Source organism: Aythya ferina (genome assembly GCF_964211825.1).
Source record: "Aythya ferina genome assembly, contig: HAP1_SCAFFOLD_369, whole genome shotgun sequence".
Lineage (NCBI taxonomy): Eukaryota > Metazoa > Chordata > Aves > Anseriformes > Anatidae > Aythya > Aythya ferina.
The window spans coordinates 1-66787 of record NW_028181197.1 but is presented as its reverse complement, the minus strand read 5'-3'; the positions used below and the strand labels follow the sequence as shown (position 1 = coordinate 66787).

At 61.9% G+C, this 66787-nt stretch overlaps 5 protein-coding genes across 6 annotated transcripts; 4 read left to right on the top strand and 1 right to left on the bottom strand.

Moving 5' to 3' along the window:
* The first annotated feature begins 4696 nt into the window (after nt 1–4696).
* Nucleotides 4697–15385, top strand: PPP5C (protein phosphatase 5 catalytic subunit). Its single transcript, XM_084540287.1, has 13 exons — nt 4697–4853; nt 6856–7097; nt 7666–7813; nt 8532–8653; nt 8789–8854; nt 8952–9050; nt 9156–9261; nt 10302–10444; nt 11719–11806; nt 11912–11952; nt 12071–12249; nt 13752–13833; nt 14955–15385. Exons 1-13 carry the CDS (start codon nt 4736–4738, stop codon nt 15015–15017), a joined length of 1497 nt encoding a protein of 498 aa, XP_084396413.1. The 5' UTR covers nt 4697–4735; the 3' UTR covers nt 15018–15385.
* Nucleotides 15386–20981: 5596 nt separating this feature from the next.
* Nucleotides 20982–28881, top strand: LOC311429155 (maestro heat-like repeat-containing protein family member 7; the record flags this gene model as incomplete). Its single annotated transcript, XM_084540285.1, has 19 exons — nt 20982–21159; nt 22013–22083; nt 22226–22354; nt 22496–22575; nt 22754–22877; nt 23159–23248; nt 23335–23439; nt 23661–23838; nt 24565–24671; nt 25031–25180; nt 25390–25544; nt 25906–26044; nt 26319–26456; nt 26635–26811; nt 27167–27322; nt 27407–27508; nt 27718–27820; nt 28033–28092; nt 28754–28881. 19 exons carry the CDS (start codon nt 20982–20984, stop codon nt 28879–28881), a joined length of 2370 nt encoding a protein of 789 aa, XP_084396411.1.
* Nucleotides 28882–31963: 3082 nt separating this feature from the next.
* On the bottom strand, nt 31964–43749 carry WDR62 (WD repeat domain 62; the record flags this gene model as incomplete). Its single annotated transcript, XM_084540288.1, has 28 exons — nt 31964–32442; nt 32697–32927; nt 33133–33217; nt 33290–33416; nt 33505–33648; nt 33820–33938; nt 34396–34820; nt 34991–35043; nt 35264–35385; nt 35499–35618; nt 35870–35933; nt 36193–36304; nt 36465–36540; nt 36653–36774; nt 36965–37032; nt 37388–37513; nt 37618–37709; nt 37866–38041; nt 38295–38432; nt 38511–38685; nt 39134–39294; nt 39390–39572; nt 39992–40126; nt 40276–40446; nt 41374–41431; nt 42418–42480; nt 42591–42836; nt 43685–43749. 28 exons carry the CDS (start codon nt 43747–43749, stop codon nt 32182–32184), a joined length of 3918 nt encoding a protein of 1305 aa, XP_084396414.1. The 3' UTR covers nt 31964–32181.
* A 546-nt stretch (nt 43750–44295) lies between these two features.
* Nucleotides 44296–48774, top strand: THAP8 (THAP domain containing 8). Of its 2 annotated transcripts, none has more exons than XM_084540290.1 (4): nt 44296–44389; nt 45378–45570; nt 46225–46650; nt 47748–48774. In XM_084540290.1, exons 1-4 carry the CDS (start codon nt 44307–44309, stop codon nt 47907–47909), a joined length of 864 nt encoding a protein of 287 aa, XP_084396416.1. In that variant the 5' UTR covers nt 44296–44306; the 3' UTR covers nt 47910–48774. The 2 variants fall into 2 exon arrangements, with proteins under 2 accessions (XP_084396416.1, XP_084396417.1); XM_084540291.1 differs by having other exon boundaries at nt 44310–44393.
* Nucleotides 48775–51295: 2521 nt separating this feature from the next.
* On the top strand, nt 51296–65955 carry CLIP3 (CAP-Gly domain containing linker protein 3). The gene is made up of 14 exons (XM_084540289.1): nt 51296–51327; nt 52774–52915; nt 54146–54285; nt 55484–55577; nt 56407–56568; nt 58285–58403; nt 59133–59369; nt 60897–61032; nt 62092–62214; nt 62828–62956; nt 63732–63855; nt 64720–64781; nt 65581–65653; nt 65761–65955. The coding sequence occupies exons 2-14, from the start codon at nt 52783–52785 to the stop codon at nt 65813–65815; spliced, it is 1587 nt and encodes a 528-aa protein (XP_084396415.1). The 5' UTR covers nt 51296–51327; nt 52774–52782; the 3' UTR covers nt 65816–65955.
* Nucleotides 65956–66787: the final 832 nt, after the last annotated feature.

The window sequence follows — 66787 nt, the reverse complement described above, 5'->3', positions numbered from 1 at the left end:
GAGCCACCCCCGTGCAAGAGCCTCGTGCAAGAGCTGCGGATGTGCAACAGCCTCATACAGAAGCCTCGTGCGAGAGCCGCCCTTGTGCAAGAGCCTTGTGCAAGAGCCTTGTGCAAGAGCCTTGTGCAAGAGCTGCCCTTGTGCAAGAGCCTTGTGCAAGAGCCTTGTGCAAGAGCCTTGTGCAAGAGCTGCCCTCGTGCAAGAGCCTCGTGCAAGAACCACCCTCGTGCAAGAACCACCCTCGTGCATGAGCTGCCCTCGCGCACAATCCTCGTGCGAACCCCACCCTCGTGCAAGACCCCCGTGCAAGAGCCGTCCTCGTGCAAGAGCCTCGTGTGAACGCCACCCCCCCGCTCCCCCCCCGGCCCCCCCCCCAGCCTGGCCGCTTCGGGCCCAGCTCCGCGCTCGGCTCTCGTGTGCCTGAGCCGGGCGGGAGGGGGGAAAGGGGGGGCGCAGGGTGGGGGGGGGGCTCACCCGAGGCCCCCCCCCCCATGGTGCTGCAAAGGGCGGGGGCCCAGAGCCGCTGGGAGCCACACGCACACCCCCAGCCCCCCCCCCCCCCCCGCACCCCCTCCCTCCTCGTTTCGCTTTGGGGGGCCTTGTACCGCCCCCCCCCGCAATGCTGTGCCCCCCCTGCACCCCCATAAACCGGCCCTGAACCTCCGACGGCTCTGCCTCTGCCTGGGGGGGGGGGCACCGGGGAGGGAGGGACACGAGGGGGGACGCTCCTATGGGGGCACCTGGGGAGGGGGCCACGGGAAGCACCATGGCCACTCTGGTACCTCTAAGGCCATCTATGGTCCCTGCCCCTCTCTATGGTCATGGCCCCTCTCTATGGTCCTCTTGCCCCTCTCTGTGGTCATTGCCCCTCTCTATGGTCCCTGCCCAAATCTATGGTCCCTGCCCCTCCCTATGGTCATTGCCCCCCTCTATGTTCCCTGATCCAATCTATGGTCCCTGCCCCTCTCTATGGTCATTGCCCACCTCTGGTTATTGCCCCTCTCTATGGTCCTTATTCATCTCTATGGTCCCTGCCCCTCTCTATGGTCCCCCCCTCTATGGTCATTGAGCCTCTTTATGGTCATTGTCATTCTCTATGGTCATTGCCCCTCTCTATGGTCCATGAACCTCTCTATGGTCCCTGCCCCTCTCTATGGTTCCCCTCCCTCTATGGTCATTGACCCTGTTTATGGTTATTGCCCCTCTCTATGGTCCTCTCGCCCCTCTCTATGGTCATTGCCCATCTCTATGGTTACTGCCCATCTCTATGGTGTTGCCCCTCTTTATAGTCCACTCGCCCTTCTATATGATCACTGCCCCTCTCTATGGTCCCTTCACCTCTCTATGGTCCCCTCGCCCCTCTTTATGACCATTGTCCCTCTCTATGGTCATTGCCCCTCTCTATGGTCCCCCCGCCTCACAATGGTCATTGACCCTCTTTATGGTCATTTTCCCTCTCTATGGTCATAGACGCACTCTATCATCCTCTCGCCCCTCTCTATGGTCATTGTCCCTATCTATGGTCTTTACTCATCCCTATGGTCCCTGCCTCTCTCTATGGTTCCCCCCCTTCTCTATGGTCATTGACCCTCTTCATGGTCATTGCCCTCTCTATGGTCATTGACCCTCTTTATGGTCATTGTCATTCTCTATGGTCATTGCCTGTCGCTATCATCCTCTTGCCCTTCTCTATGGTCGTTGCCCCATCTCTATGGTCTCTTCACCTCTCTATGGTCATTGCCCCTCTCTATGGTCCTTACCCATCTCTACGGTCCTTGCCCCTCTCTATGGTTGTTGCCCTTCTCTATGGTCCTCTCGCCTCTCTCTATGGTCATTGCCTGTCACTATCATTCTCTAGCCCCTCTCTATGATCATTGCCCCATCTCTATGGTTCCCCTCCTCTCTATGGTCATTGACCCTCTTTATGGTCATTGTCATTCTCTATGGTCATTGCCCCTCTCTATGGTCCCTTACTCCCTCTATGGTGATTGACCTTCTTTATGGTCATTGTCCCTCTGTATGGTCATTGCCCCTCTCTATGGTCCCTGCCCCTTGATTCAAAGATCGAAGCCGAAATTCCTTTAAGTGGTATATTCTTTATTGCAGCGCTGGATGCCCGGGGGATCTCTCCACCTATCGTGCATACCCAAAGCGGAAAGCAGTCTTGAATTTATACAATCAATCTATCAATATTCTACAAGCACCTATACATATGCATTACCTATCCCCGCCTTCCCTCGCTTCTCATGCTAATTAGCCTTTTGGCACCTTGCGCCTGCGTAGAGCCTTCCAAGAATTGCGGGCAGGGGTCTTTGGGACGTGGGCAGGGGTCTTTGGGAGTCTTCCTCACAGTGTACTTTTCACCTTTGGTCAGGAATCTGCTGAATTGGCATGTTTCTTAATTGCAAGAGCTGGTTGTTGCTAATTCTTCCATTTGTTGTATCTTTATAATGAATTCCAATGTCCAGTTTTGAGATTTACAGTCCTTACATCTGTTTCTCTGCCTGTCTGCCGCTTCCTTATCATGAGTTCCAGTGTCTTGTTTCGAGATATACAGTCCATGTCTGGGGATTGTCCTTGCCTCCCCAATGCCTCCCCAATACCTCCTTAATCAATCCCCCCTTTTCTTTTCCCATGCAAATTCTTTTGCATCAGATACTTCTATTATTTGCGGTAACACAACACAGCAGGCATCTAAACAACATATTCCTAACACAAATATTCCTAACGCTACTAATGCGATTAGAGCAATGAAAAGTTGTTTCAACCATTAGAAATTGGGCAACCAGGAGGTTAACTTATTCCATATTTCACTAAAACTCCACGAAAGATCATCTTTATTGATCTCATGTAGGATCCTTGTCTGCTTCCATATTTCTTCCAGGTCGGTAGAGATCCTTCCACTCTGATCTATATACAGACAACGACTTGTGTTTATTACTGTACAGACTCCCCCTTGAGCAGCCAGTAACAAGTCTAGGGCCATCCGATTTTGTAATAGTGCCTGTGATAAACTAGATATCTCTTCTTGTTGAGCCTTTATAGCATCCAGAGTCTTGTTTTCTAACTTCTCTGTAATTGCAGAAATATTAACTATCTATCGCCTTTTCCAATTCACTCACTCCTAACCATGGGATAAACCATCGAACGAAACTATGAAAAGCGGTGTGTCTCTCTATCAATGGATCGTTAATTTTTTGTCTAATTCTCCAGATATGATTTCTCAAGTAGGCTCGAGGCACTACATCATGTACTGTCATATTGGGGACTGCTGCTCCAAGAGTGCAAGTTCCCTTCCAATTCTCAGGCAAGACCTTACGGGCTGTATCGTTGCATAGCCAATACCACCCTTTTCCTTCTGGATCCGTCCAGCTGGTTGAATTTGCCCAGCTGCTAGTTGTCCTAATATCAATTGTTCGATTACAAGATGTCTGATTTCCCACATAAATAGTATTCGTATTTATACAATCCTGTTTTCCCGTACCCTTAGGCAGGTTACACCTTTGTACCCATCCATAGTAAGATTCCAACGGCAGGAAGCTACTCACTTCTAGTTCCAAAACTTCTTCATATTTTCGACCCCAAGCTGTGTTTTCCCACAAATTAGCCCAAGATAAACTTGCAGGCAAGGGAATCCCAATTAACGCTACACCCTTATGCTACACGATACACCCCTACACTCCCATGCTCTGGCAGATGGGTGCATACCCAACATCTCGTCTTATTAATTACTTGAGATATTGTTTGTATTAAGGTCAGGTGTAAGTTCTCGTCCCAAGTTGCCCACCCCAAATCTGACAACCACACCCCCGCAATCATTAGGATCTGGAAAACTGTAATTTTGTTGGTCTAATTGGAGTCATAGAATCCTAGAATATCCTGAATTGGAAGGGACCCTCAAGGATCATCAAGTCCAACTCTTGACACCGCACAGGTCTACCCAAAAGTTCAGACCATGTGACTAAGTGCACAGTCCAATCTCTTCTTAAATTCAGACAGGCTCGGTGCAGTGACCACTTCCCTGGGGAGCCTGTTCCAGTGTGCAACCACCCTCTCTGTGAAGAACCCCCTCCTGATGTCAAGCCTAAATTTCCCCTGCCTCAGCTTAACCCCGTTCCCGCGGGTCCTGTCACTGGTGTTAATGGAGAAAAGGTCTCCTGCCTCTCGACACCCCCTTACGAGGAAGTTGTAGACTGTGATGAGGTCTCCCCTCAGCCTCCTCTTCTCCAGGCTGAACAGGCCCAGTGACCTCAGCCGTTCCTCGTACGTCTTCCCCTCCAGGCCTTTCACCATCTTCGTAGCCCTAAAGTGGTGGTCCATATCCTCGCCGGGGCCTTCTTCACCCTTGCCCAGCGGATCCAAGCTGCCTGCTCGTTGATCTCAGTGGCGCTGTGCGTTGTCAGTGGTACCTGGTACGGTCCCCTCCACTTCCCTTCCATTTTTCCTCCAGGAGTTGTCCTGAAAAAGCCTTTTTATATATAAATATATAATCCCCGAGCTCAAAGGGGTGGATTGGTTGATCCAAGCCTCTAACCCCGGTTCCGAACGCAAATTTATGCCCTTTAATTAATTCCTGGTCGCGAGGCCGCTCCGCCTGCTCCTCTCTACGGCCTCGCCTCGTCTCGCCCCCGGGGGCGCGCGCCCGTTTACGACAGTGCCGCCGGGCGCGGCCGCGTTTGCGACGGCGGCGGCGGCGCGGCGGGTAACGGCGGCCGGGGTGCTTTACGGCCCGGCGATGGCGGACGGCGAGCGGGCGGAGAGCTGCGGCTGCCCCGGGCGGCCCCCGAGCCCCGCGGAGCAGGACCAGGCCGAGGCCGAGGCCCTCAAGACCCAGGCCAACGAGTTCTTCAAAGGTACCGCCGGGGGGGGGGGGAGTCGGGGGGGCGGGGGGCTGCCAGATAGGGAGCCATTGGGGGGGGTAATGAGGGCAGGGGGCTGCCAGATAGGGAGCCATTGGGGGGGGTAATGAGGGCAGGGGGCTGCCAGATAGGGAGCTGCTGGGGGCAATGGGTGCAGGGGGCTGCAAGATAGGGAGCTAATATGGGGAGGGGGCTGCCAGATAGGGAGCTGCTGGGGGCAGGGGCTGCCAAATAGAGAGCTATTGGGGGCAATGAGGGCAAGGGGCTGCCAGATTGGGAGCTGCTGGGGGCAGGGGGCTGCTAGATAGGGAGCTATTGGGAGCAATGGGGGCAGGGGGTTGCCAGATAGGGAGCTATTGGGGGCAATGGGGGCAGGGGGCTGCAAGATAGGGAGCTGCTGGGGGCATGGGGCTGCCAAATAGGGAGCTATTATGGGCAACTAGGGCAAGGGGCTGCCAGATAGGGAGCTGCTGGGGGCAATGGGTGCAGGGGGCTGCAAGATAGGGAGCTAATATGGGGAGGGGGCTGCCAGATAGGGAGCTATTGGGGGCAATGGGGGCAGGGGGCTGCAAGATAGGGAGCTATTGGGGGCAATGGGGGCAGGGGGTTGCCAGATAGGGAGCTACTGGGGGGCAATGAGGGCAGGGGGCTGCCAAATATGGAGCTAATGAGGGGAGGGGGCTGCCAAATAGGAAGCTATTGGGGGCAATGGGGGCAGGGGGCTGCAAGATAGGGAGCTGCTGGGGGCAGGGGGCTGCCAAATAGGGAGCTATTATGGGCAACTAGGGCAAGGTGCTGCCAGATAGGGAGCTGTTGGGGGCAATGAGGGCAAGGGGCTGCCAGATAGGGAGCTGCTGGGGGCAGGGAGCTGCCAGATAGGGAGCTGCTGGGGGCAATGGGTGCAGGGGGCTGCAAGATAGGGAGCTATTGGGGGCAGTGAGGGCAGGGGGCTGCAAGATAGGGAGCTAATATGGGGAGGGGGCTGCCAGATAGGGAGCTGCTGGGGGCAGGGGCTGCCAAATAGAGAGCTAGTGAGGGGAGGGGGCTGCCAGTTAGGGAGCTAATGAGGGAGGGGGCTGCCAAATAGGGAGCTATTGGGGGCAATGAGGGCAAGGGGCTGCCAGATCGGGAGCTAATATGGGGAGGGGGCTGCCAAATAGGGAGCTATTGGGGGCAATGAGGGCAGGGGGCTGCCAGATAGGGAGCTTTTTAGGGGAGGGAGCTGTCAGATAGGGAGCTATAGGGGGCAATGGGGGCAGGGGGCTGCAAGATAGGGAGCTGCTGGTGGCAGGGGGCTGCCAAGTATGGAGCTATTGGGGGAAATGAGAGGAAGGGGTTGCCAGATAGGGAGCTAATAGGGGCATGGGGCTGCCAAATAGAGAGCTAATGAGGGGAGGGGGCTGTCAGGGAGCTATTAGGAAGGGCAATGGGAGGAGGGGGCTGCCAGATAGGGAGCTTTTGAGGGGAGGGGGCTGTCAGATAGGGAGCTATTGGGGGCAATGAGGGCAGGGGGCTGCCAGATAGGGAGTTTTTGGGGTCAGTGAGGTGAGAAGGCTGCCAGATAGGGAGCCACTGAGGGCAATGAGGAAAAAGGGCCTGCTAGATAGGGAGCCTTAGGGGTTGTGGAGGGGAGGGGGCTGCCAGATAGGGAGCTATTGGGGTCAGCGAGGAAAAGGGCTGCCAGACAGCGAGCTTTTGTGGTGAGTGAGGGGAGGGGGCTGCCAGATAGGGAGCCACTGAGGGCAATGAGGAGAAAGGGCCTGCTAGATAGGGAGCTTCTGGGGGTGGTGAAGGGAAGGGGGCTGCCAGATAGGGAGGCAATTAGAGAGAAAAGCCCCAATTAGGGGAGGGGGACGCGGCGCTCAGCAGAGCCGCCGCACCGAGCAGCACGTGGCGAGCCCCAGGGGTGTGCGTGAGGGGGTTGGTTTGTTTTTTTTTGGGGATGGGGGGTCTCACCCCGGGGCTCCGTCCCCGCTAACGCCTGCCGGTGGCCCAGGGAAGGACTACGAGAAGGCGGTGGAGTACTACAGCCGCGCCATCGAGCTGAACCCCGGCAACGCCATCTACTATGGGAACCGGAGCCTGGCCTACCTGCGCACCGAGTGCTACGGCTACGCCCTGGCCGACGCCACGCGAGCCATCGAGCTGGACAAGAAGTATGTCAAGGGCTACTACCGCCGCGCCGCCAGCAACATGGCCCTGGGCAAGTTCAAGGCCGCCCTGCGCGACTACGAGACGGTGAGGCTGGAGGGAGGGGGCGTGGGGGGGCTCGGTGGCTTTGTTTTGTCTTTTTTACCCTTTTTTTCCAGCGGCTCAGGGACCCCCGCGCGGTGTCGGAGCAGCCCTGAGGGCTGTTGGTGGGGGTAGCCCCGTGGGTTGGCCTCGCCGTGGTGTCCAGGAGGGCTGGGGGAGCCTCCCTGCCGTGCTGACGGCACCCAGAAATGAGGAGGGGGGGCTCTGGGGAGCTGTCTCAGACCCCCCCCTCAAAAAAAAAAACCCACAAACAAGAGCATGAGGGTTTCCTTGTGTCCATCCCCACGCTGTGAGTGAGTTCCCTGCCTGCTCAGGGCCTTATGGCCCCCTCCCCACATGCCCTAAAGCTTTGGGGCCGCCTGGGGACCTCCTGATGCCCCCCGAGTGCTGTCAGGGCCCCCCCTTGTTCCCCTCCCTGACCATCGGAGCTGTGGGGTGCCGTGGGGCACGCGGTCCGCCTGCAGCCAGAGAGATCCTCGGGGACCCTGGGGACCCCCTGGAGGGGGATGGGGGGGGCGCGTGTCCCCGTCCCTTGACGCCTTGGGCCCTGCAGGTGGTGAAGGTGAGGCCCAACGACAAGGACGCCAAGCTGAAGTACCAGGAGTGCAACAAGATCGTCAAGCAGAAGGCCTTCGAGCGGGCCATCGCCAGCGACGAGCAGAAGCGCTCCGTCGTCGACTCCCTCGACATCGAGAGCATGAGTGAGGCTCTCCCCGTGTCCCCCCCCCCCAACCCCAAAGTCCAGATGCTGCTTGCTCTGGGGACAGGGCAGGAGAAACGGGTCCTGGGGCTGCTTATGGGGGGACTTGGGGGTCTCTGCTGAAAGTTGAGGGTCCTCTCGGAGGGTCCCGGGTGCTCTGGGGGTGTCTGGGGGTGATTGGGGCTCTGCTAGGGGGTCTTGGATGGCTGTGAGGGTCTCCAGGGAAGGCTCAGGGTCCCCACAGGGGTTGTGGGGGGCTGTGATGGGTCCTAGCAGAGGCCTGGGGTCTCCTTGGGGGTCTTGGAGTCCTTTTGAGAGCCCCCATGAGGATCTTGGGGGGGGGCAGATCCCTGCAAAGATCCCTGGCAAAACCTCAGGATCACCTGGAAGGGTCCTGGGGGGGGCTTTGGGGTCCCAAGTAGAGGCTCTGGGTTCCAGTGAGAACCTTGAGGAACTGCAGGGGGGGGGTCCTGAAGGGTCTTGAGGGACCCACGAGGTCCCCGTGGTGGTCTCGGAGTCCCCGTGAGGGTCACCAGAAGAGTTTTGGGGTCCTCGGGGTGCCTGTGAGCACCCCTGGAGAGCTCCCAGGTATTTTCCTGAGGGCCACGAGCTTTCAGGGGAGGATGCTGAGTGCACCACGGCCCCTCGAGGCCTTGTCCCCGTTGTCCCCTTGTGTCACCAGCTGCCGGGGGGGTCGGGGGGGGGGCTTCGTTTTGCAGCCATCGAGGACGAGTACAGCGGCCCCAAGCTGGAGGACGGCAAAGTCACGCTGGCTTTCATGAAGGAGCTGATGCAGTGGTACAAGGAGCAGAAGAAACTCCACAGAAAATGCGCCTACCAGGTGCCCCAGATCTCCCAAAACTCCCCCCCCAGAGCCCCTCGGTGGGGACCACCCCGTCCCCCGAGTGCCACATGTCCCCCGTTGTGTGTGTCCCCCCCCCGCCCCCTTTTCCCCGCTGCCCGTTTGCCCCGGCAGATCCTGGTGCAGGTGAAGGAGGTGCTGGCCAAGCTGCCCACCCTGGTAGAAACGACGCTGAAGGAGGTGGGTGCCCCCTCGTCGGGTGCTGGGACCACCCTGGGGGGGGCTCGGTGGAGGTCCCCCCCCAACTCTGGGTGGTGACGTTCGGTCCCAAACGCAGACGGAGAAGCTGACGGTGTGCGGGGACACCCACGGGCAGTACTACGACCTGCTGAACATCTTCGAGCTCAACGGGCTGCCCTCCGAGTCCAACCCCTACGTATCCCCCGGCCGAGGGGACATCGCGGGGACGGGTGGCAGCGTGGGGAGGGAAAAAGGGGAAAAAAAAAGGGGAAAAGGGGCTGTTTTCCTGAACCACCCGCAGATATTCAACGGGGACTTCGTGGACCGCGGCTCCTTCTCGGTCGAGGTCATCCTCACGCTCTTCGGCTTCAAGCTGCTCTACCCCGATCACTTCCACTTGCTCCGAGGTAACGAGGCCACCGCGGGGGCTGGGTGTCACGGGGCAGGTTGTGGGGCTGCGTCGAGCAGCCCTGGCTGTGGGGTTTTGTCCCTCACGTCCTGGGATTGTGTCCCCTGCCTGGGGCCACAAGGCTGCGGCGATGGGTTTTGGGGCCTCGTCCCCCATCCTTGGTTGTGGGGCTGGGTTTTGGGGACTCGACCCTTGTCCTGGGTTTTGGGGTCAGGTTTTGGGGCCTCGTTCCCCGTCCTTGGTTGTGGGGCTGGGTTTTGGGAACTCGTTCCCCGTCCTTGGTTGTGGGGCTGGGTTTTGGGGACTTGACCCTTGTCCTGGGTTTTGGGGCCAGGTTTTGGGGACTCGTCCCCTGTCCTTGGTTGTGGGGCTGGGTTTTGGGGACTCGACCCTTGTCCTGGGTTTTGGGGCCAGGTTTTGGGGCCTTGTCCCCTGTCCTTGGTTGTGGGGCTGGGTTTTGGGGACTTGACCCTTGTCCTGAGTTTTGGGGCCAGGTTTTGGGGCCTCGTCCCCCGTCCTTGGTTGTGGGGCTGGGTTTTGGGGACTTGACCCTTGTCCTGGGTTTTGGGGCCAGGTTTTGGGGACTTGTCCCCCATCCTTGGTTGTGGGGCTGGGTTTTGGGGACTCAACCCTTGTCCTGGGTTTTGGGGTCAGGTTTTGGGGCCTCGTCCCCTGTCCTTCCTTGGTTGTGGGGCTGGGTTTTGGGGACTTGACCCTTGTCCTGGGTTTTGGGGCCAGGTTTTGGGGACTCGTCCCCTGTCCTTCCTTGGTTGTGGGGCTGGGTTCTGGGGACTCGTCCCCCATCCTTGGTTGTGGGGCTGGGTTTTGGGAACTCGTCGCCTGTCCTGGGTTTTGGGGACTCATTTGGGGCCCCACTCCCCCAGGTGTTCCCCGTCCCACCTCCTCAGCTCCTCACCCCCTGTCCCGGCTGCCTGGCGTGTCCCCAATCCTCAGGGCTGATTTCGGGAGGGGAAGGGAGGGGGGGCAGGATCCCTGTCCCTGTCCCCCCCCCCTACAACCACCTGCGTGTCCCCGCAGGGAACCACGAGACGGACAACATGAACCAGATCTACGGCTTCGAAGGGGAGGTGAAGGCCAAGTACACGGCGCAGATGTTCGCCCTCTTCAGCGAGGTCTTCGAGTGGCTGCCCCTGGCCCAGTGCATCAACGGCAAAGTGCTGGTGGGTGACCCCGGGGGGGGGCCGGGGGGCCGGGGGGGGCTGTCCCCGTGTGGGTGGGGGGGCATTGGGTGTCCCCATGTGGGGTCCTGGGGGGCCTGTCCCCATGTGGGGTCCTGGGGAGTCTGTCCTCATTTGGGGTCCGGGGGTCGTCCCCATTTGGGTCCAGGGGGCTGTTCCCGTGTGGGTGGGGGGGCATTGGGTGTCCCCGTGTGGGGTCCTGGGGGGCTGTCCCCATGTGGGGTCCGGGGGTCATCCCCATTTGGGTCCAGGGGGCTGTTCCTATGTGAGTGGGGGGGCATTGGGTGTCCCTGTGTAGGGTCCTGGGGGGCCTGTCCCTATTTGGGGCCCGGGGGTCGTCCCCATTTGGGATCTGGGGGCTGTCCCCGTGTGGGTGGGGGGGCATTGGGTGTCCCCATGTGGGGTCCTGGGGGGTCTGTCCCCATTTGGGGCCGGGGGGGCTGTTCCTATGTGGGTCTGGGGTTGTCCCTGTTGGGGTTGGGGTCTGGGGGGGCTGTCCCCGTGTGGGTGGGGGGGCATTGGGTGTCCCCGTGTAGGGTCCTGGGGGGCCTGTCCCCATTTGGGGCCCGGGGGTCGTCCCCATTTGGGTCCAGGGGGCTGTTCCCGTGTGGGTGGGGGGGCATTGGGTGTCCCCATGTGGGGTCCTGGGGGGCCTGTCCCCATTTGGGGCCGGGGGGGCTGTTCCTATGTGGGTCTGGGGTTGTCCCTGTTGGGGTTGGGGTCTGGGGGGGCATTGGGCGTCCCCGTGTGGGGTCCTGGGGGGGCCTGTCCCCATTTGGGGTCCAGGGGGCTGTTCCTACGTGGGTGGGGGGGCATTGGGTGTCCCTGTGTGGGGTCCTGGGGGGCCTGTCCCTATTTGGGGTCTGGGGGTCGTCCCCATTTGGGTCCAGGGGGCTGTTCCCGTGTGGGTGGAGGGGCATTGGGTGTCCCCGTGTGGGGTCCTGGGGGGCCTGTCCCCATTTGGGGTCTGGGGGGGCTGTCCCCGTGTGGGTGGGGGGGCACTGGGTGTCCCTGTGTAGGGTCCTGGGGGGCCTGTTCCCATTTGGGGTCCAGGGGGCTGTCCCTGTGTGGGGTGGGGGCCTCCCCTGCGTTGGTCTGGTGTGTCCCAGTTTGGGTCTGGGGGGGCTGTTCCCATGGGGGTCTGGGGGATGTCCCTGTTGGGGTCAGGGTCCTGGGGGGTGTCCCTGTTTGGGTTGTCCCCATTTGGGTCTGGGGGTGTCCCCGTGCCCACCTGCCTGCCCCCCCCCCCCCCCCAGATCATGCACGGCGGCCTCTTCAGCGAGGACGGCGTCACCCTCGACGACATCCGCAAGATCGAGAGGAACCGGCAGCCCCCAGACTCAGGTGGGACTCGGGGCTTTATGGGGGGGTGTCCTGTCCCCTGTATGTCCCCCCCCCACCCGCTGTGGGGTTTGGGGAGGGGTCCCTAACCCTACACCTCCCGTGCAGGCCCCATGTGCGACCTGCTGTGGTCGGACCCGCAGCCGCAGGTGAGTTGCTCGCCGCCCTACAACCTCGGGGCCCGGTCCCCCCAAAATAACCCTTGTGTTTGGGGGGGTGGGGGGCTGTGACGGTGACTCCCCCCCCCCCAAAAAAAAACCTTTCCAGAACGGGCGCTCGGTCAGCAAGAGGGGGGTGAGCTGCCAATTCGGGCCGGACGTCACCAAAAGCTTCTTGGAGCGCAACCGCCTCGACTACATCATCCGCAGCCACGAGGTCAAGCCCGAGGGCTACGAGGTGGCCCACGATGGCAAGTGCGTCACCGTCTTCTCCGCGCCCAACTACTGGTGAGTGGCAACGGGGGGGACGGCCCTGCCACCCCCCCTCCAGCTCCAGGGGGACCCCTGAGCTGAAAGGCAGGTCCTCCGCGGAGCCCCCGAGCTCGTCCCGTGCTAGCGAGGGGCTGGGTGGGTGAGGGAAAGGCTGTGGGCGATATTAGGACCCCAGATTATGGATATTAGGACCCCAGATTATGGATATTAGGACCCCAGATTATGGATATTAGGATCCCCAGATTACGGATATTAGGACCCCCAGATTATGGATATCAGGACCCTCATATTACGGATATCAGGACCCCAGATTACGGATATTAGGACCCCCAGATTGTGGATATTAGGACCCTCAGATTATGGATATTAGGACCCCAGATTACGGATATTAGGATCCCAGATTATGGATATTAGGACCTCAGATTATGGATATCAGGACCCTCAGATTACGGATATTAGAACCCCCAGACTATGGATATTAGGACCCCCAGATTACGGATATTAGGACCCCCAGATTACAGATATGAGGACCCCCAGATTACAGATATGAGGACCCCCAGATTACAGATATTAGGACCCCCAGATTACAGATATTAGGATCCCAGATTACGGATATTAGGACCTCAGATTACGGATATTAGGATCCCAGATTATGGATATTAGGACCTCATATTACAGATATCAGGATCCCCAGATTACGGATATCAGGACCCTCATATTACGGATATCAGGACCCTCAGATTACGGATATTAGGACCCCCAGATTACAGATATTAGGACCCCAGATTACGGATATTAGGATCCCAGACTACGGATATTAGGACCCCCAGATTACAGATATTAGGACCCCCAGATTATGGATATCAGGACCCTCATATTACAGATATCAGGACCCTCAGATTATGGATATTAGGACCCCCAGATTACAGATATTAGGACCCCCAGATTACGGACATTAGGACCCCAAATTACAGACATTAGGACCCCAGATTACGGACATTAGGACCCCAGATTACGGATATTAGGATCTCAGATTATGGATATTAGAACCCCAGATTACGGATATTAGGACCCTTGATTACGGATATTAGGACCCCCAGATTACGGATATTAGGACCTCAGATTATGGGTATTAGGACCCCCAGATTATGGGTATTAGGACCCCCAGATTATGGGTATTAGGACCCCCAGATTACGGATATTAGGACCCTCAGATTATGGATATCAGGACCCCAGATTACGGATATTAGGACCCCAGATTATGGAGATTAGGACCCCAGATTACGGACATTAGGACCCCAGATTACGGACATTAGGAAGAATTTCTGTTCTGAGAGGGTTGTGAGGCGTTGGGATGGGCCTCCCGGGGGGGGGGTGGCGGAGTCACCATCCTCGTGTCCCCATTTTTTGGGGGGATCGGGTGGGTTTCGTGCCCCCCCCTCCCCAGGACCTCTCTGGGGGGCCCTCTCGGTGTCCCCCAATTTTTGTGTGCCCCCCCCCCCCCCCCCCCCCCGCAGTGACCAGATGGGCAATATGGGCTCCTACATCCACCTGCGAGGCGGCGACCTGCGCCCCGACTTCCACCAGTTCACAGCAGTGGTGAGTTTTTTGGGGGGGGGGGGCCCCAAATCCGAGACACCCCCCCCTCCTCTACCCCCCCCCGGGGAACCCCCCCCTCAACCCCAAAAGCCTCAAATCCTCTTGGGGGTGGTTTGGGGACACCACACCCTTCCCTATGTCCCCCCCCCCCCACCACCCCGTGGCCTGAGGGGGGGGGGGGGACATAGGGAAGGGTTTTTTTTTTTGGGGGGGGGGGGGATGCTCATGGGGGTCGTAAGCAGGCTATGGGGCAAACGGGGGGGGGGGGCGATGGGGGCACAGGAGGGCTTTTGTGGGCATGGGGGGGGGCTTTGAGGGGCTGGGGGGGGGTCTAGAGGGAGGTATGGGGGGGTTTTGGGGGGAGGGGGGGTTTGGGGGGAGTGGGGGCTATGGGGGGGGCTATGGGGGGGTTTAGGGGGAGTGGGGGCTATGGGGGGGGGTTGGGGGGAGTGGGGGGCTATGGGGGGGTTTTGGGGGGAGTGGGGGCTATGGGGGGGCTATGGGGGGGGTTTAGGGGAAGGGGGGGCTATGGGGGGGAGTTGGGGGGAGTGGGGGGCTATGGGGGGGGGTTGGGGGGAGTGGGGGGCTATGGGGGGGGGTTGGGGGGAGTGGGGGCTATGGGGGGGGCTATGGGGGGGGGTTGGGGGAGTGGGGGGCTATGGGGGGTCTTTGGGGGGAGTGGGGGGCTTTGGGGGGGTCTTTGGGGGGAGTGGGGGCTATGGGGGGGGCTATGGGGGGGTTGGGGGGAGTGGGGGGCTTTGGGGGGGGTTTGGGGGGAGTGGGGGCTATGGGGGGGTCTTTGGGGGGAGTGGGGGCTATGGGGGGGGCTATGGGGGGGGTTTAGGGGGAGTGGGGGCTATGGGGGGGGGTTGGGGGGAGTGGGGGGCTTTGGGGGGGGTTGGGGGGAGTGGGGGCTATGGGGGGGGCTATGGGGGGGGGTTGGGGGCAGTGGGGGGCTATGGGGGGTCTTTGGGGGGAGTGGGGGGCTTGGGGGTGACTTTGGGGGGTGCAAGGGAGGGGCAGCCCCCCCCGGGTGGGATTTGGGGAAGGGGGGGGCAGGTTCAGGGGTGAAATGGGGAAAAAAAAAAAACATTTTTTCTCTTTTTTTCCCCCCCCCCCAGCCTCACCCCAATGTCAAGCCCATGATGTACGCCAACACCCTGCTGCAGCTGGGCATGATGTGACCCCCCCCCCGCGGCACCCAGGGGTGCCCCCCCCTCACCCCCCCCCCCCCCCAAAAAAAAGCCCCCACCGCACCCCCCCCTCCCTCCCCCTCCCCCCCCCCCCCCCAGGGCGTTTTTAATATATTGGAAGATTGTATTTATTCCTCCCCTCCCCCCCCCCACCTCCTCCCAGTGCTCCCAGTTTGGGGGCTGCGCTGGGGAGGGGGGGGGGGGTGGCATTTTGGGGGGGGGGGGGGTGGCTGCTCCCCCTGATAAGCAATAGGGGGGGGGGGGGGCCGTGCCCCCCGGCTGTCCCGCCCCCCCCCAGGCTGGGCGGTTTTACTGTCTGTAATTAAAGATGTTAAAATAAATAAAGTTATTATTGTAAAGCGGGGGGGGAGCCGCCTCCATTTTGGGGGGGGGGGGGGCACTGGGGGGGGGGGGCGCCGTTGCCATGGCAACCGCGGGGCTGCTGCCCCCCACTTCCGCCTGCCCACGTGACCCGGGCGCTGTTGCCATGGCGGGCAATGGTTGCCATGGCCGCGCGGGGGGGGCGGGGCTCGCTGCCCACGTGACCCCCGCCGTCGAGCGGCGGCCAACCGGCGCAGCGCTCTCATCCCGCGGCAGCGCGGCAGCCAATGGGGGGGCTTCGCACGGCGGGGGGGGGGGGGGTGTGCAGTGAAGCGATTGGACTGTGCGCTTAGTCACGTGGTCTAAACTTTTGGGTAGACCTGTGCGGTGCCAGCAGTTGGACTTGAACGTTATGGGTCCCTTCCAACTCGGGATATTCTACGATTCCACGATTATTTCTTCATTATCTCTAATTCAGGAATGTGTGCAATAGTGCAAAGCCACCTGCAAGTTCCTTTCCCACACAAGACCCACAAGGATCATTGAGTCAAACGCCAGGCTCCACACAGAACCGCCCGATACCAGAGAATGTTAGAGCGTTGTGCAAACGCTTGACTTGTCTTGACTTCCTGCAGGCTTGGAGCCATGCCCAATGCCCTGGGCAGCTTGTCCCAGTGCCCAACCACTGTCTCAGTGAAAAACCTTTTCCTAACACCCAGCCTCAGCCTCCCCTGTCCCAGCTCTGTGCCGTTCTCTCGGGTCCTGTCACTGTCCCCAGAGAGCAGAGCTCAGCACCTGCCTGTGGTGCAATTGCCTGAAGTAACTAGGAAAATAAAACTAACATTCACATTTTAAAGAAAATGCACAGCATTGAAAAGGCTTTCAGGGTAGGGCATAGCTGCATTACCTGAGCGTTCCCTAGGCTTCCAACCTTGGATGCTATTGCGCTGGGGGAACCTGGTGTGCTAGCTCTAAGGAACAGTATGGAGCGTAGAGCAGAGTGGAGACACCACGGCTAGGCTCTGTGACCAGGTGGGGACTCATAGAATCATAGAATCCTAGAATATCCTGAGTTGGAAGGGACCCTTAAGGATCATCAAGTCCAACTCTTGACACCGCACAGGTCTACCCAAAAGTTCAGACCATGTGCCTAAGTGCACAGTCCAATCTCTTCTTAAATTCAGACAGGCTCGGTGCAGTGACCACTTCCCTGGGGAGCCTGTTCCAGTGTGCAACCACCCTCTCTGTGAAGAACCCCCTCCTGATGTCAAGCCTAAATTTCCCCTGCCTCAGCTTAACCCCGTTCCCGTGGGTCCTGTCACTGGTGTTAATGGAGAAAAGGTCTCCTGCCTCTCGACACCCCCTTACGAGGAAGTTGTAGACTGTGATGAGGTCTCCCCTCAGCCTCCTCTTCTCCAGGCTTAACAGGCCCAGTGACCTCAGCCGTTCTTCGTACGTCTTCCCCTCCAGGCCTTTCACCATCTTCGTAGCCCTCCTCTGGACACTCTCCAACAGTTTCATGTCCTTTTTATACTGTGGTGCCCAGAACTGCACACAGTACTCGAGGTGAGGCCGCACCAGCGCAGAGTAGAGCGGGACAATCACCTCCCTTGACCTACTAGCGATGCCGTGCTTGATGCACCCCAGGACACGGTTGGCCCTCCTGAATGGCAGGGCACACTGCTGGCTCATATTCAACTTGCTGTCTACCACGACCCCCAGATCCCTCTCTTCTAGGCTGCTCTCCAGCGTCTCATCGCCCAGTCTGTACGTGCAGCCAGGGTTTCCCCGTCCCAGGTGCAGGACCCGGCACTTGCTCTTATTGAACTTCATGCGGTTGGTGATCGCCCAGCTCTCCAACCTATCCAGATCCCTCTGCAAGGCCTTTCCACCCTCATTCGAGTCCACAACTCCTCCAAGTTTGGTGTCATCAGCAAACTTGCTCAAAATACCTTCTATTCCTACATCCAGATCGTTTATAAAAATATTGAAAAGTAGCGGCCCTAAAATGGAGCCTTGAGGGACCCCACTGGTGACCGCCCGCCAGCCTGACGCAGCCCCATTTACCATAACCCTTTGGGCCCTGCCCGTTAGCCAATTGCTCACCCATCGTATGATGTTTTTATTTAGCTGTATGGTGGACATTTTGTCCAGTAGGATCCCATGGGAAACCGTGTCAAAAGCCTTGCTGAAGTCCAAAAAAATCACATCAGCTGGTTTCCCTTGGTCCACCATACGGGTGATCTTATCATAAAAGGAAATCAGGTTAGTTAGGCAGGACCGACCCTTCACAAACCCATGCTGGCTGGGACCAATGACTGCTTTGTCCCCCAGGTGCGCCTCAATAAGTTCGAGAACCATCTTCTCCATGATTTTACCAGGCACTGACGTGAGACTGACAGGCCTGTAATTGCTAGGGTCTTCTTTCTGACCCTTCTTGAAAATCGGCACAACATTTGCCAGCTTCCAGTCTACCGGGACCTCTCCAAATTCCCAGGATCGTTGAAAAATAATTGAGAGAGGCTCCGCGATGACGTCCGCCAGCTCTTTCAGCACCCGGGGATGAATCCCATCCAGACCCATGGACTTGTAGGGATCCAGGTGGAGTAGCAAATCCCGCACACGTTCAGGGTCGGTTGGGAGTTTGTCATCCCCACCGTCCCGGTCCTCCAGCTCAGGGCACCCTGGGTCCCGAAGCCCATCATCGGCATTGAAGACAGAGGCAAAGAAGGCGTTAAGCGTCTCTGCTTTGCCTATATCATTGTCTGTGAGGAGACCTTCCCTATCAAGGAGCGGCCCTATGTATTCTTTAGTTCTCCTTTTTCCATTCACATATCTAAAAAAACCCTTTTTATTTTCTCTCACAGGCACAGCCAGCTTCAACTCTAGGTGTGCTTTGGCCACACGAACTTTCTCCCTACAAACACGAACAGCATCCCTGTATTCTTTCCATGACACCTGGCCCTCCTTCCAGTAGCGAAACACTCTCTGTTTCCGCCTAATCTCCATTAGAATGTTCCTGGTCAGCCACGCCGGCCTCCTGCCCCGCCTGCCTGACTTGCGATATTTAGGAATTGCCTGATCTTGTGCTTCTAGGAGGCATCGCTTAAAGAATGACCAGCACTGGTGGACATCGAGGCCTTCAAGAGCAGTTTCCCAGGGGACCTTGCTGACTAGTTCCCTGAGCAGCCTGAAGTCCGCTTTCCCCATATCTAGGGATGAGGTTTTGGTGGCACTTTTCCTTCTGTCACCGTAAATTTTGAACTCACCCACTTCATGGTCGCTATGACCGAGGCGGCCACCAATCACCACATCTCCCACCAGACCCTCTCTGTTTTCTAGCAACAGGTCTAGGAGGGCTCCTTTCCTAGTTGGCTCCGTTAGCACCTGCACCAAGAAGTTATCATCTAGGTGCTTCATGAACCTCCTGGACTTGCTCGAGTCAGCCGTGTGGCACTCCCAGTTAACGTCCGGCAAGTTGAAGTCCCCCATAAGGACAAGGGGAGTTAATCTCGAGGCCTCTCTTAGTTCTGTAAAGAACAATTTATCGGTGCTATCGTCCTGGCCAGGCAGTCTGTAATAGACTCCCACAACGACATCCCCTTTATTCGTTCATCCCTTGATCCTTACCCAGAGGCTCTCAACTTTGCCATTGCCGACCTGAAGTTCCACACAGTCCAGCCCCTGCTTCACATAGATCGCCACCCCACCGCCTCGCCTACCCTGCCTGTCCCTCCTGAAGAGCCTGTAACCATCTATCGCAACACCCAAGTCACAGGACTCATCCCACCAGGTTTCGCTTATGCCGATGATGTCGTAGTTGCGGGACTGGGCCAGGACTTCTAGCTCATCCATTTTATTCCTCATACTGCGTGCGTTCGTGTAGAAGCACTTCAGGTGCATCTCCTTACACTCAGCACCTTGTGGATCTGACCGAAGGACCTCACTGGCACACAGCCCCTCTGATTCTAGCGCACCATCCCTTAGGTCTTCACCGGCGTGCCTGGTTTTAGCCCCTTCCCCCTTCGACTCTAGTTTAAAGCCCTAATTGTCAGAGAGCATTTCATTAATAATAGAAAGGAATTTATTGAGTAAGCAACAGCAAGCAAAACAGCGCTGGGCGGCCGGGGAGTCTCGGCTCCGCCAACGGCGCGCACCTCACCCCCGCCAGGGTCCCTTTTTATATCTTGGTAATTCCGGGATTACGCAGCACATCCTGGGATATTCTGCGACTGTGCGCGCTGTTGCTAGGGGGTCGTCTCTGTCCCTCTGGTGGTCGTGAAGATGAAGGCAGTAGTCTTCCTCGGCGTTGTGGTTAAACTTCTTTTTTTTTATTATTTGGTCATGTTGGCCCAGCGTGAGACAGGAAGGCAGGATGCTGATACACTAGTTGAGCAACTTACCAGGAGGTGGTTACATGAGCTTTGCAGCAGTGTCTTTGAACAAAAGAGGCAACTGAGATGCAGAAGGAGAGAAGGGGAGGGGGCTCTCTTTTTTGTTACATTAAGCAAAAGAATTTTCATAGCATCTAGCCAAGCATTATACAGCTCCTTACTTCAGCAGGGAGTTTTCACAACTCCCGCTCCTCAAACAGAACTCCTTGTTTTTATAATACAAAAGACAAACATTTATTGTGTATTACAAGCAGCAAACATGGGGCAGCTTCCAGATCCTTCTCACAAAAGCCACTCCTATGGCCCCGTGCTACCAAAACCTTGCCACGTAAACCCACTACAGGGAGGCGCATCTCATCTGGTGGTAGCAGGCCAGTGTCACATAGACCCTCCCATGATCAACAAGCCCAAAGTTCTACCAGTTGCACCAGTCCCAAAGCTACGTGTTAACGTGGAGTCTGCTTGTCAGCATCGATCCCCCCTATCGGAAGGACAGAGGCAAACACAACCTGTGCCCCTGATCCTTTAAGTAGTCGTCCCAAAGCCCTAAAGCCCCCTTTTTAAATAAGCGTTAGTAACAAAATCTTGAACAAGGTGGGGGTAAATTAACTTGGCTACAGCATTAAGGATGAGCTTTGCGCAATGGTCAGTTGCTGGCTGGCTTGAGGCGCGTGGCTGAGGGTCTCTAACCAAGTGTATGACTGATTCGGGCACGTGAACAGCGCATGTGGTTACGGGGAAAGTATATGTAGCAGAGAAAAATGGCAATAAACGCCTTCTGCTCAAGAGGCACCAGGAGACCATGTCTTTCATCCCTTCAGGTCTGCCGCCTTCCAACTCAGGATATTCTATGATTCCAAGTGTGGAACCCAGCATTTGGCCTTCAATGCCACGCAGCTGGATGCGGCCCGTTGATCCAGCCTGTCCAGATCCCTCTGCACAGCCTTCCTGCCCTCATGGGGGGCCCATCCAGCCCAGGCGCGTGTCACAATGGCACCCATTGTGACGTCACTTGCTGACACCCCAGGGCTCCGCCTTATAACAGCACAGCCGTGGCTCGGACCCTCAGTGTCGGTGCACGGCAGTGACGGACAGGGCAGGAGCACAGGAGCCTCAAAGAGACCCTGAGCACAGTCCAAGTCCCACAATGCCGCAACCGCCCGCCCAGAGGAGCCGCCGGTTTCTCCTTGTGAGCTCTCCCACTCCAGAGGCTCTTTCTGAATGGGATGGGGAGGGAGCCATGCCCCCCAGGCAGCCCAGGCTGGCCTGGCAGGAGACCTGGTCTTCTAGGGGCAGCAACCAGCCAGCAGAGGCCATTTTGCCGGCAGAGGAAAGAACCCCGGTAGAGGCCATTTCTCCGGCAGCGGGCAGCAGCCTGGTAGAGGAGAGCAAGGACGAGTCGCAGCTGCTGGATCCCAGTGAGTCTGGGTCTTAGGGATGGGGTGGGGAGGGTTTGAGACACAGAGACCCCTGCCTGACTCCAGGACTCCTTTCCTGGGTAAAGTGGTTCTTGGGCTGACGGGGCTGGCTGATGGAGCCAGGGGAGTTTTAGGTTGGATGTTAGGAAGAACTTCTTTACTGAAAGGGTTGTGAGGCATTGGAACAGGCTGCCCAGGGAAGTGGTGGAGTCACCATCCCTGGAAGTCTTCAAAAGACGCTTAGATGTAGAGCTTAGGGATATGGTTTAGTGGGGACTGTTAGCATTAGGTCAGAGGTTGGACTTGATGATCTTGAGGTCTCTTCCAACCTAGAAATTCTGTGATTCTGTGATTCCTCCGCAGCACCACAGAATCCCAGGACGCTTTGGGCTGGGGGGGACCTCAGCGATCACGATGCTTCCCCCCAGCCCAGGCTGCCCAAAGCCCACCCAGCCTGGCCGTGGGCAGTGCCAGGGAGGGGTCACCACAGCCTGCGCCAAGGCCTCACTGCCCTGGGCGTGAAGGAGAGAAATCCCTGCCTGTCCAAAAGAAACCTGCCCTCTTTGAGGTTAAAGCCGTCACCCCTTGTCCTGTCGCTGCAGCCCATGATGAAGATTCCCCCCCAGCTTTCCTGGAGGCCCCTTTGGGCACGGGGAGGCCGCAGCGAGGTCCCCCCGCAGCCTTCTCCAGGCTCCACAAGCCCAGCTCCCTCAGCCTCTCTTCCCAGCGGAGCTGCTGCAGCCTCTGGGCATCCCCGCGGCCTCCCCACGTCCTTCTGGGGCTGGGACCCTTCCTCTCCTCACCCCTGCATTCAGCCCCTCTCTGCAGCACTCTTTGCTTTCCTCCTTTCCAGATAAGGCATGGAAACTGCGCAAAGACTCGGCCGTGAAATTCATCAGGGCGTATGTCAGTGGCACAGAAAAGGTAATGGCAGCCGCCTGCATCGCAGCTGTGCTCCTGGAGCTGCCCTCCAGGGGTCCCACACAGCTCCAGACCCCTCAAGGCTTTGGTCCTGCTGGCCGTGGGTGTCCCCCTAATGCTCTGTTGGTGTCTTTGTGGCTGCCAGGACGACGAGGAGCAGAAGATGCTGTTCCTCAGCAAAATCTGCGATCTGTGCAGGATTGTCACAGAGGAGGGTGTGCCGGTGAACTTGCATGCCTTCTACTGCAAACATAAGCTGGTGGAGAACATCATGGTGAGAGGATGCGCAGTGGGTTGGGGAAGGGGACAGGCCTCCCAGCACCAGTCCCCTGGGAGGCGAGGGATGGGGCAGCGCTGGCTCTGCTGCTGCTGGGTGCCGGTGGCTCCAAGGTCTCATCCTGCTTGTGCTCTGCAGGCGCTGCTGGAAAAGGAGCCCGTGGACAGCTTGCGCACCGAATTCCGGCAGAAGGCCATGGAGACTGTCACCGTCCTCAGGTACGTGCCCAGCCCCTGGTTGGGCCAGCACAGCCCCAGGGCAATGCCCTGGTGGCCCTGAAGCTGGCAGGGAGGCTGCCCATCCCTCCCAGGGATGCCTGGCCAAGGGAGGTCCGTGTCCTCCTTCATAAGCCTCGAGGCACTGCGTCCAACAGGCTCCTCTCTCTCTCTCCTTCAGCAACACCGTACCAACAGTACTGCGTGGCAAAAAGAAGGATCTCCTGAACGTGTGCTGCAAGAGCGTCTTCTTTCTGCCTCCGGAGTTGGATGTGCCAGAGGCAGAAAGAGCGCTCTACACTGAGGTATGTGCTGGGTGAGGTACCGGCACCCCCAGTCCTGCTGAGCTGCTGCCTTGCTTCCCCGTGCTGACACAACCAGAGACCAATGCAGGGCCGGGGCCCAGATTTGCTTTCCCAGCCTCACCCCTTCCCCTTCCCCGACCTGATCTTGTGCTGCAGGAGGTCTGCACACAGCGGCTTTTTAGCCCCAGAGCCACCCCTGAACTCCAGAGGGGCTCAGAGCCAGCTCCTAGGGGTAAGAAGGACCACAGAAGTAATTCGATGCTCTTCTGTCCTCCCTGCAGACTATGAGTGCCATGGACAACATGCTGGCGGCCTTCATACACAACTGTCCCAACACCCGTGTCAGCATAGAGTTGGAGAATATCTTGCAGGTTTGGCATTTGCAAAGAATTTCCAAAGAATCCTCTCAGGTCACATTTGCAGACCACTGTCAACCCAGCAACTTCTCTCCTCGCAGGTGCTGCTGGACTTTGCCCACTCCAAAAACCCAGCTGTGCGTGAGAGAGCTGTGAGGAGGATTGAGAGGCTGGGTGATTTCATCGTCAGGTATTTTGTGACCGAGGTAAGGCACAAGGAACCCTCCACCCTTTCCTGCATCCCAGAGCATCCTGCCACTCAGGGGTGCCTGCGAGGCAAACCTGGATGCACGTGAGTGCCTCAGCACTGTGAAGCGAGGGTCTTCGTCCCTCCTTTGCCCCTGCTCTTCCCTCCTCAGGCCCTGCTATCTCAGGGGCTGGCTCTGCCTCCACTAAGCCCTTTGTCTCTCCTCCCTTCCTCACCCAGAACTCAGATGACTATGAAAAATACAAGCACGGCCACAATGACTCCAGACAGATCTACATCCCCATCCTGGGACAGCTGCTGGGCCACCTCTTCATTTTCAGCAATAGCGATGATTCCTTCGGACGCGCAACCGTGGATGCTCTTTTTTGGTTCTACAAAATCGTCAAAGAAGGAAGAGGTAAGAAGGTGTGGTGGGCAACGTCCATCTGCACGCAGACATCTGCTGGTTTGTCTGCTTGTTCTCCCCGAGTATTGTGAAGGATTGTTCTTGTGCTTGGTGGAGGCTGCCCACGGAATTCTGCCAGGTTCCCTGACCTCCTCTGCTCCTCACAGCAGCTTCCCGCAGCATTCTGGCTATCGTTTTCCGCAGAAGCTGGACGCTCACCTGCCGTCCAGGAGCAGTTCTCTGCTGCTGTCCTTCCCAACCCTCCCCAGATCACCTACCACGCTGTTTTGTGGTCTCCCCCAGTCTAAGCCATCAATCGATGAGCACTTCCCAAACCGCATCTTCCCCGAGGAGTGAACAGCAGAGCCAGCCGTGCATCACCAGGGATGGTGACGCCCTCCAGAATTCTCCCTGACTGTTTGCTCCCTGCCGTCTTGCAAGCAGGTGTCAGGGGGCTTCCTGCACATCCTGACCCCGAGCAGAAGGGGGTCTGTGACACGCTGCTACCCCCGCAGCACCCAGCGCCATTGCTTCTCCTCCTTCTGCATCATCCCTGAGGTCCCTCTTGCTCCCAGCACTCCTCACCTTGTGCTTTACATCCCTGCCCATTACTCTCCTCGCCATGGGTCTGAGCCTCCCTCCTCAACCATTCCTAGTGAAAGTGCTTTTCCCCATTTGGCAAGCTTGTTGGCAGAGATGCTCTTCCCTACTGACTCTTCGCTGTTTCCCACTGTTTAGAAAGCTCACTGAAAAAGGACATGGAAAATTATGTGCAGCGCTGCAGGATATTGAAGGATACAGAATTTCCATTTTCTATAACATCAACTCCCTGTGAAATTGCCAAGGTAATGAGCTCTGGCCTTGCTGGGGATCTTGTCCGCAGCATCAGCAGGCATCTGGTGTGAGCAAAGGGGTCCAGAACCGGTGGGGCTGGCACGGCCTCACTCGCCCTGGTGAGAGGGTTCCTCTTGTCCCCAGGCTGGGGCTATGCGAAGGCTGCTCCCCTGTGTCCCGGCAGCAGCTCCAGCCCTCCTGGCCACCAGCAAGCCCTGGTTACCTGCAGGGCCAGCACTCTGGCCCCATATGCCCCATCCTCACCCCTTCCCCCGAGGGCCTTCTCTCCGGAGCTGCCCTTGCTGCTCAGCTAAGCAGCACCCTTGGGACACTCAGTGAGGCATGTCTTTGCTCCTCCTTCTTCCCACAGGGGTTTGGAGGACACCTCTTCCCTGCTGAGAGGCTGGACATCATCCTCATAGCTCTTCAAGCTTTACAAGACTCCAGCATCCATGACAAGGAGGGGGCCTGCAGTGTGCTGGACGCAGCCTTGGAGGACCCTGACTACTGGCTGACAGATGTAAGTGGCCTGTGGCCATGGCCCTGCCCTTGAGCTCTTCCAGGCGTTGTTCCTCTCTCCTTCCCTGCCTCCCTCCCTGCCTCCCTCGCACATCGGGGTCTCCTGTGCTCCAAAAGCCACCTGAGCAATGGAAGGGGCCAAAGTTTGAGTGGCAGCTGTGGAAATGGCTGCAGTCTGCTGGTAACACCATTCCCACTTTGTCCCCCAAGGTGCCAAAGATCATGGAGTGCATCAGGAAAAACCTGGGCAGCATCCGCACGGCATCGGCGCGGCAGTGCCTGGACTCCCTGCTTCTCCAGCTGACCAACAAGATGTCCAGGGAAGAAGTCAAGAACCTGCTGCAGTTCTCTCCGCCATGTGACAGGTCCTGGCCTTGACATCCTTGAGGGCTTGTTCCGTGTCGGGAGATGCACCTGGAGACTCTCTGCTTGCCAGAGCCATGGCAAAGAGCAGGACATCCCCAGGGAGCACAGCCCTCCTTCCCACCAATGTGTTCCAGCCCCACTGGGCCAGCCAGGGCTGCAGCAGCCCAGCTGTCCAAGGCAGCCCAGAGTCCCCCTGCCCCCAGGGAACACCAGCTCAGCCCCCTCCTGCTTGCCCAGGCTGGGCCCTCAGTGCTCCCCAAGTCACAGGGGCTGCAGGACAGCCTGGCTCCTCTGGGGCTGGCCCAGTTTGTGGCCCTGCGGCTGAGGCAGCCTCACTGACAGAGTATTCTGGGCTTGCAGCACTGACCTGGGCATGTGGGAGGTGATCCTGGCCATGCCGCAGACGTTGGAGAAGGTTTTAAACACCATGATGGAAGACTTGCCGCTGTGCAACTGGTGCACTGCAGTAAAAGAAGACACCTGCATCCGTCGCTTGGCTGTGAGTTCCCAGATGAAACCTTGCTCCCAGCAGGGCTACGTGTGCCCCTTCAGGCACACAGGCACAGCCCTGTGCCCATCTACCCCCAAACTGCCAGCTCCCGCAGGACGTACGGACGCATGGTCCCTGGGGCCGGCAAGCCCCCGTAGCTCCCCGCGCCTGGTGCCTCTTTGGTGCCAGCTGGCGCTGCCCCATCCCTGCCCAAAGGTGGGAGAAGAAGAGGCTGCAGGGAGCCCTGCAGGCCCTGCCAGGCTCTCACTGCTCTTTCTTGCAGATGCTGGCCCAGAATCACATTTCTGAGGAGGAGTTTGGTAACCCAGTGCACCTCCAGAGCTACCTGAAGCACCCAAGCCCAGAGATGCGCTTGATGGTTCTGAAAGGGCTCTGCACCGTGTCAGAGAGCCCTGAGAAGGTGAGTGGGCCATCGTCAAGCAAAGCCATGTTGGCAGCCTGGGCCTTTGCTCTTCTGCCCTCCCGTCCCTCCCCGCTGCCAGGAAGCAAGGCAGGAGGCTGGTGCTCAGGAACCAGAGCCCTTTGCCCAGGGTGGTCTCTCACTGCCTCACGGAAGGGAAATGGTGTCTTTCCCACAGGCAAGAAAACTTCAGGTCGTGCTGCCAGACATCGTTGAGGCCCTGCAGGACACCAACACAGACGTCATGCTCAAGGCCCTGCTTGTGCTGAGAAACGTGATGGCTCATTTGGAGAAGAAGGAGGCCAGAGGCCTGGCTCTGCGGCTGGCTGAGAAGCTCCTGCCACTCTTTGACCACGTAAGTGTGCTGCGGGAGTCCAAGCCCGCAGCTGGGCCCCCTGTAACGAGGGCTGCCCTTCAGCCCGGCCCTGTGGGCAGCACTCAGGCAGGGCCTTCCCAGTCTCCTCGTCAGCCCAGGCGCTGGGGAGCTCTGCTTGGGCATGGCTGGTGCTGCTGGTGGCGAAAGTGGGGTGGCTGGCGGGCAGCCTGCGATGGCAACCGATTGCGTTGCCCTTCACGGGCACCAGGCCTTGCAGCTGCCCCGAGCAGCTCCTCTGGGAAGGATCCAGCGCTGAAGCATCTCACAGTTCTGTGAGCTCCCTTCACATGAGCCACGCTAATGCTGAAATTCCTCCTGTCCTCCTCCCTGCCAGGAGTCCAGCCAGGTGCGGGAGCACTCCATCTGCCTCTTCCAAGCCGTGACGGAGGCTGTGCTGCGGCAAAGGAAGAAGGAAATGAAGACGAGCGTGCAAAGGAGCCTCCTCCCACTCTTCTTTCGTATGAAAGACCAGAGTGAGAGGGTAGCAAAGGTACAGATCTCAGAGCTGAGCAGGGGACAGAGGGTCTCCTTCCCAAGGCTGTGGTGCTAATTCCCAACCTCTGCTGCTCCGCAGGCCTCTGGGGAAGCTCTCGCCGTGGCTGCAGAGTTTCTGCAGCGCAAAGAGCTCAAGCGCTTGGCCATGACAGAACAGACGTGGAGGATCGGGGAGTGCTTGGTAAGGACCCAACTTGGTTTGCCCCAGCTGGGCAAACGTGCCCGGCCAGAGCCCGCTGCCTGCAGCCGCATCCTCGCTCCCTTCCTTCCAGCACAGAGCCCCAGGGGGCTCTTCTGCAGGCCCCTCTGCCCTCCCTGCCCCCAGGATGCTGGAGGAGACCCTGGAGAGGCTGTGCAAGCCCCGTGACCTTGCGTTCTCTCTCTCTCCAGCTGCAGCAGGACAGAGGCAGAGTAGAAGAATACCTGCAGCAGAGCCAGCCCTACCTGCAGGACACTCAGACCAACTTGCGACTTGAGGCCGTCAGATTCATTGGTGAGCCCAGCCCCTGGGTCCCTCTCGGGGCAGCCTTTGGCAGCCCCAGGCACTGCCCTGGCAGTGAGGCACAGCCCTGTTGCCCCCAGAGCCCCCCGACTGGGCCCTTGCTCCAGGGTGCAGGAGGGGGCACAGCCTGGCTGGCCAGGCCAGGGGCTGCGCTGCTGGGAGCGTGCTGGGGAGCGGGGCTCTGATGGGATCTCTGTGTCTAGGTCTTGCTGCGCGCTACTGCAAGGACCAGAGCGAGGAGAAGCTGAATGAAATCCTCAGCGGTGAGTGAGGGCAGTGGGGGGTGTGCTAGGGCTGGGGGGACAGCGGCAGAGGCCCCCGTGCCTTGCCCTGCTCCAGGGAAATGCTGAGGAGGGCGGAGGAGCAATGCAGGCATAGGAACGAGGGAGAGGAGACGGGGTGGCCTGTGGTGTCAGGGAATGGCCTCCCGGCCTGGAGCTGGGCAGTGCCGCTGAAAGGGTTGAGTGTCCCTGAGGAAGAGTCAGGGGAAAGGGCAGTAAGGCTGACAGAAGGTGGGAGCCTGTTGTAGAGCACGCAACCAGGACGAAGAGGGAGATGAAACAGCCTACAAGCAGCTAGGAGCAGGGTCATGATTGCTAGCCCTTGCTCTCATGGGGAAGCACAATAGCGAGAGGAAAGAGTCCAGGAGATTCCTGGAGTGTGTGAATCCTCCCAGGGGATGGAGGCAGGTGGTGAGGGAACCAGCTTGTGAAGGTGCCCCACTTGACCTGTGGTGCGCGGGTGGGGAAGGACTGGTGGGTGCATTTGGGACATTGCTGAGCAGCAGCTTTCAACAGATTCCTTTGTCCCTCCTGCTCCTCCTGGCCTGGGGAAGAGTCGAGTGGGGCTGGCATGGTCTGCAGGGGATGCCTGGGGATCTCTGCAAGGATTGGGTTTTCATCTCTGCTCTTCTTTCTTTTGCAGCCCTCCAGCCTTCAGACAGCGACCCGGAACCCATGGTCCGTTCCCTGGCCTTTCAAACCACCCTGATCCTGACGTCAAGGCATAACACAACGTCAGGACGGAGATTTCCACTGCTGTGGTGCTGCTAGCCCCGCAGCAGTCCTCAAAAGAGCAATATATATTTTAATAGAACTAGGCTGTTGTCTCATTATTCCAGCAGCTCCTTCAAAGTGACTCGGTGCCATGACGCTGAGCTAACTCGGAGGCCACCAAGGACGTTTTTTCCCTGGGCCCGGTGACTACTGCATGGCGCCTACTCAACCAATGAAAGAGTCACAGAACCCTTGCGCTTGGAAAAGGGCCTTCAGCTCAAGTCCAAGCGTCAGCTAACACTACCAGGCCCACCACAAAACCACGGCCCTTAGCGCCAAGTCCACGCATTTCTTTAATAGCTCCAGGCCTGGGGACTCCAGCAGTGCCCTGGGCAGCCGGTTCCACCCTTTCCATGAAGAAATTCTTTCTGACATCCCATCTAAATGTCCCCTGGCACAACTCGAGGCCGTTTCCTCGTGTCCAGGTCTCAGGCTGCAGGGTGTGCGTGTGTGTTCTGTCAGGGTCTGAGGGCAGTGGTGAGTCCACCTGTGGTAGGTGCGCCCAGGTAGAAGAACTGCTCAGCCTCCTGGCAGAGCTTCGGGAGGAGGTGGGCAGGCTGAGGAGCACCAGGGAGTCGGAGAAGGTTGAACTGTACTCTGCCAGCCCTGGGACAGATGCGTCAGGCAGACACAGCAGAGGAAATGGAGGATCCCCTACCCTCTGTCCGTCAGGCAGAAGGAGTGGATCTCAGTGACGAAGGGATGGAAGTTGAGATCTGCTCGGGGCAGCAGGCGAACCCCTCCTTGCCTACCTCACCTTCCTTTCAGGTGCCCTGAAACAACAGACTCTGGAACTAATGGACACACAAACGATGATGTGCATGAAGGTCCATCCAGGTTGGAGGCGTGTTCAAGGGCAAGTCAGCCTTCCCCAGTATCACGACCACCTCCATCAAGAAAAAGAGAAGGGTTACTGTCATAAGCGACTCCCTTCTGAGCAGATCAGAGGGCCGCATATGCTGACCTGACCCAATCCATGGAGAAGTCTGCTGCCTCCCAGGAGATCAGGGTAAAAGATCACAGAATCACAGAATTTCTAGGTTGGAAGAGACCTCAAGATCATCGAGTCCAACCTCTGACCTAACGCTAGCAGTCCCCACTAAACCATATCCCTAAGCTCTACATCTAAACGTCTTTTGAAGACTTCCAGGGATGGTGACTCCACCACTTCCCTGGGCAGCCTGTTCCAATGCCTCACAACCCTTTCAGTAAAGAAGTTCTTCCTAACATCCAATCTAAAACTCCTCTGACACAACATTAGCCCATTCCCCCTCGTCCTGTCACCAGGCACGTGGGAGAACAGGCCGACCCCCACCTCGCTACAGCCTCCCTTGAGGTACCTATAGAGAGCGATAAGGTCGCCCCTGAGCCTCCTTTTCTCCGCTGGAAGCGAGGTCGTGTGACATGGCAGGGCTACAGAGGTGCTGTTTGCCTCTGTTGGGAGAAAATTCCACCACACACCAGCCACAGGACTCATCCACCCTGGTTTTGCTTATGCCGATGATGTCGTAGCTGTGGGACAGGGCCAAGACTTCTAGCTCATCCATTTGGTTCCTCATAGTGCCTGCGTTTGTGTAGAAGCACTTCAAATGCGCCTCCCTACACGCAGCGCCTTGTGGAGCTGACCGCAGGACCTCACTAGCACACCGTCCCTCTGATTCTAGCGCACCATCCCTCAGCTCATCAGCGGCGTGCCTGGTTTTATCCCCTTCCTCCTTCGACTCTAGTTTAAAGCCCTATCTATCAGCCCTGCCAACTCCTGAGCAAAAATCCTTACCCCTCTCTGAGTGTGGTGGTTTTACTTGGGTGGGCAGCCAAGCTTCACCACGACAGCTCTCTCACTCCCCCTCCTCAAAGAGGAACGGGGAGAAAATACGATGAAAAGGGCTCAAGGGTTGAGATAAGGACGAGGAGATCGCACAGTAATTATCGTGACGGACAAAACAGACTCAGCATAGGGAGATTTATTACTTATTACTAACAAGCTAGAGAAGTGAGAAACAAAGGAGAGAAGCCAAAAGTACCTTCTCCCCCATCTACCCTCTTCCACCTCCTCCCCCCGAGCAGTGCAGGGGAACGGGGGAATGGGGGTTATGGTCAGTCTACAGCGTATCTTCTCCGCCGCTCCTTCTCGGTCACTCTCGTCCCTTGTGCTGTGGGATCCCTCCCACGGGATGCAGTCCTTGCTGAACTGATCCGGCGTGGGCTTCCCACAGGCAGCAGCTCTTCCAGAACTGCTCCAGATATGGGTCTGTAGCACGGGGTCCATCCCTCAGGAGCAAACTGCTCCAATCTGGGTCCCCCACGGGCAGCAGCTCCTGCCAGGTCACCTGCTCCACCGTGGTCTCCTCCACGCGCTGCAGCGTGGAACCCTGCTCCACCGTGGTGCTCCATGGGCTGCAGGGGGACATCCTGCTTCACCAGGCTCCTCACCACAGGCCGCAGGCGACTTCTGCTCCGGCGCCTGGAGCACCTCTCCCCCTCCTTCTTCACTGAGCTTGGCGCCTGCAAGGCCGTTCCTCACTCCCTTCACTCTCCCAGCTGCTGTGTGGCATAGTGTTTTTTTTCCCTGTCTTAAATATGCTCTCACAGAGGCGCAAAACATCATGACTTATTGGCTCAGCTCTGGAAAACAATGGGGCCCTTCCCAAACATGGGGCAGCTTCTAGATCTTTCTCACAGAAACCACCCCTATGGCCCCCTGCTACCAAAACCTTGCCGCGTAAACCCACTACACCCCCCCCAACCCCTCCCCCCTTTGTTGCCCCCCCCCCTCACCGCCTCGTGCCACCAGCACCGCCTCAGGACGAGGTGCGGGGACCCTCGGCTCCGGTGCTCTACGGGGGGCTCCAACTGCATTGCCAACCCCTGCAGGGCCCCAAATTGCTCCCCCAAAACCCCAAATCGCCCCCCAGGTACCCCAGATTGCCCCCCACGTACCCCAAATTGCCTTCAGGGAGCTTCACCTCACTGCTTGGGGCAGGCAAACGGCGCCAGCAGAGCCCCCAGCCCCACCTGGAGCCCCCCCATGTTAAAGCCTCCCTGGCTCAGCGATGCCATTTAGGGTCAAAACCTCCGGTTTTGGAACAAAAACATTTATTGGTGAAGAACCGTGAAAACCAACTCACGCCCCCGTTCCTGCTGCCAGGTGGCTAAAACCCCCCAAACCCCAAACTTTGGAGCTAAAACCCCCAAACCCCAAACTTTGGAGCTAAAACCTCCAAAAAATTCATCCCAAAGGAGCTTAAAAGAGAACAAAGTGCCTAAAAAAAACGAAGGGAAACCGCGGGGGGGGGGTCAGGCCGTGCCGCCCCCCCCGGGGCTGCCGCCCTGCAGCCGCTCCCGGACCATCTCCAGCAGGGACTCGGAGTAGGCGCGGAGGAGGGCGAGGGTCTGGGGGTTGTGGGGGGGGATTTGGGGGTCGTGGGGGGGGATTTTGGGGTCGGTGCTGGGGTCGCAGGCGATGCCTCGGGAGCGCAGCTCCGCCACTGCCCAGCCGCAGGCGCTGCTCAGGGAGGCTCGCGCCCGCCCCGCGTCCTCCTCCGGGCCCTGCGTCACCTACGGGACACGGCCCCCCCCCTCGTCACCCCCATTCCGGAGGTTACACAGCTCCGCCGACCCCAAAAGAGGTCATTTTTGGGGGCTGGAGCTGCAGAAATGGTGAAAGGAGCAGGGAACGCGAGCGGTGGGGGCTCCACGGAGGGAGGAACGAGCCCCTGCGCCCCCACAACCCCTCCCGGATGCTGCTCCCCTATAGGATTGAGGCTGACGTGGGATTTGGGGAGATTTTGGGAGGTTTTGGTGGCACCGACCTGGTCGTAGAGCGCCAGCAGCTCCTGGAAGTGGGCGCGCAGCAGCTGCAGGGCGGCGCTGAAGGCGTCCGGGGGCGGCGGGGCTCCTGTAGGGGCAGAGGGGGGGGGACAAGGGCCCCCCCTTCCCGGCCCCCGGCTGCAGGCGAAGCCCCAAATCTGTCCCTGCTGCTCATCCTCGGCGCTGGAGGCGGCGTTTGGGCCCGGTTCTGGAAGGTTCTCAGCCGGAGGGGTCTGGAAAGGGGGGGGGTTATGGGGTGCTGCCCCACGAAACGAGGCTGCGGGGTTTGGCAGCCCCGTCCTGCCCCAAATTCGGGGCTGAGCAAAGCACCGGGGGGGGGCAGCAGCTGGAAAACACCCCCAGGGGAACTTCTTTTTCCATTTTTTTCCCCTTTTTTTCCCGTTTTTGCCCCCAACCCCCTTCCAGCCACCGACTTGCCTCCGGTTCCTGCAGCTCCGCGGCCGCTTCCAGCTCGGGGCTGTGCTGGGGGGGCTTCACCCTCGGGGGGCAGGCGGCCGCCAGCCTGTGGGGGGGGGACAAAAGGGGTCAGGACGGGGAAAGGGGACGGGGAAACGCTCCCCAGGGCAGCACCCACCTGCCCGCTCTGCGGCAGCGCGAGAGGAATCGGGTGGAAATGCTCAGGCGTGGGTTCAAGAGCAGGGATTTTTCGTCCTCCCCGGGCTCGGGGGGCTTCAGATCCTTCAAGGAGCCGTCGAACCTCTCTGTGCAGCGAGGCCGGGGGGTGTCAGCATCAAGCAGGACCTGGGGAACCGGTGCAGACCCCCCCCCAGTGTCCCCCCGCCGCGTTACCGGTGCAGGGGGCGTCCGCCAGCGTCTCGAAGTGCTGCTTGAGGAATTTCTCCTGCTCGGGGGAGCTGCTCGGCACCGGGCCCTCCTCTGCCTGCCCCAGCTCCGTGTCCCCGTCCTCGGAGACCCCGGAGTCGTCGTCTGCCACTGAGGAGCGGGGGAAAAAGCCCCCCCGAGGGATGAGGGACGTTAACAGGAGCCCTCCAAAAGCCCCAGCGCGGCGCTCGGGTGCACCCCGACAGCCCTGGGGGAAATCCCCGAGTTCCTAAAGCTGCTGCCGAGCATTTTTTAGGGTCGTGCCTCTCGGCCAAGCCTTACCTCCTGGCTCGTGGCACAGCCCCGGTGTCGGCGGGCTGGGCACGGGGGGGGCTGAGGCTTCCTCCTGGGGCAGCTCCTGCAGGAACGGGGGCTGCAGCGGCAGCGCCTTCAGGCCAGACCTGGGGGGGAAGGTGAGCAGGTCACAAAAACCACCAAAAACCCGCGTCCAGGAGCAGGCAGAGGGGCTGAGGGACCAGGGGGGTGCCCGCAGGATCGAGGGAACCCCAACCCTGGCGAGATGGGGCTCGGGGCGGTGACACGAGGCCGAGTCCAGCCCAGCAGAAGGTCGGTGCTTCAATGGGGTGGCTCAAAACCGACCCTAAAAAAAAGCAGCCAGCAGCTGTGGGTCCTGAGGCAGCCCAAAGGGAAACGTTAAACGAAATCAGCGCCTGCTGGTGACGTTTTGGGGTGGCAGAACCACGACCCAGGCTGGACCAGGTGGCAGAAAGCGGCACCGAGGCCGCTCCCACCCAACGCAACCCAGCAGGAGCCGTTTTTGGTGCTGCCCAGAGGAAGAAATCCCCCCCCCAGCACGGAGGGGAGCCCCTTCCCGTGTCCCCTTGGGGCAGAAGGAACCTGCTGGCCTCCGGCGTGCCGTGCTGGGAGCAGGGCTCGTCCAGGCTGGGCTCGGTCGTGTCGGGCAAGTCCAGCTCCCGCTGGGTTTCATCCTCCAGGAACAGCTCCGAGCCTTTGGAGCTCTCCACGAGGCTGCTGGGGGAGGCGGCCGCCTGCCAGAGGGGGAGACGAGGCGAGGGGCTGAGCCCTGCGGGGGGCTCGGGACCCTCCCCGACCTCCAGCAGCAGCTGCTCCAGGTTCCTGGGCTCCAGCTCGGCGGCGCCTTCGAGGTCGCTGCTGCTCTTGATGGGGGTGAAGCAGCTCGGCTCTGCCTCGGGCAGGGTCTTGATGGGGCCGTGCTCGGCGCACGCTGCCCACCTCCCCTGCGGCCGGTAACCGCCCCGGGGGCTGGGGGCTGCGCCGTCGGAGCCGTCCGCCTCCCCCAGCTGCGAGGGGAAGGGGGGGGACACACAGTTTGCCTCCGTGCTGGGTGCGAGGGTGTCTCGCCCCTTAGAACACGAGGGGCTGAATTAGGGGCAAAGGGGGGCTTCGTGCGGCTGCAGTGGCCGAATTCAATCGGATTCAATCCTCCCGTGCGTGCCCCTGCCTGACTTACCAGCCTCTTGGCCCACATGGGCAGCTTGCCGTTGGTCAGGATGCACACGGGGGCTGGGGGAGGAGAGATGGGTTTGTTTGCGGCAGAAATTGGGGTGGGAAAGGGGAAAGCAGCTCCCAGGCAGGCTCTGGAAGCGTCTGGGCTGCCTTGCCGCCCGCCCAGCCGGGTCCCTTCGCCCTCCCCAGGCAGGGGCAGAGCCTTGCAGAGCTGCACAGCGAGAAAAAGAGGGGGCAGCCACGCAGGGTGGGGGACAGAGAGGATCTTTGGACTCACGCGGCTCCAGGTCCTCCTTGGACGGGGTCTGCGTGGTCGCGGCCTCGTCCTGCTCCACGCCAGGCTCCTCGTCGCAGGGTCCCCCTCCACCACCGGGGACGGCCACGTCCGTGTCCCGCCTGCTGGAGAGGGGCCGTGGAGCCGGTCCCGAGGGTGTCGGGGGGTGGGAGATGGGAGTGAGGGGCTGGAGGCACCCCCAGGGGCGGACCACGCACGTTTTTCCCCCATCCTGTACCTGACGGGCACGGGGAACGCGGGCTCCTTCCCCCTCGGGGGCTGCAGCTGGTTGAGCTCCAGCAGGTGCTGCCTCATGCTGCTGGTGAGCTCGGGGCCCAGGCGCCAAATGAACACGCAGCTGGGGCAGAAAGGTGGCGTTGGGGGGCAGCTTTCCCCCAGATTTGGGGCACGAGGGCTTTACTTTAACACCCTGAATTCCATTAACTCCCCCAGCATGGGTGAATTAATTCACCTGCCGTGTGCGCCCCCCCCACAGCTCTCTAAAGCTGGTTCTTGCGAGGCACGGGGCGTGATTAACCACAGAAATCCCCCCCGTAGCCCCCCGAGCACGGCTGCAGGAGGACGGGGGCTTTTCGGGCGCTCGGGTACCTGTCTCCTGAGACGGTGATGAGATGCTTGCAGTCGTAGGTGAATCGCATCCCCGTGACGATATCTGGGACAGAGAACCAAAGGCTGCTGCGAGGCCAAACTAGCCCCGCTCCACTCATTAAGCCTCCTTAATTAGTCCCCCAAGCCCCTGCCATTTCCCACCGTGCCCTTTCGCTACGTCTGCCAACACGCTCTGTGTTTTGCCACCCCGTTGGTGTGAGCGGGCACCCGAAGCGAGCAGGATTCCCAAAGATTTTCCCCAAATTCTTCGAATCAAACGCAAACTCCCCGATTTTCAGACACGCCAGCGCCAGGAAACCAACCTGAGTGCCCGAACATCTTGGCCACGCACTCCCCCGAGTGGAAGTCGATGATGGAGATGCTCTTATCGGAGCAGCTCGTGGCCAGGAAGGTGCCCGAGGGATCCAGCTGCACCTGGGGAAAAGAGCAAGGGGATCGCAGAACCCTTCGGCGTGCCCCGAGCCCTTTGGGACCGCGGGCTGCTGGAGCTCTCCGCAGCTCTCCTGGGGTGCAGCGAGGGAATTTCTGTCTCCAATGGGTGGGAGCACCCCGGGGGAAGCGTCCCGGGCCTTGCCTTCAGCAGGGAGCCCTCGTCGGCCTGCGAGCCCTTGTAGCAGCACCTCTGCTTCCCGCTGGCCGTGCCGTACACCCTGCGAGCGGGGCAGGACACGGGTTAGGGCAGCAGCCAGCGGGTACAAGGCGACCCCGAGGCGGGTGGGCGAGGGGAAGGGGCTGGGGCCGCCAGCTTCAGGGGGCCCTCACCTGACGTTTCGGTCCTGGCAGGCGACGGCGACGTATTTCTGCGTGATGTCGATGTCCATGTCGTACAGGGTGGTTTTCTCGGCGACGTGGTGCGTCCTGACGAAGCTGAAGCCCTCGGGGCGCTGCGGGGAGACGGGGGACAGAGGAGGGGGGCGCCGCCTCCTCGCCCCCCCGCTTACAGCCGAAACCGCTGGGTTTTGGCAGCTCCCGTCCCACGCACGGCAGCGGAGGAAGGGCTCGAGCAGGGGGGGATGCTTTGGTGCTGGTTTGGAGGGCGAGGAGGGATCCCCCCCGAGGCACCCCACGCCCTACCTGGTGAGCAGTGCGGAAATAAATGCTTTTATCAGCCCCGCAGCTGATCAGCTGAACCTCCCCGCTGCCTGCACCAGGAGAACACGGGGCTGAGAGATGGGGCTGGCGGCAGGGGATGTGCAGAGCCCACCGCGGCATCCCCATTTTGGGGAAGAACGGATCAAAACCAACTTTCTTAGGAACCCGATGCAATTCCAGGATGGGAACCCCAGCTAGGGCTCCCCTCAGGGAGACGGGGCCCACGCTCGCCGCTCGCTCTCTGGAGCTGCTCTTTGCCTACAGAGAGCACCACACGACCCCTCTAACATTGAGAGTGGAAAACGGGCACAAAAACTGCAGGGAGAGGAGCTCTGACTGTGAGGAAGGTGGAAAACACCGAGAATGGAAGCACCATGGGCACGGAGGAGCAGCTCAGCCACCTACCTGCAAACTTGACCGCCGTTACGGCAGAGGAGTGGTCGTCCAGGGTTTGCTCCAGCTTGTAGCCTCTGTTGACGTTCAGGACGTGGATCAGCCTGTCTCTGCTGGCCGAAGCCAGCAGCGCTACTCCTGCAGGGGACAGAGCGCAGAGCTGGGTGCTGGAAAAGCAGAGCCCCAGGGCCAGCGCTCCCCTCGAGCGGGAGCGGAGCCACGCGGGCAGGGCGAAGCCTCACCCGTCTCCGGCTTGGAGTAGTCCAGGCAGAGAACTTCCGAATCGTGAGCTTCCACTTTGGCCACCTCCCGCATGAAGCGCAGCTCGTGGATCCTGCAGGGGAAGCGCACCCTCAGCTCGGCCCCGAAATCCAGGGGAACGCCACCGGAACGCCTGCTGCTCCTCGAGCACGCGGCCCGGAGCCTCAGAGGGGAGAAAAAAAAAAAAAAAATCGAAAGGAGGTGAAGTTCTACACCAAAAGACGCTTGCCTGAGGTTCCCCGCTCGGTCCCCCGACGCCAGATGCTCCCCGTCGGGGCTGACCTGCATCACCCGCACGCCGGACTTGCTGTCGGGGTGGCCCGCGCCCTCGCCCCTGTCGATCAGGCTGGAGGAGTCCTGGAGGTGCTGCGTGGCGTTGTCCACGTAGATGATGTTCAGCAGGGTCTGGGGGAGGAAGGAGGGGAGGTGGTGAGGCCGGGGTGCCCGGGGCAAGGGGCGCAGAGCTCTTTGGGAGGAGAGGAGCCCACCCGCGGCTCCTCAGTGCTGCCGACATCCCCAACCCTGCCAGGCTCTCAAAGGACCTCGTCCTCTCCTGGGAGCGGGGGCAAAACCGAAGGGGAAGCGCGAGGGCCACCTCCAGCAGCCTCAGGCGTGGTTTTTTGGGGCTGGGAAGGGGGCGAGGGCAGCCCCGTCTCACCGTGCTGTAGGGGTTGCCCTGGCAGGGGTGCTCGGGGCCGCTTCCCAGGGTCCAGACGCGGATGGTGTTGTCCGAGGAGCAGGTCAGGAAGGAGCCGGGGGGCAGGCAGGACGGCTGCTCCTTGAATTCGGGGTACGCCTGCGCCACGGCCACGCGTCAGGAGGGAAGGAGCCACGAGGAGCCGTGCCGACCACGCTCAGCCCCTCAGGGCCTCACCTCGACGCTCCAGACGAAGGAGCTGTGGAAGAGCTCGGACCAAACCTTCCCCACCGCCCGCAGGTCCCCCACGTCCCAGACGTAGACGCTGTGGTCCCTGTAGACGCAGGAGAGCCAGCGCCGGGCGGCGTCGTAGGCCAGCGCCACGGTGTCGGGATAGAGCGCGTCGGGACGCCTGCGGGAGGGCTCGGGTCACGGTGGTCCCGTGGCACCCCGAGGGTACAGCTCAGGAGGTGTTTTTGGGGCTGCCCCTGCAGCCGCTCGAGCCCTTTCGATGCTCAGCCAGAGGTGGATTCGTTTCCAGCCCGGATGGCAGCGATATCCTGAGGATATCCAGCTCCAAACGGGGAAACGAAGCTCTCAGCCCTGCCCCACACGCACCTTACACCACAGCTAACACCCCCCTGCCCTCCTCATCCTTCCAGGAAGCATTAATTACGCGGGAGTAACGAGGCAGAGCCATGAGGGTGCTGCTTTCAGACCCATCTGAGCACAGATCTCCTTTGGAACGAGCTCCCAGCCCGACAACAAGAGCGGTCAGCTCCAAATATTGTCAGATGAAGCCGTTTGGGGGTCTGGGGGGGGGTTTCAGAGGCTCGGGGGGGCTCCCAGGTTTGCCCTACCTGGGCTGGGGGGCTTGGGTGACATCCACGCCCAGGGGGTGAGGCTTGGGGAGGTCGCTGAGGTAGCGCAGATCGTGAGCCTGGAAGATCCTCACGGTCCCGTTGTCGCAGCCGCAGAACACCAGCTCCTCGCTGACGCAGACGCAGGTGGCGAGCGACACCTTTGGGCGAGAGGCGCGCGGGGGCCTCGCCGGCAAGTCCCACCGCCGTTTTTTTTGGGGGTTGTTCTTTTGTATTTTGAAGCCCAGCCCCTCACCTGGAGGCCGATCCACTTCTCCAGCACCCGCCTGTCGTTGAAGAGGCACAGCAGCCCCGAGTGGGAGACGCAGAAGGTGCTGCCCAGCATCCGGCCCCGGCCGCAGGCCACGCCGCAGAAGACGTTGTCGTGGAGCTCCCCCAGCAGCCCCGAGCGCCCCAGCAGCGGCACCGTCTCCTTGACCTGCAGGCAGAGCAGCAGTTCCTAACGAACGAGGCCTAACGAACGAGCCTCGTTCGTTAATTAACCCAGACGTGGCTCCCAGCCCCCCCCTCTGGCTCTCCCAGCCTCCTGGGGGCTGCAGACCCCTCGGTTTTGCAGGGAGAGGGGGGCAAAGAGGTGGCAGCAGGGGGCAAACGCCGCCTGTGGCAGCGCTCCTGGGGGGTCCTGGTGCTCGAAACGAGGAGTTGGAGCAGCAGGGAGCTCGCTGGAGCAGCCCCCCCACGGCTCCTCGGCTCCAGTCTCACCACAATCTGCCCTCTTTTGGTTCAGAAAGCCGAAACCGCGCCCCGTCCCCACGCTCCCCGCTAAGGAAGGGGTTATTGAAGCCGTCTCCGGACCCGTTTCAGCCCGGGAGGGCGTCAGCAAAGCCCCCCCCTCACCTTCAGCCCCCTGGCGGAGTCCAGGAACCAGAACTTGACGTGGCGCTGCCCCACGGTGACGAAGAAACCCTCCTCGGAGAAAGCCACGGCCGTCACCCTGCAGGACACCTTGTTGGAGGCCACCAGGACCCCCTCCTGCTCGGGGAAAAACCACGGGGCTGTCAGCAGGACCCCCGAAAACTCCCCCCCAAAAAAAAAAAAAACAAAAAACGAGCAGCCGGGGGGGGAAAAAGCCGCCTCGCCCCTCGGTTTGGGGGAATTTGGGGGGGGAATCCCGAGGGCACCTTCCAGTCCCAGACGTTGACCACCCTGTCGTGCCGGTGGCCCACCGACACCAGGTACTGGGCGCCGGGCGAGAAGGCGACGCAGGCGACGCCGTGTTTGTGGCCGTGCAGCTCCGAGACCTCCTCCCGCTCCTCCACGTCCCAGACGCGGACGGCGGGGCAGTGCCCGTTCTGTGGGGTAAAGGGGAAGCCCCAAAAAAGGGTCAAATCCTCTCCCCAGCTCCCCCCCGGGGTGCAAACGGGGGGAAAAAGTGCCTGGTTGCGGCCCCCCCGTCGTGCCATCCCGACCCTCGTGGCTGTAGGCTGAAGAATTTTGGCAGGGGGGGGGGCTGAGTGTTGTAGGGTGAGGTTGTGAGAGCAATAGGGTGACCTATTGCACGAGGACACGTGCCTGAATTCTATAGGGTCACCACAGAGCTATGACAGCCCCCTCGCTTCCCTTGGTGCTCCCCTTGTGTTATTTATGAGTAGAGTCAGCTAGCAAGCCGTCTGCGCCCCAAAAGGGCCCCAAAGCGGCCCCAAAAGGGACCCAAAAGGGCCCCAACGCGGCCCCAAAAGGGACCTAAAAGGGACCCAAAGTGGCCCCAAAAGGGACCCAACGCGGCCCCAAAAGGGACCCAAAAGGGCCAACGTGACCCCAAAAGGGACCCAAAGTGGCCACAAAGCGGCCCCAAAAGGGACCCAAAAGGGCCCCAATGCGGCCCCAAAAGGGACCCAAAAGGGACCCAACGCGGCCCCAAAAGGGACCCAAAGCGGCCACAAAAGGGACCCAAAAGGGACCCAAAAGGGACCCAACGCGGCCCCAAAAGGGACCCAAAGTGGCCACAAAGCGGCCCCAAAAGGGACCCAAAGTGGCCACAAAGCGGCCCCAAAAGGGACCCAAAAGGGCCCCAACGCGGCCCCAAAAGGGCCCCAACGCCGCCCCAAAGCGGCCCCAGGTTGGAAATTGCAAAAGTTGCAAAAGGAAAATGGAAATGGGGTGGAAAAGGTAAAAAAAGGAGATGTGGGAGGAAGAAGCCCGGCCGCTCCACCCCGCCGCCGAGGATTTGTGGGGTCTGGGGAAGGGAAAAGGGGCTGAGGGTGACGCGGGGCCCTCACCTCGCCGGTGACGATGAGTTTCCCGTCGGGGGAGAACGCCAACGCGCTGACGGTTTTCCTGGAAAACGGTGGGATTTGGGTACTTTGGGGTGGGGGGGGCGAGGGAGAGCTTCGGGGGGACGTTAGGGGAAAGTTTTGGGGTGATGTAAAGGGAAAGGGGAACTTTGGGGGGACACTAAGGGAAAGGGGAGCTTTGGGGGATGTCGAGGGAGAGTTTTGGGGTCATGTCGAGGGAAAAGGGAGCTTTGGGGTGACGTTAAGGGAAAGGGGAGCTTCAGGGGAAAGTTTTGGGGTGATATTAAGGGAAAGGGGAACTTTGGGGGGACACTAAGGGGAAGGGGAGCTTTGGGGGATGTCGAGGGGGAGTTTTGGGGTCATGTCGAGGGAAAAGGGAGCTTTGGGGTGATGTTAAGGGAAAGGGGAGCTTTGGGGGGACACTAAGGGAAAGGGGAGCTTTGGGGGATGTCGAGGGAGAGTTTTGGGGTCATGTCAAGGGAAAAGGAAGCTTCGGGGTGATGTTAAGGGAAAGGGGAGCTTCAGGGGGCTGTCAGGGGAAAGTTTTGGGGTGATGTTAAGGGAAAGGGGAACTTTGGGATAGCTTTGGGGGGACGTTGAGGGAGAGCTTTGGGGTGATGTTATGGGAACAGGGAGCTTCAAGGGGATGTCCAGGGAGAGCTTTGGGGTGATATTAAGGGAAAGGGGAGCTTTGGGGGATGTCGAGGGAGAGTTTTGGGGTCATGTCGAGGGAAAAGGGAGCTTCGGGGTGACGTTAAGGGAAAGGGGAGCTTCAGGGGAAAGTTTTGGGGTGATATTAAGGGAAAGGGGAACTTTGGGGGGACACTAAGGGGAAGGGGACCTTTGGGAGGACACTAGGGGAAAGTTTGGGGGTGATATTAAGGGAAAAGGGAACTTTGGGGTAGCTTTGGGGGGGCGTCGAGTGATAGGGGAGCTTTGGGGGGCCGTCGAGGGAGAGCTTTGGGGTGACGTTACGGGAACGGGGCGTTTTGGGGTGCGCATTTTGACCCCAAAGGCCCCACGCGGTACCTGGAGGCGTTGAGGAGGTGCCTCTGGGTGTCGGTGCGGGGATCCAGCAGCACGACCACGCACCTGAAATAAAGGGGGGGGGGGGCTCACAGAGGCACACGGGGACCCCCCCACCCCCAGGAGCCTTCTGTGGGGGATTTTTAGGCTCGGCTAATTACCCTAATTAGGCTCACCCGGCCGGGTAGGCGAGCTGCCCCGAGGTGGGGGCGCAGGCCAGCCCGCTGCCGCTCTGCGCCGTGACCCCCAGCACCTTCTGCAGCCTCACCTGGGGGGGGGCAGCACCCCATGGCACCCCCGATACCCGGGGGGGGCACCCCAATCCCTGGGGGGGCACCCCCGATCCTGGGGGGGGCACCCCCGATACCCGGGGGGGGTGCCCCAATCCCCAGGGGGGGCACCCCCAATCCCAGGGGGATGCTCTGCAACCCCCCCATGGGGATCCCCCAGATCCTGCCCCCCCCCCCTTCCTAAAAGCTGCCCCCCTCCCATGGAGACCCCCCCCCCCACCCCAAAATCTGGTCCCATACCCAAGCTCTACCCCCTCCATGCCCCCCCCCCCGCGGTTCCTGCCCTCTCCCCAAGCTCTGCCGCCCTCCACGGAGCCCCCCACCCCCCAAAAATCCTGCCCCCTCCCCAAATCCTCCCCTCCCCCCCCCCCCCAAATATTGCCCCCTCCCCAAGCCCTCCCCCAATTCCTACCCCCCCAACCCCTCCCCCACTCCCCTGAGCCCCCCCCCCCTAAATCCTACCCCCTCCCCCAACGCCCCCCCCCAGTTCTTGCCCCCTCCCCAACCTCTGCGCCCCCCCCAACCCCTCCCCCAATACCTGGAGACCCCCCCCCCCCAATTCCTGCCCCCCCCTAACCCCAACCCCACTCCCCAGAGCCCCCACCCCAAATCTTAACCCCCCCAACCCCTCCCCCAATACCTGGAGACCCCCCCCCAATTCCTGCCCCCTCCCCCAGCCCCCCCCCAATTCCTGCCCCCCACAACCCCTCCCCCCCCTTGTTGACCCCCCCCAGCCCGCCCCAATTCTTAACCCCCCCCAACCTCTGCCCCCCCCAACCCCTCCCCCAATACCTGGAGCCCCCCCCCCCAATTCCTATCCCCTCTCCAGCCCCCCCCAACCCCTCCCCCACTCCCCAGAGCCCCCCCCCCAATTCCTACCCCCTCCCCCAGCCCCCCCCCCAATTCTTAACCCCCCCCCAACCCCTCCCCCCCTTGTTGCCCCCCCCCAGCCCCCCCTCACCGCCTCGTGCCGCCAGCACCGCCTCAGGAAGTGGTTCCAGGCCCCCTCCTCGCCGCCCTCCCCCCCCCCGGTCGCCGCCGCCATGGCTCCGAGCCCCCCCCCCCCCGCCCCGGTTAACGGCTCCGAACCGCGCGCGCAAAGCCGGCCTCGCCACCCCATTGGCCACCGCGCCCGCCGCTCACCGCCCGCCTCCCTCTCCGCGACCAATAGCAGCGCGGCGCCGCCGGGCAGGGCGCCGCCCCTCGGGCTCCTGCCACTCAGCGCCGCGCTCCGCCAATCGCCGCGCGGCTTGCGCGTAGTCCCGCCCCCCTCCCCGCCCTTCAGGCCGCGGGTTCGAATCCCGGCGCCGCCACCGCGACGCCGCGGCCGTTGTCTTCAACCCCTAACCGAGGGCGGTTATGAACGGCGTCAGAAACGGCTCCGGTCCTCTACGGGGGGCTCCGAGCCCCCCACGCCGCCCTCTCTCCCCTTTTACCTCCCTTCCCCCCAGGCTAGGCCTCGTTGCCATGGCCACGGCTCACCGCGCATGCGCCCCGCCGCTGTGGGGGGGGGGGGGAGGCGTTGCCAAGGCGACGGCGGAAGCGGCGGCGCAGCGCGCATGCGCCGTGCGTGGTGACGTCAGACGCCAGACGGCGGCGGCCATGCCCAAGTCGTGCCGGGCCCCGCACTGCTCCAACGCCGCGGGGCAGCCCCGGGGCCCCGGCCGCCGCCTCAGCTTCTACAAGTCGGTACCGGGGGGCTGGGGGGAGCACCGGGAGAGCTTCTGGGGGGGGTCTGGGGGGCTCCGGGGGGTCTGGGGGGCACCGGGGGGTTCTGAGGGGACCGGGTTGTAGGCCCCGGGCCCGCTCCTTGCTCCCTTCCGGGCCTCGGAACCCCCCCCCGGGGCCCTCGACGCCCCCCCCCCGGCGTCCCCGTTGCCCTCAGACACCCCCCAGGACCCCCAAACCCCCCCCCCCGGGTCCCCGTCGCCTCCAGATCCTCCACCGGGTCCCCTGTTACCCCCGACAGTCCCCCCCGGGGTCCCTGTCGCCCCCAGCCCCCCCCTCGGGGTCCCCCGTCAGCCCCAGCCCCCCCCGGGGTCCCCAGATTCCCCCCCCAGAGTCCCCGTCGCTCCCTTCAGCCCCCCCCGGGATCCCCATCACCCCCAGACAGCCCCCCCCGTGTCTCCAGTTACCCCCAGCCCCCCTCTCCCGGGGTCCCGTAACCCCCAACCGCCCCCCCCGGGGTCACCTATCACCCCCAGACCCCCCCCTGGGTCCTCTGTCGCTCCTGACAACTCCCCTCGGGGTCCCTGTCGCCCCCAGACCCCCACACGGAGTCCCCATAACCACCAACTGCCCCCCCGGGGTCCCCTGTCGCCCCCAGATTTCCCCCCCCGGTGTCCCCCGTCACCCCCAGCCCCTCCCCCCGGGGTCCCCATAACCCCCAGACCCCTCTGCTGGGGTCCCCTATCACCCCCAGACCCCCCCTGGGGTCCCCCGTTGCCCCCAACCCCCCCCAGGGTCCCGATCACCCCCAACACCCCCCCCCCGATGATCCCCTATCACTCCCAGCCCCCCTACCACCCCCAGGACCCCCTATCATCCCCAAATCCCCCCCCAAACAATTCCTTATCACCCCCAAATCCCCTCTCACCCCCCTCCCACCTCCCCAAACCCCCCTTTTTAGCCCCGGGGCTGCCTCCCTGACCTTCTTTTGGCCCCCCCCCGCAGGTTCCCGCTGCAGGACGCGGCCCGGCTGCGGCAATGGCTGGCGCAGATGCGGCAGGAGCACTGGGTGCCCACCCGGCACCAGCACCTCTGCAGCGACCACTTCGAGCCCTCCTGCTTCGAGTACCGCTGGGGGGTCCGCTACCTGCGGCCCGACGCCGTCCCCACCATCTTCCCCGGCCCCGGAACCCCCCCGGTGAGCCCCCCCCCCGCTGCCTTTGGGACTCCTGAAGTCTCCAGAAGCTTCCCCAGATGGGTTTAGGGGGTTACAGAAGCATCCAAGGGGTCCTGGGGGCGGCCCGGGGGGGTCCTGGGGGCGGCCCGGGGGGGTCCTGGGGGCGGCCGGGGGGGTCCTGGGGGCGGCCGGGGGGGTCCTGGGGGCGGCCGGGGGGGTCCTGGGGGCGGCCCGGGGGGTCCTGGGGGTGGCCCGGGGGGTCCTGGGGTACCCTAGAAGCACCCAGCAGCTTCCTGGAAGGATCTGGAAGCTCCCAAAATCCTTCCCAGAAACATCCCAAAGCCCCCAGGGAAGGGCTGGGCCCCCCAGGGGTGTCCCGGGGGGGGGTCTGGAAGGTCCCTGGGAGATGCTAGGGACCTCGAAGCCCCCTCAGAAGGGTCTAGAGGGGTCTTTGGGGGAGCGACCCCCTGCAGAGGGGGCTAGCAGTTCCCCAGAGAGACTTAGAAGCCCCCCAGGGACATTTGCAACCCCCCCAGAAGCTGACCCATCACCTCAGGACCCCCCAAAATAGGATTTCTGGGCAGAACCCCCCCCCAGCGAGCCACCCCCACCCCGCTCAGTCTCCGTGGGACCACCCGGCACCTCTCAACCCCATTTTATCCCCCCCCCCTACAGAAACGGCCGAGCCCCAGCAAGCCCCCGCGCCCCCCCCAGCCTGAACAGCCCCCCCCGGACAACCCCACAGCATCCCCACCACCACCGGGCCCCCCCCCGGCCCCCAAACCCACCCTACAAGAACCCATCCCCGTCCTTTTCCACCCTACGGCGGAATCAACGCCCTCCTCCGCCCCGGGGGGCTCCGAGGAGCCCCCCCCGGTGCTGACGTACGTGGAGACGGTCCCGGGGGAGACGTTTTTGGCCCCCCCCGACGCCGGGGGGGTCGAGCTGAGCGCCGCCGAGCTGCTGGGGGTGGTGCTGCTGCTGCAGCGCAAGGTGAAGGTGCTGCAGCAGCGACACCGCAGGCACTGCGCCCGCCTGGAGGCCATGGAGGGGCTGATCCAACACCTGCGCCCCCCCGGGACGGCCCCGCTGCTCCAGGAGGTGGGTGAGGGGGATCCCAAAAGGGTGAGGGGGACCCTAAAAGGGTGAGGGGGACACCAGGGGGTGAGGGGGACTCCAGGGGGTGAGGGGGACCCCAAAAGGGTGATGCTGTCCTCAAAAGGGTGAAGCATCCTAAAAGGGTGAAGGGTTCCCCCAAAGGGTGGTGCTGACCCCAAAAGGGTGAGGGGGATCCCAAAAGGGTGAGGGGGATCCCAAAAGGGTGAGGGGGACCCTAAAAGGGTGAGGGGGACCCCAAAAGGGTGAAGGGTTCCCCAAGGGTGACACTGTCCCCAAAGGGTGAAGCGTTCCCCCAGAGGGGTGACACCATTTCTCCCAAAGGGTGATGCTGACCCCAAAAGGGTGAGGGGGACTCCAGGGGGTGAGGGGGACCCCAAAAGGGTGAAGGGTTCCCCAAGGGTGCCGCCGTCCCCAAAAAGGTGATGCTGGCCCCAGAAGGGTGAAGCATCCTAAAAGGGTGAAGGGTTCCCCCAAAGGGTCGACACCATTTCCCCCAAAGGGTGAGGGTGACCCCAAAAGGGTGAAGGGATCCCAAAGGGTGAAGCGTTCCCCAAAAGGGTGATGCTGACCCCAAAGGGTGAAGCATTCCCAAAAGGGTGACACCATCCCAAAAGGGTGAAGGGTTACCAAAGGGTGACGCCGTCCCCAAAAAGGTGATGCTGGCCCCAAAAGGGTGAAGCATCCTAAAAGGGTGAAGGGTTCCCCCAAAGGGTCGACACCATTTCCCCCAAAGGGTGGTGCTGACCCCAAAAGGGTGAAGGGTTTCCCCAAAGGGTGACACCATTTCCCCTAAAGGGTGATGCTGACCCCAAAGGGTGACACTGTCCCCAAAAGGGTGAAGGGTCCCCAAAAAGGTGACACTGGCCCCAAAAAGTGAAGGGTTTCCCCAAAAGGGTGACAGTGACCCCAAAGGGTGACGTGTTCCCCCAGAGGGTGACGCCCTCCATCCCTCGTGGGGTGACAGCGACCCCAAAAGGGTGCCACCACCCCACCACAGCCCAAACCCCGCCGGGGACAGTCGGAGGTGTCACCCCGGTGTCACTGTCACCCCATTGTCCCCCTTTGTCCCCCCCCCACAGGCCTGCCTGCCACCGGACCCCCCCGGTGCCGTCACCATCATCTGCGGCGAGGCCGAGGACGCGCTGCTCTACGCCCTGCCCCCCCCGGGGACATCGTTGGGGACATCGGGGACGTTGGGGACATCGGGGACACCGGGGGACCTCGCCCCCCAGCAGCCGTGACGCGGTGGCACCGTCGCGGGGCGCCACCAACAGCCGGGGACACTGCTGTGCTCGGGGGGCGTCACACGGAGCTGGGGACACCCCCCCAGAAGCTGGGGACACCCCCAAAAGCAAAGAGACTCCCCTGAGGCCAGGGGACACCCCCCAGAAATTGGGGACACCCCCGAATCCAGGGACTCCCCACAGAAGTTGGGGACCCCCCCCTCAAGGCCAGGGGACCCCCCAAAGCCGGGGACATCCCCCAAAGACAGGGGACCCCCCCCAGAAGCTGGGGACACCCCCAGAAGTCAGGGGACCCCCCCCGAAGCTGGGGACCCCCCCCTCAAGGCCAGGGGACCCCCAGAAGCTGGGGACACCCCCAAATCCGGGGACACCCCCCCCAAAGCCAAGGGACCCCCCCAGAAACTGGGGACCCCCCCCAAAGCTGGGGACCCCCCCCTCAAGGCCAGGGACCCCCCCTAAAGCCGGGGAACCCCCAGAAGCTGGGGACACCCCCGAAGCCAGAAGACCCCCCCCGGAAGCTGCCCCCCCCCCCCCGAGGCCAGGGGACCCCCCACAACCAAGGGACCCCCCCAGAAACCTGGGACACCCCCCAAGGCCAGGGCACCCCCCCAAAACCAAGGGACCCCCCCCAGAAGCCAGGGACCCCCCCAAGGCCAGGGGACTGTCCCCAACTTCCCGGGGGGGGGGCGTCACCCTGTGCTGGGACCCCCCCCCCCCTGCCTTGGGGGCAGGATTTGGGGGGAGGGGGAGGAAATTTGGGGGGGGGCTGCTCTATTTTTGTATTTCGGGTTTATTTTGTGATAATTGGGGGGTGGGGGCGTGCCCCCCCCCCCCCCCCCTTTAATAAAGGACGGAAAGCGCCTGGGGGGGTCTGTGTGTGACAGCCGGGGGGGGCTCCCTGCCCCTATAGCCCCCATACAGCCCTTCGGACCCTATAGCTCCTCCCCGCCCCCTATAGGTTCCTCCTCCTATAGGTTCCTCCCCGCCCCCTATAGATTCTTCCCCACCCCCAATAGGTCCCTATAGGTTCCTCCCCGCCCCCTATAGGTTCCTATAGACTCCTCCCCACCCCCTATAGGTCCCCATAGGTTCCTCCCCGCCCCTATAGGTTTCTATAGGCTCCTCCCAACGTCCTATAGATTCCTATGGGTTCCTCCCCACCCCCTATAGGTTTCCTATAGGCTCCTCCCAACCCCCTATAGATTCCTATAGGTTCCTCCCAGCCCCCCATAGGTTCCTCCTCCTATAGGTTCCTTCCTGCCCCCTATAGATTCTTCCCCGGTCCCTATAGGTTCCTTCCTGCCCCCTATAGGTTCCTATGGGTTCCTCCCCGCCCCCTATAGGCTCCTCCCCGCCCCTTATAGGTTCCTATAGGCTCCTCCCCACCCCCTATAGGTTCCTCCCAGCCCCCTATAGGTTCCTCACAGCCCCCCATAGCTGCCCTCCGCTTCCTACCACCCCTGCCCAGCTCCTTATAGAGCCCTCGGGCCCCTATAGATCTGTCCCCCGGCATCCATAGCCCCTCCCCAGAGCCTATAGGTCCCCATAGGTGCCTCCTGGTCCTTTATAGCCCCTCCCCAGCTCCTATAGGCCCCTCCCAGAGCTGCTCGTGGGCCACTATAGCCCTTCGGGCCCCTACAGCCCCTATAGCTTCCCGTCAACCCTATAGCTTCCCTCAGCCCCTATAGCTGCTGCTGGTCCTGCACGCCCTCTATAGGTGTCCTGCAGCCCCTGCGGTTCTAACAGCTGCTCCCTGCCCCTATAGCCACCTATAGCTGCTCTACAACCCCATATAGGCTGCTCCCTGCCCCTATAGTCACCTATAGCTGCTCTGCAGCCCCCTATAGCCCCCAAGGCTGCTCCTTGTCCCCTATAGTCACCTACAGCTGCCCTGCAGCTCCTATGGCCCCATAGCTGCTCAGCAGTCCCTATGGATCCCACAGCCCCCATAGTTGCTCCTTGTCCCCTATATTCCCCTATAGTCCCTATAGTTGCTTCTCAGCCCCTATAGCTGTTCCGCAGCCCGTACAGCCCCACAGATCCCAAACCAGCTCCTTGTCCCCTATAGTGCCCTATAGTTCCCTATAGCTGCTCTGCAGCCGCTATAGCCTCCAAACTTGCTCTTTGACCCCTATAGCCCCTATATTACCCATAGTCCCCAGAGATGCTGTAGCCCCTATAGTCCCCATAGCCCCCATGTCCACATAGGTCCCATGGTCCCATAACTCCCACAATCCCTACGGCCCCCTTAACCCCTATAGCCCCCATAGATCCTATAGCCCCTATAGTCTCTATAGCCCCCATAAGCCCTATGTCCTCTATACACCCCATAGCCCCTATAGCCCCAATAACCCCTATAGCTCCCATAGCTCCTATAGACCCCATAGCCCTCATAGCCCCCATAACCCCATGGATCCTATAGCCTCTATAGCCCCCCTAAGCCCTATAGCCTCTATAGTCTCTATAGCTCCCATAGCCCCTATAGGCCCCATAGATCCTATAGCCCCCATAGCCCCCCCAGCCCCCCTATAGATCCTATATGCCCCATCGCCCCTATAGTCCCCTATATCCCCCATAGCCTTCTTATAGATCCTATATCCCCCATAGATCCTATAGTCCCCATAGCCCCCCTATAGATCCTATAGCCCCCTATATCCCCCTAGCCCCCCATAGATCCTATATCCCCCATAGCCCCTATATCCCTCATAGCCCCTATAGCCCCCATAGCCCCCCTATAGATCCTATATCCCCCATAGATCTTATAGCCCTCATAGCCCCCCTATAGATCCTATATCCCCCTATATCCCCCCTAGCCCCCTATATCAGCCCATAGCCCCCATAGCCCCTATGTCCCCCCTAGCCCCTTATAGCCCCTATATCCCCCATATCCCCTATATCCCCTATATCCCCCCTAGCCCCCCATAGCCCCCTATATCCTCCTAGCCCCCGATAGCCCCTATAGCCCCTATATCCCCCATATCCCCTATATCCCCCCTAGCCCCCTATAGCCCCCCATAGCCCCCTATATCCTCCTAGCCCCCTATAGCCCCCCTATATCCCCCCTAGCCCCCTATAGCCCCCCTATATCCCCCATAGCCCCCTATAGCCCCTATATCCCCTATATCCCCCATATCCCCTATATCCCCCCTAGCCCCCTATAGCCCCCCATAGCCCCCTATATCCTCCTAGCCCCCTATAGCCCCCCTATAGCCCCCCTAGCCCCCTATAGCCCCTATATCCCCTATACCCCCTATATCCCCCATATCCCCTATATCCCCTATATCCCCTATATCCCCCCTACCCCCCTCTATCCCCCCAGCCCCGCCCCCGCGCCCCCCCCCACCCCTCCCTCCCCCCGGGCGGGCCGCGCATGCGCGCAGCGCCCAGCCCAGCCCGGCGGCCGCGTCCCCGGCAGGTACCGGGGGGGGGGAGCGGGGCGGGGGGGGGAGATGGGGGGGGGCGGGGGGGGGATGGGGGGGGCGGGGGGGGCACCACCGGGCACGGCCCCGGCCCCGGCCCCGCGAAACGATCGCAACCGGGGCCTGGGGGGTGGAGGAGCTGGGGGGGGGGCACGGCCTGGACACGGCCCCGCAGCCCCCGTGCGGTGCCCGGAGCCCGGCCCGGTACCGGCCCCGCTCCAGCCCCACCCCCACCCCAATCCCAATCCCAGCCCCATCACATCCCAAATCCACCCCAATCCCAATCCCATCCCAATTCCTTCCCCATCTCATCCCATCCCCATCCGCATCCCAATCTGCATCCCAATCCCATCCCCATCCCAATTCTTTCCCCATCCCAATCCCATTCCCACCCCATCCCAATCCAATCCCAATCCTAATCCCATTCCCATCCCATCCCAATTCCATCCTAACCCCATCCCAATTCCTTCTCCATCCCCAGCCCCAGCCCATTCCCACCCCAATTCCACTCCATCCCCATCCCGATTTCATCCCAATCCCATCCCCATCCCATCCCAATCCCATCCCCATCCCATCCCATCCCAGTTCCTTCCTCATCCCAATCCCACTCCCACCCCATCCCAATCCCATCCCAGTCCCAATTCCTTCCTAACCCCATCCCAACCCCATCTGCATCCCATCCTGTCCCCATCCCCGTCTCAATCTGCATCCCAATTCCATCCTGACCCCATCCCAATCCCATCCAAATCCCAATCCCATCCCCATCCCTTACTCATCCCATCCCCATCCCAATTCCAGCCCTATCCCATCCCCATCCCAATCCCTTCCCCACCCCCATCCCATCCCCATCCCAATTCCACCCCATCCCCATCCTAATTCCATCCCATCCCCATTCCATCCCTATTCCTGTCCCCATCCTATTCCCATCCCAATTCCATCCTCATCCCAATTCCACCCCACCCCCTCCCCATCCCAATTCCACCCCCATCCCCATCCCAATTTCGTCCCACTTCCATCCCCATCCTATCCACACCCCAAATCCACCCCATCCCCATCCTAATTCCATCCAGTCCCCATCCCATCCCCATTCCATCCCTGTTCCTGTCCCCATCCCATTCCCATCCCCACCCCAATTCCATCTCAATCCCATCCCATCCCCATCCCACCCCAATCCTATCCCCAATCCCATCCCATCCCCATCCCAATCCCATCCCACCCCACCCCAATCCCATTCTCATCCCATCCCAATCCCAATCCCAATCCCAATCCCAATCCCAATCCCACCCCAATCCATCCCCAATCCCATCCCCATCCCCCCCAATCCTCCCCCCCACCCCACAGGGGTGCCCCCCCCAAAACCCCTTTATCCCTGCCTGGGGGCGGGTGCCCGGACCCCCAAGGTCCCAACCCTGCCCCCCCCCTCTTTTTATCCCCCCCCCCAGGCCGTCGCCATGACCAAGGAGCGCGGGGGGGACCCCCCGGCGGGGGGGGCGCAGCCGCCCGAAGCCCCCAGCCCCGTGGTGGAGCGGCGCAAGAAGCCGGTGGTGCACCCCGCGGCCCCCGCCCCGCTGCCCAAGGACTACGGTGAGCCCCCCCCTGACCCCACTGAGCCCCCCCTGACCCCACTGAGCCCCCCCCAACCCCACTGAGCCCCCCTGACCGCACTGAGCCCCCCCTGACCCCATTGAGCCCCCCCGACCCCATTGAGCCCCCCCTGACCCCACTGAGCCCCCCCTGACCCCACTGAGCCCCCCCGACCCCACTGACCCCCCCCAACCCCAATGAGCCCCCCCTGACCCCACTGAGCCCCCCCCAACCCCACTGAACCCCCCCCAACCCCATTGAGCCCCCCTGACCCCATTGAGCCCCCCCAACCCCACTGAGCCCCCCCCAACGCCACTGAGCCCCCCCTGACCCCATTGAGCCCCCCCAACCCCATTGAGCCCCCCTGACCCCATTGAGCCCCCCCAACCCCACTGAGCCCCCCCCAACGCCACTGAGCCCCCCCTGACCCCATTGAGCCCCCCCACCCCGCTGAGCCCCCCCTGACCCCACTGAGCCCCCCCCGACCCCGCTGAGCCCCCCCCAACCCCACTGAGCCCCCCCTGACCCCACTGAGCCCCCCCCAGACCCCGCTGAGTGACCCCAAGCCTGGCACGGGGCACCCCCACCCCTCGTCCCCATAACAGGGGGGGGGGATTTGCACCCCCCATATGGGGTATGGGGCTGAGGGGGGGGCGCGGGGACACGTTTGGGGGCACAGGGACCCCCCCCCGGGCACAGGGACCCCCCCCCCCAGAATGCTATGGGGGAGGGGGGGATTCTCTGATGGCTGCTATGGGGTTGTCCCCTGTGCGCCTTGCGGAACGACCCCCCCCATGGGACCCCCCCCCACATGGGGACTGTCCCCCCCCATGGGGGCCACCCCCACCCTTTATGGGGTCTGCCCCCCCCCCCCCACGGCAAAGGACCCTCATGGGGGGGGGGGGGGGACTTGGAGGCACCGAGTGGGGATTCTCTGATGGCTGCTATAGGGTTGTGCTCTGGGGGGGTGTCCCCCACGGGGGGGTGTCCCTCACAGGGGGGGGGTGTCCCCCAAACTTTTTACCCCCCCCCCACCTTGGGGACAGCCCCCACACCCTGGGGACACCCCCGCTGCGCACCGGCGGGGATTCTCCGCTGGCTGATACGGGGTTGTGCACCGCGGGGTGCCCTCCCCCCTCCGATCATATCACGCCCCCCACCCCCCATATCGTGCCCAAACCCCCCCATATCGTGCCCAAACCCCCCCATATCGTGCCCCCCCCCCCTCAGCCTTCACCTTCTTCGACCCCAACGACGCGGCGTGCCGGGAGATCCTGCTGGACCCCCGCACCACGGTGCCGCAGCTCTTCGCCATCCTGCGCCAGTGGGTGCCCCAGGTGCAGCACAACGTCGACCTCATCGGCAACGAGGTGGGGGCCCGGGGGGGGGCACGGGGGTATGGGGGGGGGGCAGGGTGTTTTGGGGCAGGGCAGGGGGTTATTGGGGGGGTCAGGGTGTTATTTGGGGGTCAGGGTGTTATGGGGTGCTATGGGGGGCTGGGGGGGGCAGGGTGTTATGGGGGCAGGGTGTTATGGGGGGGGGGGGCAGGGTGTTAAGGGGGGGGTCAGGGTGTTATGGGGGGGGTCAGGGTGTTATGGGGGGGTCAGGGTGTTAAGGGGGGGGTCAGGGTGCTATGGGGGGGTCAGGGTGTTATGGGGGGGGCAGGGTGTTATGGGGGGGCAGGGTGTTATGGGGGGGTTAGGGTGTTATGGGGTGCTATGGGGGGCTGGGGGGGGCAGGGTGCTATGGGGTCAGGGTGCTGGGGGGGCAGGGTGTTATGGGGTGGGGGGGGCAGGGTGTTAAGGGGGGGGTCAGGGTGTTATGGGGGGGTCAGGGTGTTATGGGGTGCTGCGGGGTGCTTGGGGGGGGCAGGGTGTTATGGGGGCAGGGTGTTATGGGGGGGTCAGGGTGTTATGGGGTGCTATGGGGTGCTGGGGGAGCACGGTGTTATGGGGTCAGGGTGCTATGGGGTCCTGGTGCTGGGGGGACAGGGTGTTAAGGGGGGGGGTCAGGGTGTTATTGGGGGGGGCAAGGTGTTATTTGGGGGTTAGGGTGTTATGGGGTGCTGCGGGGTGCTGGGGGGGCAGGGTGTTATGGGGTGGGGGGGGCAGGGTGTTAAGGGGGGGGTCAGGGTGCTATGGGGGGGGTCAGGGTGTTATGGGGGGGGCAGGGTGTTATGGTGGGGCAGGGTGTTATTTGGGGGTTAGGGTGTTATGGGGTGCTGCGGGGTGCTGGGGGGGGCAGGGTGTTACGGGGTCATAACACCCTGGGGGGGGTAACTGGTGTGACTGGGGTTAACTGGTGTGACTGGGGGGGTGTAACTGGTGTGACTGGGGGGGGTAACTGGTGTGACTGGGGTTAACTGATGTGACTGGCGGGGGTCTAACTGGTGTGACCGGGGGTTCACTGGTGTGACTGGGTGTAACTGGTGTGACTGGGGGTGTAAACTGGTGTGACCGGGGGTTCACTGGTGTGACTGGGGGGGTCTAACTGGATTGCCTGGGGTTAACTGGTGTGACTGGCGGGGGTCTAACTGGTGTGACTGGGTGTAACTGGTGTGCCTGGCAGATCCTGCGCCGCGGCTGCCACGTGAACGACCGCGACGGGCTGACGGACATGACGCTGCTGCACTACGCCTGCAAGGCCGGCGCCCACGGCGTGGGTGGGTGGGGGCACGGGGGGGGGACACGGGGAGGGGGGGACACGGGGAGGGGACGGGGAGGGGGCACCCTCAGGTCAGCCCCTCGGGGGTCCCCGTTGTCCCCGTGCCGCCCAGCTCCGCGGTGTCCCCCCCCCGGGCTCTTATCCCTGCTGCCACCGTCCCCATGGCCCCGTCCCAGAGACCCTGTCCTGGTGCCCCGTGTCCCCATCCCAGTGTCCCCATGTCCCCATGTCCCCATCCCGGTGTCCCCATGTCCATATGTCCCCATCCCAGTGTCCCCACGTCCCCATCCCAGTGTCCCCATGTCCCCATATCCCCATCCCAGTGTCCCCAGTCCCCATCCCAGTGTCCCCATGTCCCTGTGTCCCCATCCCAGTGCCCCATATCCCCATCCCAGTGTCCCCACATCCCCATCCCGGTGTCCCCGTGTCCCCACGTCCCCATCCCGGTGTCCCCATGTCCCGGTCCCAGTGTCCCCATGTCCCCATATCCCCATCCCATTGTCCCCACGTCCCCATATCTCCACGTCCTCACATCCCCATCCCAGTGTCCCCATGTCCCCATATCTCCATGTCCCCGTCCCCATCCCGGTGTCCCCACGTCCCCATCCCATTGTCCCCATGTCCCCATATCCCCATCCCAGTGTCCCCACGTCCCCGTCCCAGTGTCCCCATGTCCCCACGTCCCCATCCCGGTGTCCCCACGTCCCCATCCCGGTGTCCCCACGTCCCCATCCCAGTGTCCCCACATCCCCGTCCCAGTGTCCCCACGTCCCCACGTCCCCACCCCGGTGTCCCCACGTCCCCACCCCGGTGTCGCGGTGCCGCAGGGGACCCGGCGGCGGCGGTGCGCCTGTCGACGCGGCTGCTGGCGCTGGGGGGGGACGTGACGCTGCGCAGCCGCTGGACCCACATGAACGCCCTGCACTACGCCGCCTACTTCGACGTCCCCGAGCTCATCCGCACCCTGCTGCGCGCCGCCGCACCCCGAGGTGCGGGACGGGGGGGGGCGGTCCCATGGGGAAGGGTGTCGGGGTCCCCAGGGGGAAGGACTTTGGGGTCCCTTGGGGAAGGACGTTGGGGTCCCCAGGGGGAAGGATGTTGGGGTCCCTTGGGGAAGGGTGTTGGGGTCCCCTGGGGGAAGGACGTTGGGGTCCCCTGGGGAAAGGATTTTGGGGTCCCTTGGGGGAAGGATATTGGGGTCTTCTGGTTATAGGACACTGGGTTCCCCACGGGGAAGGATTTTGGGGTCCCCTGGGGGAAGGATGTTGGGGTCCCTTGGGTGTAGGACATTGGGTTCCCCAGGGGGAAGGACGTTGGGGTCCCCTGGGGAAAGGATTTTGGGGTCCCTTGGTTGTAGGACACTGGGGTCCCCTGGGGAAGGATGTTGGGGTCCCCAAGGGGAAGGATGTTGGGGTCCCTTGGGGAAGGATTTTGGGGTCTTTTGGGGAAGGACATTGGGGTCTCCATGGGGGAAGGATATTGGGGTCCCTTGGTTGTAGGACAAGTGGGGTCCCCTGGGGAAGGGTGTTGGGGTCCCCTGGGGAAGGACATTGGGGTCTCCTGGAGGAAGGATATTGGGGTCCCCAGGGGGAAGGATATTGGGGTCCCTTGGGTGTAGGACACTGGGGTCCCCTGGGGGAAGGACATTGGGGTCCCCTGGGGAAGGACATTGGGGTCCTCTGAGGGAAGGTTGGGGGGGGCCTCCTGGTTATAGGACACCAGGGTCCCCTGGGGGAAGGACGTTGGGGTCCCTTGGGTGTAGGACATTGGGGTCCCCCTGGGGAAGGATGTTGGGGTCCCCAGGGGGAAGGATATTGGGGTCTTCTGGTTATAGGACACTGGGTTCCCCACGGGGAAGGATTTTGGGGTCCCTTGGGTGTAGGACATTGGGGTCCCCAGGGGGAAGGACGTTGGGGTCCCTTGGGGAAGGGTGTTGGGGTCCCCTGGGTGTAGGGCATTGGGGTCCTCTAGGGGAAGGAAAGGGGGGTCTACTGGCCATAATACAGTGGGGTCTGCTGAGGAAGGATTTTGGGGTCCCCTGGGGAAGGACAATGGGGTCCCCCTGGGGAAGGATGGGGGGGTCTCCTGGTTATAGGACACTGGGGTCCCCATGGGGAAGGACATTGGGGTCCCATGGCTATAGGACAGTGGTGCCTGCTGGGGCAGGATTTTCGGGTCCCTTGGGTGTAGGACAATGGGGTCCCCTGGAGGAAGGGCATTGGGGTCCCCTGGCCATAGGGCACAGGGATCACAAGGGGGAAGGCCACTGGGGTCTTTTGGGGAAGGGTGTTGGGGTCTTTTGGGGAAGGACATTGGGGTCTCCATGGGAAAGGAAATTGGGGTCCCTTGGGTGTAGGACACTGGGGTCCCCATAGAGAAGGACATTGGGGTGCGCTGGAGAGAGCTATTGGGGTCTCATGGCCATGGGACACAGGGATCACAATGGGGAAGGACACCGGGGTCTTTTGGGGACGTTGGGGTCTTTTGGGGAAGGACACTGGGGTCTCCATGGGGAAGGATTTTGGGGTCCCTTGCGTGTAGGACACTGGGGTCCCCTGGTCCCCACTGGTGTCTCATGGCCATAGGACACGGGGCTCCCTGGAGGGCTGACACCAAAACCCCTTTCAGCGGACGGTTTTGGGGTCCCTTACGGGGACGGGGGCGGGGGTCCCGTGCCTCATTCCCCCCCCCCACCCCCCCCGCAGTGCTGCACTCCACCTGCAGTGATTTCAGCCACGGCACCGCGCTGCACATCGCCGCCTCCAACCTCTGCCTGGGCGCCGTGCGCTGCCTGCTGGAGCACGGGGCTGACCCCGCACTGCGGGTACCGGGCACGGCGGGGGGCACCGGGGGGGGTTATGGGGTGGTGGTGGGGGTATGGAGGGGTTTGGGGGCGCTGGGGGGGTTGGGATGGATCAGGGGCATTTAAGGGTATTGGGGGTATTGGGGTGTTTGGGGGGGTTGGAGAGATTTAGGGGGATATGGAGGGGTTTGGGGGCGCTGGGGGGTTGGGGGGATTTAGGGGCATTTAAGGGTATTGGGGGTGCTGGGGGGGTTGGGGAGATTTAGGGGGATATGGAGGGGTTTGGGGGGATTGGGGGGATATAGGGGGATTGGGGGCATTAAGGGGATATGGAGCTGGGTTTGGGGGTAAATGGATGAGTTTTGTGTTGAATGATTTTGGGGTGAATGGAGGGGTTTTGGGGTGAAAAGAGGCATTTTGGGGTGAATGGATGGATTTGGGGATGAATGGAGTGGTTTTGGGGTGAATGGAAGGGTTTTTGGGGTAAAATGCATGAGTTTTGGGGTAAAATGCATGAGTTTTGGGGTGAATGGAGTGGTTTTGGGGTGAATGGAAGGGTTTTGGGGGTAAAATGGATGAGTTTTGGGGTGAATGGAGTGCTTTTGGGGTGAATGGAGTGCTTTTGGGGTGAGCGGAGTGGTTTGGGGATAAACGCCTGGGGGGCTTTCAGCGGTGCCGGGAGGGGGTCCGGCCGCCCCGTTTATCCCCCCCACGCGATGTGGTGCCCCCCTACACCCCCCCCCCCCTTAGAACAGCAAGGGGCAGGTGGCGGCCGAGGTGGTCCCGGACCCCACGGACATGGCCCTGGACAAGGCGGAGGCGGCGCTGGCGGCGCGGGAGCTGCGGCGGCTGCTGCTGGACGCGGTGCCCCTGAGCTGCAGCCTGCCCCGCGTCACCCTCCCCAACTACGACAACCTGCCCGGGAACCTCATGCTGCTCTGCCTCGGGCTGCAGCTGGGCGACCGCGTGCAGATCGAGGGCGGCAAGGTGCGTGGGGGGGGCGGGATATGGGGACGGGGGGGTATGGGGTGGGGGTACGGGGACCGGGGGGTATGGGGTATGGGGATGGGGAGCAGCGGTGGGCGAGCTGCGTGGGGATGTGGGCATGGTATGGGGGATGAATGGAAGGGTTTTGGGGTGGATGGATGAGTTTTGGGGTGGATGGATGGGTTTTGGGGTGGATGGATGGGTTTTGGGGTGAATAGAGGGGTTTTGGGGTGCACAATGGGGTTTGGGGTGCGTATGGGGTCAGGGGGATCCTGGGGAGCAGCACCCATGCTGGGTGCAACCAGTGCTTGTGAAACCTCATACGGCTCTGCGTGGGGATGTGGGCATGGCATGGGGAGTTTTCGGGTGAATGGAAGTGTTTTGGGGTGAATGAATGGATTTTGGGGTGTACAATGGGGTTTTAGGGTGTACAATGGGGTTTGGGGTGCATACGGGTGCTGGGGGACCCAGGGGGGCAGCAGCACCCAGGCTCGGTGCAACCTCATGCTGCTCTGCCTCGGGCTGCAGCTGGGCGACCGCGTGCAGATCGAGGGCGGCAAGGTGCGTGGGGGGGGTGGGATATGGGGACGGGGGTTATGGGGTGGGGGTATGGGGTGTGGGGATGGGGATGGGGAGCAGCGGTGGGTGAGCTGCGTGGGGATGTGGGCATGGTATGGGGGATGAATGGAAGGGTTTGGGGGTGAATGAATGAGTTTTGGGGTGGATGGATGGGTTTTGGGGTGGATGGAGGGGTTTTGGGGTGAATAGAGGGGTTTTGGGGTGCACAATGGGGTTTGGAGTGTGTATGGGTGCTGGGAGACCCAGGGGAGCAGCAGCACCCATGCTGGGTGCAACCTCGTGCTGCTCTGCGTGGGGATGTGGGCATGGCATTGGTGAGTTTTCAGGTGAATGGAAGGGTTTTGGGGTGAATGAATGGGTTTTGGGGTGAATGGAGGGGTTTTGGGGTGAATGAAGATGTTTCAGGGTGAATGGAAGGGCTTGGGGTAAAAATGGATGAGTTTTGTGTTGAATGATTTTGGGGTGAACGGAGGGGTTTTGGGGTGAATGGGGGAGTTTTGGGGTGAATGGAAGGGTTTGGGGGTAAAATGGATGAGTCTGGTGTTGAATCGAATGATTTTGGGGTGAATGGAGGGGGTTTGGGGTGAATGGTGGGGGCTTGGGGTGAATGGAGGGGGTTAGGAGTGAATGGAGGGGTTTTGGATGAAAGGGTTTTGGGGTGAATGGAGGGGTTTTGGGGTGAAAGGGTTTTGGGGTGAATGGATGGATTTTGGTGTGAATGGATGGATTTTGGGGTGAATGGAGGGATTTTGGGGCAAGAAGAGAATTATTGGGACCCTCAATGGCTTCTGGGGGTCCCGGCGCGTTGCCCCCTCCTGCATCTCCTTGGGGTGTGTGTGTGTGTGGGGGGGGGCTGCTCCCATCAATGAGTGGGTCACCGGGATGGGGTGGGGGTGGGGGGGGCTTTCAGGGGCACCCATGGGTGCTGCCCCCCCCCCCCCCCCCCAGGTGGGGACCCTGCGCTTCTGCGGCACCACGGCCTTCGCCAGCGGGCAGTGGGCAGGGGTGGAGCTGGACGAGCCCGAGGGCAAGAACGACGGCAGCGTCGGGGGGGTGCGCTACTTCATCTGCCCCCCCAAGCAGGGTACGGGGCCGGGGGGGTCGGGAGGGGGGGTACGGGGTGGGCACGGGGCCATGGGGTGGGGATGCGCTGGGTTGTACTGGTTATACTGGGTTATACGGGTTATACTGGGTTATATGGGTTATACTGGGTTGTACTGGGTTATACTGGGTTATACGGGTTATACTGGGTTATACTGAGTAATACGGGTTATATGGGGTTGTATTGGGTTGTACTGGGTTATATGGGGTTGTATGGGGTTGTATGGGGTTATATGGGGTTCTGTGGGGTTGTGCTGGGTGATATGGGGTTGTACTGGGTTATACTGGGTTGTACTGGGTTATACGGGGTTATATGGGGTTGTATTGGGTTCTATGGGGTTGTGCTGGGTGATATGGGGTTGTACTGGGTTATATTGGATTATATGGGGTTGTACTGGGTTGTACTGGGTTATACAGGGTGGTACTGGGTTGTACTGGTGCCTCTGAGCCCTCACCAGTCCATCCCAGTCCATACTGGGGCTGTGCATTGTGGTAACAGCCCCCACTGGTCCATACTGGTCCATACTGCCCTATATGGCCCCGTATGAGTCTGTACCGGGCCATAAGGGCCTGCACTGGGCTGTATAGGGTGTTGAGAGCCTCTGCTTGTTCATACTGGTCTGTATGGGGCCATACTGGTCTGTACTGGTCCATATGGACCCATACAGGTCTGTGACGGTCAATATTGGACCATACTGGTCTGTACTGGTCTGTACTGGTCCATACTGGTCTGTACCTGTCCATATCAGTCTGCACTGGTCTATATGGGTCCATACTGGCCCATACAAACAGTTTTGTGCTGATCTGTACTGGGCAATACTGCCCCATATGGTTCTGTACTGGTCCATACTGGTCTATACTGGTCCATACTGGTATGTACAGGTCTGTATCAGTCCATACTGGTCTATACGGGTCCATACTGGCCCATACAAACAGATCTGTACTGGTCCATACTGCCCCGTATGGGTCTGTACTGGTCTATATGGGTCTGTACTGGTCCATACTGGTCCGTACTGGTCCATACTGGTCTGTGTGCCCTCAGGCGTCTTTGCCTCCGTCTCCAAGATCTCCAAGGCTGAGGAGCAGCCGCCGGCACCGTCCCCCCCCCGCAGCCCCCCCGGGCCCCCAGCCCGCGCCCCAACCAAGACCCGCAAGGACAAGAGAGGTGCGGCCCCCCCCAGGGGGCAGGGGGCGGGGCCTGGCTGGCTCCGCCCCCACGTGCACTGGGGGCGGGGCCTCAAGGGGGCGGGGCCTAAAGGAGGCGGGGCCAATGAGGGTGGGACCGCGTGGGGGTGGGGCCAATGAGGGTGGGGTCATGAGGGGGCGGGGCCAATGAGGGTGGGACTGTGCAGGGTGGTGCCAGTGGGGGCGGGGCCAACGAGGGGGGAGGGGCCAATGAGGGTGGGACCATACGGAGGCGGGGCCAATGAGAGTGGGGTCATGAGGGGGCGGGGCCACGAGGGGGTGGGGCCAACGTGGGTGGGACCACACGGAGGCGGGGCCAATTGGGTGGGGCCATTAGGGGGCGGGGCCAATGGGGGTGGGGCCAATGAGGGTGTGGCTATGATGGGGTGGGGCCACGAGGGGGCGGGGCCAACGTGGGTGGGACCACGTGGAGGCGGGGCCAATGAGGGTGGGGCTATGATGGGGCGGGGCCAGGGAGGTGGGGTCACAAGGGAATGGGGCCAACGAGGGTGGGGCGACGGGGAGGAGGCGTGGCCAGGGAGGGGCGTGTCCACCACGTGTGGGCGTGTCCCGCCTGACCCCGCCCCCCGCAGCCTCCCGGAAGCGGGGGGGGGCGTGGCTGGACAGGGAGGGGCGCCGCGTGGCCCCGGGGGACGCGGTGCTGGTGGCCGGACAGCGCCCGGGACGGGCCCGGTTCTACGGGCGCACCGACTTCGCCCCCGGTGAGACCCCCCCCGGGACCCCCCCCGGGACCCCCCTCCAACCCTGGGACCCCCCCCCCGAGGACCCCTCCTCGAGACCCCGCTCCTGGGACCCCCCCCGGGACCCCCAGCACCCCCCTGGATGCCTGACCCCAGGGGGCAGCCCCCATTTGGGACCCCCCCCCTCTTTTGGGACCCCCCCCCCTTTTGGGACCTCCCCCACTTCAAGGGACCCCCCCCCTTCAAGAGACCCCCCCCCCCCATGGCCCCCCCCCCCCCAGGCTGTCCATCCCCCATGGGCATCCCTCACTTTGGGGCCACCCCCCCCTTAAGAGACCCCCCCAGGACCCCACCCCCACCATGGGACCCCCCCTAGGGCCCCCCCTAGGACCCCCACCCCCCTTTTGGGACCCCCCCACCACAATGGGACCCTCCCAGAACCCCACCCCACTATGGGACCCCCCCCCAAGAACCCTCACCCCCACCATGGGACCCACCCAGGACCCCTTCACCACCATAGGACCCCCCCCAGGACCCCCCCTAGGACCCTCCCTAGGACCCCCACCCCCCTTTTGGGACCCCCCCCCACCATAGGTCCCCCCCCAGGACCCCACCCCCACTATGGGACCCCCCCCAGGATGCCCCCACCACCATGGGACCCCCCCCAATAACCCCCACCCCCACCATGGGGCCCCCCCAGGACCCCCCCCCCATCCACGGGACATCCCCCTGGGACCCCCCCCAGGACCCCCCACCCCCCCTCACGTGTCCCCCCCCCCCCGTGTCCCCCCCCCAGGGTACTGGTTTGGGGTGGAGCTGGACACGGCGGGGGGCAAACACGACGGCTCCGTCTTTGGGGTCCGCTACTTCTCCTGCCCCCCCAAGCACGGCGTCTTCGCGCCCCCCTCCCGCGTGCAGAGGTGCGGGGGGACATTGGGGACATTGGGGACGTTGGGGGCATTGGGGACACTGGGGGCGTTGGGGACATTGGGGGCGTTGGGGGCGTTGGGGGCGTTGGGGGCATTGGGGGCGTTGGGGACATTGGGGACGTTGGGGGCATTGGGGGCATTGGGGACATTGGGGACGTTGGGGACGTTGGGGGCATTGGGGACACATTGGGGACGTTGGGGGTATTGGGGGCGTTGGGGACACTGGGGACGTTGGGGGCGTTGAGGACGTTGGGGACATTGGGGACGTTGGGGGCGTTGGGGGCGTTGGGGACGTTGGGGGTATTGGGGGCGTTGGGGACATTGGGGGCGTTGGGGACGTTGGGGGTGTTGGGGACATTGGGGGCATTGGGGACGTTGGGGGCGTTGGGGGCGTTGGGGACATATTGGGGACGTTGGGGGCGTTGGGGACATTGGGGTCATCGGGGTCATGGGGACATGGGGGACATCGGGGTCATGGGGTCATCGGGGTCATGGGGACATGGGGTCATGGGGTCATTGGGGGACATGGGGACATGGGGATATGGGGTCATGGGGTCATCGGGGTCATGGGGACATGGGGGACATTGGGGTCATGGGGACATGGGGTCATGGGGACATTGGGGATATGGGGTCATGGGGTCATCGGGGTCATGGGGTCATAGGGTCATGGGGTCATTGGGGTCATGGGGACATGGGGACATGGGGTCATTGGGGTCATGGGGACATGGGGACATCGGGGTCATGGGGACATGGGGTCATAGGGTCATGGGGTCATTGGGGTCATCGGGGTGTGGGGGTCAGGGGGCGCTGGGGGTGCCCCGCACGTGACCCCGGTGACCCCGGTGCCCCCCCCAGGGTCGGGGGCCCCAAGGAGGAGCCGGGGGACGGCCCCGAGAAGAAGGCGCAGCAGGTGACCGGTGCGTGCTGATTGGCTGCAGCCATGGGGGGGGCGGGGCTGGGGGCGGGGCCTCTCTGCTGGTTGGCCGGTGAGGTGAGGGAGCGCTGCTGATTGGCTGGTGGGGAGAGAGAGGCTGTTGCTGATTGGCTGGCGGGGCGGGGGGGGCTGATTGGTCAGCGAGGTGGAGGGGTCTGTGCTGATTGGCCAGCTGGTGGGGGGTGTTTCACTCTGATTGGTTAGCTGGTGGAGGGAACGTCACTGATTGGTCGACTGGGGAGGGAAGCTTCATTCTGATTGGCCAGCTATTTGGGGGAGCTTCATTCTGATTGGCTAGCGGGTGGAGGGAGCGTCACTGATTGGCTAACTGGTGGGGGAGCGCCATTGGCCATCTGGTGTGGGCATGCTTCACTCTGATTGGCTGGCTGATGGAGGGAACTTTACTGATTGGCCAGGCGGTGGAGGGAAGCTTCATTCTGATTGGTCGGCTGGTGGGGAAAGCTTAACTGATTGGCTAGCTGGTGGGGGAGGCTTCATTGATTGGCCAACTGGTGCAGAAAGCTTCATTCTGATTGGCCGGCTGGTGTGAGAGGCTTCACTGATTGGCTAGCTGGCATGGGAGGCCTTGCTGATTGGCCAACTGGTGCGGAAAGCTTCATTCCCATTGGCCGGCTGGCGGAGGGAGCTTCACCGATTGGCCAGCCGTTGGGGGGAAGCTCCCTTCTGATTGGCCGGCTGGTGGAGGACCCTCTCCCTGATTGGCCGGGGGGCATTTTTCCCTGACGGCGCCCCCCCCCCCCGGTTCTCCCCCCCTCCCCCAGTTTCGCAGCCCAAGCGCAACTTCCCGGCCGTGCGGACCCCCAAGGACATCGCCTCCGAGAGCTCCTTCTCCAGGTGGGGCTGGGGGGGGGGGGGACACAGGCATGGGGGGGGGGACACGGGCATGGGGGGGGGGCCGTGCCCCCCACCCCGTGCCCACGGCGCCCCCCTCTCGCCCCCAGGCTACTCTTCTGCTGCTGGTTCCCCTGGATGCTGCGGGCCGAGATGCAGTCCTAACCCCCCCCCCCCCCACGTGCCCCCCCCTCCTCGCCACCCCGCCCCCACCCAGTGCCTTCTGCCCCTCCCCCCCCCCCGGGGGAGACGTGATGTGACCCCCCCCCCCCATCGCCCCCCATCCCCACAACCCCCCCCCCCCCCCCCAATTTTGGGCCGTTCACTCTGGAACCTACTGATGACAGCCGGCCCCCCCCCCCCCCGCCCCAAAATTCCCCCCCCCCCCCAAATTTTGGGCTGTTGACTCTGGAACCTACTGATTGCAGTGACCGGGGGCAGGCTGATGCCCCCCCCCCCCCCCCCCCCCCAAAAAAAAAAACAAATCTGCCCCCCCCCAGCCTTCTTTTTGACTGTTCACTCTGGATCCTACTGATTTCCCCCATGGAGAGTGAATTAACCCAGCCCCCCCCCTAAAAAAAACCCTACTCCAGGCCCCAAAATTCCCCCCCCCCCCCCAATTTTGGGCTGTTGACTCTGGAACCTCCTGACCACCACCTGGGGGGGGGGGCTTTATGCTGCCCCCCCCCCCGTTAACCCTGAAGACTACTGACTACCGCCATAGGGACAGGGGCTGCCCCCCCCCCAAGGCGGAGGGGGACAAACCAGTGCCCCCAGTTTGGGGAGGGGGGGGCAGGGCACTGGTCTGTACTGGTTTGGTGGCTCCCCCAGCGTGGCCGAGCCCCCCCCGTCCCCCGCAGTAGCAATAACGCCCCTCCCCCCTCGCCCCCCACCCACCCACCCACCCCCCCGCGGTCGTCGTGAGTGGCTGTGACGCCCCCCCCCCCCAATTGTCCCCCCCCCCCGCTGCCGCATGGTCCCCCCCAGGACCCGCTTCTGCCACCAATAAACACCTTTGTACGTCCCGGGGCTCTGTGGGGCTGGGGGGGGGCACGGGGGGGGTCCCGGGGGGGGGCATGGGGGGGGGACACGGGTGGGTACAGGGGGGCTGGGGGTGACACCGGGGGGGGGATGGAG

Bases quoted from the DNA above. Each gene is read 5' to 3' on its own strand.
- PPP5C (XM_084540287.1), top strand. From the start codon at position 4,736: ATGGCGGACGGCGAGCGGGCGGAGAGCTGCGGCTGCCCCGGGCGGCCC. The intron at 10,445-11,718 runs GTGGGTGACCCC...CCCCCCCCCCAG, and splicing joins GCATCAACGGCAAAGTGCTG to ATCATGCACGGCGGCCTCTT. The intron at 11,953-12,070 runs GTGAGTTGCTCG...AAACCTTTCCAG, and splicing joins GGTCGGACCCGCAGCCGCAG to AACGGGCGCTCGGTCAGCAA.
- THAP8 (XM_084540290.1), top strand. From the start codon at position 44,307: ATGCCCAAGTCGTGCCGGGCCCCGCACTGCTCCAACGCCGCGGGGCAG. The intron at 44,390-45,377 runs GTCGGTACCGGG...CCCCCCCCGCAG, and splicing joins CGCCGCCTCAGCTTCTACAA to GTTCCCGCTGCAGGACGCGG. The intron at 45,571-46,224 runs GTGAGCCCCCCC...CCCCCCCTACAG, and splicing joins CCGGCCCCGGAACCCCCCCG to AAACGGCCGAGCCCCAGCAA.
- CLIP3 (XM_084540289.1), top strand. From the start codon at position 52,783: ATGACCAAGGAGCGCGGGGGGGACCCCCCGGCGGGGGGGGCGCAGCCG. The intron at 55,578-56,406 runs GTGGGTGGGGGC...GCGGTGCCGCAG, and splicing joins GGCCGGCGCCCACGGCGTGG to GGGACCCGGCGGCGGCGGTG. The intron at 59,370-60,896 runs GTGCGTGGGGGG...CCCCCCCCCCAG, and splicing joins TGCAGATCGAGGGCGGCAAG to GTGGGGACCCTGCGCTTCTG.